This window comes from Sceloporus occidentalis, unplaced genomic scaffold (genome assembly GCF_023333645.1).
Source record: "Sceloporus occidentalis isolate IW3139 unplaced genomic scaffold, rSceOcc1.0.p SCAF_45, whole genome shotgun sequence".
Lineage (NCBI taxonomy): Eukaryota > Metazoa > Chordata > Lepidosauria > Squamata > Phrynosomatidae > Sceloporus > Sceloporus occidentalis.
In genome coordinates this window covers 4,328,124-4,385,863 of record NW_028317025.1, presented here as the reverse complement: position 1 = coordinate 4,385,863, position 57,740 = coordinate 4,328,124, and the positions used below count along the sequence as shown (strand labels likewise).

Here is a 57,740-nt window from a genome sequence, read left to right as displayed (position 1 = left end):
GGGACAGGCTGTTATTCTGCAGTAACACTCCTGACTAATGTGTGACACTGAGACACAGCTCTCCCGAGGTGAGACAGTACTGGAATCCCTTTACCTGTCAGCTGGTCCTGGTGAAGGGCTGGTGCCAGTTTGCTGTGCTATGCAGCTGCTCTGCAGTGGGACAGCCCTGTGCTGCTGCAGCATCCCTTTTCTGCTCTGCTGCCGGCCCCGCTCCTCTTGGGTTCCGATGGTTTCCAGTGAATCTCCTCTGATTGGCTGCCTGCATCACAACTATCCTCATGATGTCTTCTGTGTACTATAGACTCCTCCCAAATTTAAAGGGAAATGACCGCATTGAAGCATGAATGGTTACGAACCCTCCGCTGCATACACACTCTGCAGCAGTACAGGAGACTGCCGAACTGCTGCATATACCACCATTTTGGAGTTGAAGGGTTAATGTTTGTACCGTATTTGCTCGATTATAAGACGACCCTGATTATAAGACGACCCCCCAAAATCTGAATATTAACTTAGGAAAAAAAGAAAAAGCCTGAATATAAGACGACCCTAAAGGAAAAAAGTTTTACCAGTAAATGTTAATTCATGTAAACTATTTTTTTTAAATAAAAGCTATGATTGAGAAAAATATTTTTTTTGTTTTTATTTCCTTGTATTTTCCAACCTGTCCCCCAGTTACGCACATCTGCCCCCAGGCTTGCCACACCAATATGGCACTGTGGCCCATGATATGCATTTTAACCCTCTATATGCCACTGTGCCCCATGGTATGCCTTTTGACCCCCTATGTGCCACTCTGCCTCCAGAAATGCCTTATACCCCTATATCCCATTCTGGCATTTAGGGGGTTAAAATGCATATTATGGGGCAGAGTGGCATATAGGGAGGTATAAGGCATTCCAGGAGGCAGAGTGGCATTAAGGGAGTTAAAAGGCATTGTATAGAGCACTCTGCCTCCAGAAATGCCTTATACCTCTATATGCCACTCTGGCATTTAGGGGGTTAAAAGACATATTATGGGGCAGAGTGGCATATAGGGAGGTATAAGGCATTTCAGGAGGCAGAGTGCTCTATTAAATGCCCCTTTAACGCCACTCTGCCTCCTGAAATGCCTTATACCTCCCTATATGCCACTCTGCCCCATAATATGCCTTTTAACCCCCTAAGTGCCAGAGTGGCATATAGGGGTATAAGGCATTCCAGAAATGCCCTATGCCCCCGTTTAACACCCCCCCCACACACACACACACACGCGCGCGCGCGCACACACGCGCACACACTTACCGGTGCTTCCAATTTCCTGCTGTATTGCCGGGGCAGCGGGTTGACGTCTCATTCCGCTGCAGCCGGAAGGAGGTGGAGTTGGCAGCGGGGGTTTGTCTGCGTCCGTCGCGGATACCGTCCCCGGCTGTCAGAGATCAGAGTTCCCCGCACCGGTGCGGGGAACTCTGATCTCTGACAGTCGGGGACGGTATCCGCGACGGACGCAGACAACCCCCGCTGCTAGCCACACCTCCTTCCGGCTGCAGCGGACGTTGTCTGCGCGGATCGCGTAGACGTCAACCCGCTGCCCCGGCAATACAGCAGGAAGCACCGGTAAGTGTGTGTGTGTGTGGGGGGGAGGATCCAGGTCCCCTGCAGCGGTGCGGGGGATCTGGATCTTAGTCTCATAATCAGACCTCTATTTGAGGTCTGATTAGAAGACGACCCCGATTAGAAGACGAGGGGTATTTTTCAGAGCATTTGCTCTGAAAAAAACCTCGTCTTATAATCGAGCAAATACGGTAATATCAACACACTCAGTACTTTATGTCAAGGAAATGTGCTCATCAGTGTAAGGACTCCCTGGCATGGATTGAAGCTCTTTGGTGCATTAAGCAATGTTCGTTGGTGCCTTGTTATATGTTAAAAGGTCGAAGGTGGAGTTAGGTGTGATCGTGGAGTGCTGTAACTGTGCATGTATAAAAATAAGTGTTATTATATATGTATGGTCGTGTGAGACAGTGTGGTTGTGTTACCCCTGGGTATTTTACATTGCATGGTAATTAGAGTTAATCATTATGAATGCTGATCCATATATTTTATGGAACACATGTGTGAGAGAACTAGGAATCTTCTGCCTGACCTTTACTATTTTTATAAACATGTGTATAATGAAGTCACTGGCATTGGGTGAGTATCTGCGGTTCTGAATGTATGATTTATTGCTCTTGAATTCCACCTTAACTATGGTTTCTATGGATGTGATGTAAAGATTACTGATGACTACCATGTCTGGCTGTGATTTGACTGCGCTCCTGTTTGGGTGATACAATGTGTCACTGGAGTTGGTTTAATCAGGCTGATTGTAGTTACGTACATTACTCACTCCAATGTGACCGTGTGTGATAGCAAGTCACACACAGTCTCATAATATGTATATCGCTAGGGTGATGTTTTCCCGTGTGTGATTGAACGTCGGTGAATACGTTTCATTCACTCATCCTAAGTGGGGGTGTGATCCGGAGGACTGGACACGAGTGAATTCTTGTACTGTAACGTGGACACCGCACTCACTGTGTACCCACAGCACACATTTCATAAACTGGGCATGATCCCCATAGTTCTTGCATGTATAAGATGTATGAATACAAATTATAAATAACACAATTGTTTTTTTATGGAACTCACGCAATCTTGGCAAAACAAAGGTTATTTATCAAAGCATAAACGCAGTCATTTATCACAACAAATATCACAACAAACACACACAATGATAATAGCCCTCAACAGAGTTGAAAAGATTGGATCTCTTTTGTTGTGTAAATGAAAACAGCAAATTAAAGCAATCCTCATATTGGTATTATGCTCTAGCTATAAAATCAGTTATTGTACATTTATAAGTGGCACTATTGTGAATATAAATCTGTACTAATATTTCTTTGTAGCATTGCTTATAAATACCCACAGTGCCATGATAGAGAAGAGAGCCTTGGAGTGATATCCATCTTTTGAAACTTTTTTGATTTAATCTTTGATATAATACTTCATTTTGGGAATGTTTTGGGCAGTAATAATTTCATGCAGAACACTAATTACAATGCATTTTCACTACTTTTTACACAGGGGCACTTTTGTTTGTCTTCCTTAATAATCTCTATGTGTGTAGTGCTGGTTTCCAAGAAGGTAACATTGGTTTCTAATAAAATAATAATAATTTTGCAGGAAAAAAGCATCTGAAGGATTTATTCAATAAGCTCAATAGTGACCTCATAACCTTCTCTTTTGAAAACATCAGCTGTACAGGTTATACAACTTTGTATAGAATATGCAACATTGGGATATTCAACATAATGGTAAAACGTTTATAGGGTGATCCCAGGATTTACAGAGCCACGAGGCTTAAAAGGCTTATTTATTATTGCATTTTTAAAATAACTTTTAATGGTTTTCAAATTTTTTATTTTTATTGTTTTTTGGAAAGCCCTAGTGTTGTCTTCTGAAACTAAAGTGAGCATCATTTGATGGTTCATCACCAGTGGTTCTTTTTAAGTGTTTTTATTTATATATTATTATTTCTGTGTGAAGAGGCACTAGAGGCAGAATAAGCGTGTGCCTAGCGCAACATGTTTTATAGGTGCCTACGTCCCTCAATCTAATTCCCTTAAAGCAACTAGGCATCAATGATCTTTGTGCTGGTTCTGTTGAAAAAAAATGGTGCGTTGCTGTTTGGAATAATCGTTTAATATGAATTAGGCAAAAGAGTTGTCTTATTCAACAGTGCTAGGAATGATGCGTCAAATGCATTTAGTTGCAAATGGGAAACTCCCACCATTGTTTTATTACTAGCATTAGATGAAAATGTATTCAGACAATTGCATATTAAGTCATTGTGTGTGTGTTCTAACTTTGTTATGTAGCCTACTCTCTCCCTGACTCCAACTCAGTGTAGTGTTTGAGCTGAGAAATCCAATATATCACATGATATATCGCTGATAATGACAGCCACCTCGTCTTAAGATGAAGGAAGTTTATTGGAGCAAAATAAAAACCAGTCAATGCTAACTTATCTTTCTGTATACAACACTGAACTTTATGCTCAATGAGAAAAATATTTTTTTTTCAATTGGACTTCCCCTTTACATTAGACAGTACTATTAAGACATTCCAGACTGATTTCTCTGCGATATAGTGTGTGGAATCTTATGTCTGGCGCTAGGTGTGCCAGTGCGTGTGTTAACCAATTTGTATGCTACCTGGACATAATTTAGTAGTGGCAGTGAACAAAGGAAATTCATAAACAAAAGAACCAAGTGATGTTGTTCACAACAGGAACTACCAGGCTAAAAAGATGAACCACCATTCCTTCACACTGGGAACCAGATTGAGATGCCACAGGATTTTAGCAGCCCATGCTTCTATTTCATTTAATTCACAATATGTGGGCTGCAGTGGGCCCTGTAATGTTTGCTGTGGCCCTTGGCAGGGCCTCCTACTTAGTTGGGGCCCTATGAAGTAGCTTATGTTACTGTGTGGATAATTCATCTATGCTTTTATATCTTCAATTTGCAAGAACATACCATAGGTGGGTAAGGCACGCACAAACTATAGCTTTTACTAATGCAGTCATTTAAACTGTCAGATATATTTATACCTTACATTTTCTTTTTGTGCTGCTGAATGGGCTACACGAACATGCTCCAAACTACTATGCAGGCATTCAATGCAATGGACAATTCAGTTATGACTGCAGCCAAACCTCCTTGACAAACTTTTTAACAAATGGATATAAATTGAAACATTGTATCTAAGTTAAGATTTCATAAATACATTAAAATTGTAATGCACTTTATGTATGTTGGTTTTTTTAGGCTTTATGCAACACACACTACATGGTCAAAAAAAAAAAACCTCCCCCTTGTCCAGATTTCCCAAGGTTTAAAAAAGTCACTTGGCTCTTTCTCCATGTCCATACTCATGCTATTAAAAAATAGGTTTACCAAACATCCCCATTATTTTTACTTGTCACCTTCAAGGTCCCAAACCCCCACTTATGAGTAGGGGAGTATGTCAGTGGGGGACTAATTGGGCTATATACCACTTTGCTGGCTTAACCTCAACCAGCTGGACCATATTTTTTATATTAAGTACTTAGTATAATGCACAAACACAACAAGGATTGACAGACATAGACAGTCTGATATATACTTGTTATGAATGGGTTGCAAACTGTGGGTGGAGAGTACCGTCTTTCACAAACTTTTGGAGTAACATTAGATGTGAAGGTAAGAAGAGAGGGGGTGCAGACAGAGTGCAGTGTATCAGCTCCACATACTATCTGCTGGGACACCTAAATAATTTACCAATCCCTCACCTTCCATCTGGGGAGAAGGTGCAGGAGCAGCTGCCAGGTCTGTAAATGAGGCTAGAGAAGGAAGTAACAGAACAAGGAAAGGACACATCTTTTAAATAATAAAACCTCCTTATAACTTGAAGGGAAATTGCAATTTTATTCTCTTGAAGATATTTAAAGTTTCTCCCTTTATCACTAGAAATGGGTGATAAAAGTAGAATTAAAGTAGCGTTGGCGGGCTGCATCAGCACGCAGCGGCCGTTTAGATTAGATTTCGGGCGGCCTGGGGGGGCAATTGTCCCCTGCCCAGCCCGCCCCTGGCACCGGAGGAGGCTTCAAATCCCGCTCGTAGCTGCTCAGCGGCTGTTTCCAATGTTAGTTTGCCAGCGCCCAGCCCACGGATCTGCTGGCCCACTGGGAAATTTCCCGGTATCCCGGTGGGCCAGTCAGGCCCTGGGAGTTATGCTGTAGCACCATCAATGTCTGGCTCAGTATATAGTGATGGGAGTTATGCTGTATCATGTGTGCTCAGTAAACTTTATTTATTTAAACTTATTTAATTTATTTTTTCACATTTCTAGTTTTTTCCAGTTTACATAGTTTACACATTTATGAAATAAATATTCTTGTCAACATAATTTTTTTAGTGTGTGTAGGGGGGTGCCAAATACTCTAGGTACACCCATGACTATTACTGTTTTGGGTATAAAGGGTAAGGTATAAACAGTTCACGGAAGCCAGACTGAGAGGAGAACTAACTAAGAGGAGACCTGAGACTGCAATCTGTGAGACTGCAATCTGGGTGCTGGGCAAGTCCATATGTACATGTTATATAGTTGAAATGGGATGTCTAAAGCAGATAGACCTGGTTGGAAGATAGACCTTCACAGAGGTTGTTAATTAATACATATTTTGCAAATGGTGTGTAGGTATGTATGTTTATATATGCATGTATATGTGTGTATATATATGTATATATATTTATATATATATATATAATTTTATTATCGCTCCCTTATTTTTGTCCCTGTGCCCCCTCCATTATAATTTCTGGAGAGACTACTGGTTGTTTGATATCACAGCTCTCACCTCATATTTTTCTGAGATATTTTTCTGTCTGGGATTCCTAGTAGGTCCGATTTCCCCAACCTCTCTCCAACCCCCAATCACCTACATCACAATAAGCTATTTTTAGCTACAAATTTTCTCTGCATCATACTGAGAGACAGTGAGGAAATACCCAGCCGGAGGATAGGAAAGGGGGGCTACGGAGGGGGAATCTGTGTGTATTTTGGGCCTACGAAGATCAAAAGAGAACATAGGTTACTTAGAAATCATGGATGAGGTGAGTATTATAGTTAATGCATGCTCTGCGAAATGTGTATATATATATATATATATATATATATATATATATAAACATGTGTTTGCAGATATATTTATAAATGTCTGTGTTTGTATACGCTGTGTGTGCTTATTTCAGAATTTGTTTAAATCTGTGTACAAGTTTATCAGTGTCTGTGAATTTGTTTAAATTCCTGTATAAAATAGATACATCTACGTGTACATAAGAAAATGTCTTATAATTACAACCATTGAAATTAACCCCTTCATTTGCTTTTTCTGCCAATACCACCAATAGCTTTGATACAATTACTAGTTTAGCGGTTATCTTACTGTGGTCAATTTTTTTGGTTTATTAACCACTTTTATGCTAGAAGCAGCCAACACCCAAATATAAAATGAATGTATAGGTGACTCAGAGAAAGATGACTTGGCTGCTAATAGGCTTGATCGTGCAGGAATACACTGGTTACACCCAGGTCAGGGTGACTTTGACAAACACACAATTTTATAGTGGTAGATGAGATACTGGGAAAAATAAAGCTAGCAGTGATTGTAAATTGGTTTTGGTGTGGTGGAAATAATCACAATGAAAGATGGGCAATGATTAAGAATGTGATATGGTAACAGAGGATGGATAATACATAGTAACATAGTAACATAGTTCATAAGGTTGAAAAAAGACCAAAGTCCATCAAGTTCAACCTATATACATATTGTGTCCCTACTGTGTTGATCCAGAGGAAGGCAAAAAAACCCTTATGAAGCAGATGCCAATTGCCCCATACCAGGGGGAAAATTCCTTCCCGACTCCAAATATGGCAATCAGAATAAATCCCTGGATCAACGTTCTGTCCCTATTAATCTAATATCCATAACTTGTAATATTATTGCTTTCAAGAAACACGTCCAGGCTCCTTTTGAACTCTTTTATTGAGTTTGCCATAACCACTTCCTCTGGCAGAGAGTTCCATAATCTCACCGCTCTTACTGTAAAGAACCCCCGTCTGTGCTGGTGTAGAAACCTTCTTTCCTCCAACCGTAGAGGATGTCCCCTTGTTATAGATACAGTCCTGGGTATAAATAGGTCCTGGGAGTGATCTCTGTACTGTCCCCTTATAAATTTATACATAGTTATTAAATCCCCCCTAAGCCGTCTTTTTTCCAAACTAAATAACCCTAATTCTGATAATCTTTCTGGGTACTGTAGTCCTCCCATTCCCCTTATTACTCTGGTTGCCCGTCTTTGAACCCTCTCCAGCTCCACTATATCTTTCTTGTACACTGGTGCCCAGTACTGTACACAGTATTCCATGTGTGGTCTGACTAGTGACTTGTACAGTGGTAGAATTATTTCCTTGTCGTGGGCATCTATGCCCCTTTTGATGCACCCCATGATTTTATTTGCCTTAGCAGCAGCTGCCTGACACTGGTCGCTACAGGTAAATTTACTGTTAACTAAAACTCCTAAGTCCTTTTCCATGTCAGTCGTCCCCAGTGTTTTCCCATTTAATACATATTCCCAGCCTGGATTTTTCTTCCCCATGTGCATAACCTTACATTTATCTGTGTTGAACCTCATCTGCCACATCCCAGCCCAAGCCTCCAACCTATGCAGATCCATTTGTAATCGTGCACTGTCCTCTATTGTGTTAACCACGTTACAGAGCTTAGTATCGTCTGCAAAGATTGATACTTTACTATACAATCCCTCTACAAGGTCATTAATAAATATATTAAAAAGAATAGGACCCAAAACTGACCCCTGTGGTACCCCACTAGCAACAGTAACCCACTCAGAGTATGTACCATTAATAACCACCCTCTGTTTCCTATCACTGAGCCAGTTACTTACCCACATACACACATTCTCCCCCAGCCCAAGCATTCTCATTTTATGTACCAGCCTTTTATGTGGCACCGTATCAAATGCTTTGGAAAAATCAAGATATACGACATCCAGCGATTCACCCCGATCCAGTCTTGAGCTCACCTCCTCATAAAAGCTGATCAGGTTAGTTTGACAGGACCGATCCCTTGTAAACCCATGCTGATATGGAGTCATACACTTATTTTCATTGAGATACTCCAAAATAGCATCTCTTAGGAAACCCTCAAACAGTTTACACACAACAGAAGTTAAACTAACAGGCCTATAATTCCCCGGGTCACTTTTTGTCCCCTTTTTGAATATTGGCACAACATTTGCTATGCGCCAGTCCTGGGGAACAGACCCTGTCACTATAGAGTCCTTGAATATTAGAAATAGGGGTCTGTCTATTACATTACTTAACTCCCTTAGAACGCGGGGGTGAATGCCATCTGGACCTGGTGATTTGTCTATTTTGATTTTTTTTAGGCGGCACTGCACTTCTTCCTGGGTTAGACAGGCGACATGTACTGGGGCAGTTATCTCATCCTGCTGTATATTACCTGGCATTTCATTTTCTTCTGTGAATACAGCAGAGAAGAATATATTTAATAGATTAGCTTTTTCCTGATCCCCGTCTATAACTTCTCCCTCATTACTTTTTAAGGGGCCAACGCTTTCATTTTTAACCTTTTTACTATTTATATAGTTAAAGAACATTTTGGGGTTTGTCTTACTCTCTTTGGCAATGAGTCTTTCTGTCTCCACTTTTGCTGCTTTTATCTGATTTTTACATATTTTATTTTTTTCCCGATAGCTTTTTAGTGCTTCCTCACTGCCTTCCTGTTTTAGTAGCTTAAATGCCTTTTTTGCCATTTATTACCCCCTTTACATTTTTATTTATCCACATTGGTTTTCTCTTGTTCCTGACTCTTTTATTCCCATACGGTATGTACCTTTCACAGTGAGAATTTAAGATATCCTTAAAAATCTCCCATTGAGTGTCTGTACTCTTGTTTTTGAGGACATTTTCCCAATTTACAGTGTTAAGGGCTTCTCTTAGTTGATCAAACTTTGCCTTCCTAAAGTTCATGGTTCTTGTGGCTCCTCTAAGAGTTCCCTTATTGAAGGACAAGTTATAATGTATCATATTGTGATCACTATTTCCTAGATGCCCCCTGACCTGCACATTAGTTACTCTGTCAGGTCTGTTGGTTTATATTAAGTCCAGTAGGGCGCCCCCTCTGGTCGGGTCCTGTACCATTTGGGACAGATAATTATCCTTACTTATAGTCAGAAACCGGTTTCCTTTATGAGATTCACAGGTCTCTATTTCCCAGTTTATGTCGGGATAGTTAAAGTCCCCCATAATAACCACCTCATTGTGATTTGCTGCCTTGTTTATTTGCTTTAATAATTGATCTTCTGCTGCTTCCATTATATTTGGTGGCTTATAGCAAACCACGATCAGTATTTTATTTTTTTTTCTTTCCATATATTTCTACCCATAATGACTCCACATTATCATTTCCCTCACATATATTCTCCCGCAGTGTGGCCTTTAGGCTGGACTTTACATAAAGGCAAACTCCTCCCCCTTTTCGTTTTTTTCGATCCTTCCTGAATAGACTATAACCCTGTATGTTAACCGCCCAGTCATAGCTATCATCCAACCATGTCTCTGTTATACCCACTATGTCATAGTTTTCTTCAGACATTATTAACTCCAGTTCGTCAGTTTTATTGGTCAGACTTCTGGCATTAGTAAGCATACAATTTAGAGGTGTATGGTTTTTTTCCCTATGAAGCCTATCCCTATTGACTATTCTAACCCCTCCCTCCGCTCCACCCCCAGGTACATTTATAAGCCCCAGCTTTCTATCTACACTATCTTCCCCTTCTATATTGTAGTTTCCCTCCCCCCCCTTTCCCTAGTTTAAACACTCCTCCACCCTTCTGGCCATCTTCTCCCCGAGCACAGCTGCACCCTCCCCATTGAGGTGCAGCCCGTCCCTACCGTAGAGCCTGTATCCGACAGAGAAGTCGGCCCAGTTCTCCATGAACCCAAACCCCTCCTTCCTACACCAGCTTCTGAGCCACTTGTTTAGCTCCCTAATCTCCCGCTGCCTCTCTGGTGTGGCACGTGGTACAGGTAATATTTCAGAAAATACTACCTTGGAGGTCCTTGCCTTAAGCTTGCTACCTAAGTCCCTGAAATCATTTTTAAGGACACTCCGCCTACCTCTCACTTTGTCATTGGTACCAATGTGCACCATGACTGCTGGGTCTTCTCCAGCCCCCCCCAGTAATCTGTCAACCCGATCCGCGATGTGCCGAACGCGAGCGCCAGGCAGACAACACACTGTTCGGCGATCCCGGTCTTTGTGACAGATCGCCCTGTCTGTCCCCCTAATAATTGAGTCCCCCACTACCAGCACCTGTCTGGCCTGCCCTGCGCTCCTCCTTCCCTCCTTATTGGAGCAGACACCCCTCTGGTGGTCAGAGGCAGTGACTTGCTGCAGTACTGCTAACTCTGAACTAACATCCCCCTCATCTGCCAACCGGGCAAACTTGTTGGGGTGTGCTAGATCAGGACTAGCCTCCCTGGCGCTTTTCCCCCTACCCCGCCTTCTAACTGTAACCCAGCTAGCTGCCTGACTGTCCTGTACCTCCATCCCGCTATCCTCCCCCACCTCTACCCCCGAGAGAGCTTGCTCAGTGAGCAGCAGACTCCTCTCCGTGTGTTGCCAGTTGCTCCTCTAGTGTTGCCAGTTGCTCCTCTAGTGTTGCCAGTTGCTCCTCTAGTGTTGCCAGTTGCTCCTCTAGACTCAGGATTTGTGCTTCCAAATGAGCAACCCGCACACATCTCGCACAGCAATATGCACCCTCGAAGCGCTGATCAAGGATTGCATACATTGAGCAAGATGTACACCTGACCGCATTGTCAAACATGGAGGACATCTTGGCAATGGGGATAGCTCAAATAACTGGCAAAAACAGACAGTAAGGTGCAATATATATATATATAAATATATGGAATCACAAGGATGTATACTTTACCCTCCTTCTTGCTTTTTAACTCCTTCTTTGCTTGTAACTCCTCACTTAGAGATGTCACTTAGGAGATTCGCCCCAGCTCAGGATTCGCTTGTGTGTCCAAGCTAAATGCAACTGCAAAAGCCAAGCAGAACTCACAGAGACTTAATTACTTAATTAGCAACACACCTGAAATAGCCCTTACCCCTTTTTTTTTGCTTTTTTCAACAAAACTTTACACTGAACACAACACAAACAAACACAGTGCTCCCCCTTGCAATAGTAATGAATATACTCTCCTTCTTTGCTTGTAACTCCTCACTTAGAGATGTCACTTAGGAGATTCGCCCCAGCTCAGGATTCGCTTGTGTGTCCAAGCTAAATGCAACACTCACCTAAGCTGCACATGTAGCCCTTTTTAGAGGATAAATTCACTGGGGCCTAAGGATGTTGCAGCTTCAATGGAATGTTAAACTAGGGAGATACTGTGAGCCTTCAAAGTCATCATATGAAGAAGTGTGCAGCGTCAACCAGGAATGGCCAAGTTAGGTCTTCACAATGAGTATTTAATGGAAGAGTGTATTAAACCATTGTCGTGGAATAGAAAAGCAAGTACGTTATATGGCTGAATTCAATACAAGCAAAAATGAGTTTTCAATTATGATGAATTACATTTTTTTTTCAGTTTTTCACTACTATGAATCATACAGAAAAGACAAATGATGCTCTTTATTTAATTTTTTTTTTATTTTCTTTGTTTCGCAAAGACCATCAATGGGGTGTTTCTTATTTTTTCTGATATATAACATCCTGGGCGGACTTCTATTTTTCTATTTCGTCAGAAAACAAGTGTCATCAAAACATTCCAGTGTTTCTAAAGCATTGAGTTGGATAAAGCAAAATACATACCATTACAGAAGTTGTTAACTTTTTAGTTAAAGTAGACTTGCCATGTTTTTTGTATTATTAGACATTACTTTGTAGGCACATGGTTTTGATGTATTTTTTGTATCATTGTCCTGCTGGCAGACGCAGTCAGGTATTCATTTAATATCTATTGATATTTGAAAGAGTCCATGATGCCATGCCATTTAACAAAATGTCCAGGTCCTCTGGCAGAAAAACAGCCCCAAAACATTAAAGAGCCACCATCATATTTAACTGTAGGCATGAGGTACTTTTCCATATGGCTACCTCTCTGTGTGCATGCCAAACCCACCTCTGGTTTCATCTGATCATAGAACTTGATCACATTTTAAGTTCCATCAGTGTCTGGCAAACTGAAGTTTGTTTATGAATGAGAGTAAATGTTTTTTTTTCTTCAAACGCATCCAAACAACTTGAGGCGTCGTCAGATTGTAGTTTTGGAGACGTTCTGACCCCAAAGACACAACGAACATCTGAAATTATCCAGATGTGAGGCTTTTTGGCCACTCTAACCATCCTCTTCACAGTGCGTTGAGATAATATAGACATACATGCTCTTCTAGGTTAATTTATAACATTTCCAGTTGACTGGAACTTCATAATCATTGCCCTAATGGTGGAAATTGACATTTTCAATGCTTTTGTTATTTTCTTATAGCCACTTCCCATTTTGTGAAGCTCAACAACCTTTTGCTGCACATCACAGCTATATTCCTTAGTCTTACCCAATGGCTAAGGGAATTATGTGACCAATGTGTTACCTAATATTTATACCCCTGTGAAACAGGAAGTCATGGTTGACAAATGTCCTGTTATGTCACGGTTTAGTAGACGGAGCCCAGAATGCAAGGCTGGAGATGTGGGAGTGCCAGAAGCAAGGTACTGATAGGGATTAAGCGTAGGCAAAGTCAGACTAGCAGAGGTCGGTTCAGGCAGCGAAATTTCATAAAAGATTAGGCAAGTTAAGGGTCAAAATCCAAGGAGACAAAATAGATGATGCAGATAATCACTGAAGTGAATACATAGAAAGCACAGAACATCTGAGCACTGTGAATAGTAATAGACACAGATTTATAGGGAGGAGGGAGGGGTACCTCCTCTGACATCATGATTGAGCCTAATCCCATACATTGGGGATTCCCGCTACTTTCTCTTTAAGAAGCCGAATGGCTCTAGAGGGCGCGCGAGAGACGCGTCTCGTGTTCCAGCCTTCCTGAGGACTGCGGTGCGAGGAGGGAGACCGTGGCACCGCCATCGCCTGGGAGCAAGCGGGTCCGCCATGCCTAACCCCTCTCCATGCGTCGCCATGTCAGCGGCACGTGTTGAAAGGAGGATGCGGCCTGACGTTCCTAGTCCACCAGGGGTAGTAAAAAATGTGAAATATCATTGGGATAAATATATTTTTCTTATATAAATTCCAAGGGGTAGATCCATAAGATTTCTATTGTTATTTTATATTGTTGATATATTTGAAATATCCAGAAGGAAATTTTGCAGAATCCATTTCCATATCATACAAACATTAAAAATATCCAATCCTTGGTTAGTCTACCGGCTGCAAAACCAAATGCCACAGGAGGTATTATTATTATGTATTTTATATAGCGCCATCAAATTCCGTAGTGCTGTACAACAGGTATGGTTTCTCTTGCTTGTCACTGCACATGCACGGTACACTGGCTAGCTCTTCTAGGCAGTTTAACAAGACTTCCCTCACTGTGCACATGCAGAAAGTGCTCCCATTGATTTTAGTGAAAGTGCTTTCCTGCCACATGATTGCAGGGTCCTGTTGACATTTTTCCCCATACAGGTTAAACAATGCATGTTAAAGTACTTACAAAATGCTTAAATATGCCTTCTACCTTAATGGGGTTGTATGGGACACCCAATTGTCCCTTTAAAAATTTACAAAAAGGAAATGGCATGTTATTTTGGAAATGTTTTTTTTTTTTTACTCTTTCTTTGGTCACACTCACCAATTACACAGTGACGATGATTTCAAACTATCTGATGAGGTGTTGGCCTCTGAGACGGCATGCTCATGTTTTATATGTTTTCTGTGGACACAGATATTATTTTTTCAATATCTTTTTTTTATTTCTATATCAATTAATAACATACCTTAATTGAAAATGTGGTCTTCTCGGTCCTTTAGGGAAAAAGACCATGCCAACCTGTATGATAATTATATTGGCTGTTATTTTTCAGTGACAGGGTGACTTATTGTTATAAATGCTATAATGTTTTATGGGACTCCGGACATTAGAGGTGTAGGTAAAGTAATGTCTTAAATGTTTTTCTTCTTTTCTTCCCTCTTGTATTTTCTTTTTCTATTCCTTTCTTTTTCCTTTACTATATTTTCCTTTATGTGCCATTATTTCATTTTCATATTCTTGCTTTCATTTGTTTTAGCTGTTTGAGTGATGTGCTTTTTTAAATCTAGTGATTTTTTATTTAAAACCTCCCACCTCTACACGTAGCAAGGGTTTTTAACACTACCAGAACTCCATCTTTGAGTAATTCAATATTCAATATTTAGACTATTTTGTTGTTTCTGTTTTTTCTGTGTTTTCTGTTAGTTGAGTATTAGTTGAGGTACCAAAATATTGTTTGTAAAACCCTTAGATGGCAGATGGTAATTGCTGTGCTTTACAAAGCAAACCCTGTTGTTTAACCCTCAGGCAATGAAAGGGTTATGTAAGGGCCAGATGGGTACTGAAATCGGGCCAACACTGTAGGAAACGTAGGAAGCACTGTAGACACTCCTCATGAGATGTCAGGCATCTTCCCCTTCAAATGCTATTTTATAAGCTCAATTAGAGCACTAGTTTTCTCCAGACTATTTGAAATACGATGCAAATGTAAAAAAGAAGAGGCCCTTGCAGTAAAGGACAAGTGGCCCACAGGGCATGTGCCTTATTGCCAGTACAGATAACCAAGGTGTTTTAGGTGTACAACCCACCCTGGGCTGGATTTGGTTTAGATTGTAAAATCTAATTTTAGAACACTGGGGTTATTAATACAAAGTAATGCATACATTTTACAGTGAAAATAACATAGCTAAAAGTGATTTGCAACCTGAAAACAAATCACGCAGAATTTGGATTATGGTTAATTACATAATATTTCATAAATACAGATATTGTGTGTGAAAGTTGTTTGTGTGTCTTAATTAGATGTGAACTTTGCGGATACATTGACATAAAACAAAAGGAACAATATATTTTTCGACAGTACATCTATTTATGCTGTAATTTACACAAGGGTGATTATTGTTTCACTTTTAAACTTGGATTTGGGATTCGGGTCTACATTCTGAAGCATCTATTCAAACCTTACCGCCTTATGTTATAAAAAAAAAAATCACAGAAATCAAGAATGATATGTCAAAAAACTAATGATGTGTCATTCCAACCTCCCATATATACTATAATTTTCAATAAATCACTCGTGAGCACTCCATCCAACATAAAGCTGAAGATTTGGTACACACAGTTCAACTATACCATGTTTCAATGCAGCATTGCCATCTGACTGGTGGTTTTAGTAGCAGCATACAATATAGTCTTTTGAGAGGATTTATGCACAAACACTTTTGCTTATATAGACTTACTGCTGCATTTTAGCAATAGTGAATTTATGTTGACAACATCATGAACTTTTCTAACTCTGATCTGATTGGATTGCACATTTTGCATGGTTACATTTTAAATCCATGTTCCAATAAAGAAGATGATTATGGATAACAGCATCCATGTTGGGAACACCAGACTGCATGTTAATTAAGATGGTAGCAGCAACAGTCTATGACATTATCCTGGTTTTCTTTTACCTCAAATTCTTCTGTGAACAGAACTGAATAGTTTTTAGACATCTGAGAACAGCTTGCCTACTTTGTGCAATATTATTCCGAATTCTGAATTGGCATAGCTAACTGCCCTATTCAGCAAATGATCTCCATACTGCACTGTAGCTATTAATGGGCTAGTTGGGAAGATTAGAGATCTCCCTCATAACTGGCACATGCGTCCAACTTAGGCAGAGCACCAGTATGGAATAATATCCTGACCCTCAGCCAGATAGCAGATGGAGCACTTGAGCATCAAAAAAAGGTCTAACTGCGTTATTAAACCTAACTTTTGACTAGTGAAATTGTTAATGTCATGGGATAGTTTTCTTTGATCTTTAAGGGGTTTGATCTTTTTCTTTGGTGTATATGAATAAATTGATACATTTTATCATTTTATTTTATTACCTTTATGTACCATTTTATAGGCTAATGTACCTGTTTGCATTGTCTTTTTGTTTCTCCTTTTGTAATTGTGTATCTAAAAAAAACCCACTTCTATTAGGCTAGGTTTCCACTTGGGTATTTTTTGCAAAAACGCCCATAATAACGCCAATTCAGCGACACGGCATTTTAGTAGTGAAAAAACGCTGCAGCCAGATGTTAGCTGTTCTTCAATAGGAAATCGCACAATGCCATATCCACTTGGCGTTATTCTGTTTTTTCAGTCCTCTTTGGCGTTTTACTGGTTTTTAGGGCTCTGTGGCAGTTTTTCAAAATCGCAGCATGTTGACACTCTGGCGTTTTTTGCAAGGAAATCTTGACGTTTTTCTCCAATAGAAGTCTATGGGAGAGAAAAACTCCATGAAAACGCCATGTGGGTTTTGCCTTGGCGTTTTTTATGTAGTTTTTTATGGTGGTTTTTTTCCACAGTTACAAAAAAGGGGCAGGACCCAGGAAGAGGAAGAGCTGCCATTTTCCCAGTACTGTGGTAAAACTTTTGTCTGCTTGTACACTGTGTGCTGTCTCTGTGTAATTTATTAATAATTCGGAATAAAGCATGGCTTACAAACCACAGAAAATAGTAAAAAGGATCCGCCGGGGCATGTTTAAGTAGAACTCTACCAAGGAAATGACATCAGGAGGGGACAGATAACTGCCATTTATGCTAATCCCTTTTAGCTGGGTGAAAATTCTAACTTGTAAAGGCTGGAAAAACTGCCTAAGGTCAAAAAAGCAATTTCCAATGAAAGGCTAAAACGCCAGAAAAAATGCCAAAACACAGGAAAATGCAGTGGCAGTTTTCCTGGCGTTAGGCTTGGTTTCCACTTTGCAAAAACACCCATAATAACGCCAATTCAGCCACACGGCGTTTTATTAGCGAAAAAACGCTGTGGCCAGATGTTAGCTGTTCTTCAATAGGAAATCGCACAATGCCATATCCACTTGGCGTTTTTCTGTTTGGCAAGTATCTGCCCCCCCCCGATGTCATTTCCTTGGTAGAGTTCTACTTAAACACGCCCCGGCGGACCCTTTTTTCTCTTTTCTGTGGTTTGTAAGGCATGCTTTATTCCAAATGTCTTCTCCTCTAGGAAGATTGGCCCCAATTGGTGCAAATTGCAAGGGATACTCACTAGTTGAATAAGCTTGGACACATCAAAGAAAATTCTGGGTGCCATGCTGCTAATAAATTACACAGAGACAGCACACAGTGTACAAGCAGATAAAAGTTTTACCACAGTACTGTGAAAATGGCAGCTCTTTCTCTTCCTGGGTCCTGCCCCTTTTTTGTAACTGTGGAAAAAAACACCATAAAAAACGCCAAGGCAAAACCCACATGGATTTCCTTGCAACATGCTGCGATTTTGAAAAACTGCCACAGAGCCCAAAAAAGCAGTAAAACGCCAAAGAGGACTGAAAAAACGCCAAACAGAAAAACGCCAAGTGGATATGGCATTGTGCGATTTCCTATTGAAGAACAGCTAACATCTGGCCGCAGCGTTTTTTCACTAATAAAACGCCGCGTGGCTGAATTGGCGTTATTATGGGCGTTTTTGCAAAAAATACCCAAGTGGAAACCTAGCCTTAAGGTTATTTTGGAAACCTGCATTTGCTCCAATTGTAAATTCCAGCTAGGTATAGTTAACAGTTAAATAAGTGGTTGGTTTATGAACAATTCGAGGTGTTGGCTTATAGTAGCGGTTTCTAGGTTTTTAGTATAACATTTAACAGTTATTACAAGGTTTGCGCGTGTTGGTCAGGTGGTACGTTATACGTATTCGCATGTGTTTTAAAGCATTATATTTTTATATGGTAATTAAGTGGACTATGAAATTCGTGTTACAGTGCGGAACGCGAAAGTGCACTGCATCACGGTGAAAATGTATCCATAGCTGGCTTTAATAAACAACATGATTATCCTGCACCGTGTTGACATTTGGGGGGGGGGGGGGGCTGAGGAGAAATACACACACATTGAGGCTACCCTTGTAAGGCACATAGAGAGTAATTCCCCAAATAGTGGCTCTCCAGTTCCTGTGTGCTCAGCTACAATTCTATGTATTCCATGCTATTGAAGCTCATTCCTTCATACTGTATTTATAGACATGGTGAATAAGCTAATACCCATAAAACTAATAATTGATGCTGTCAGTATTCTTCAAATTTGAGACAGGCTAATTACTAATTTAATTTTTTTATACATTTGACAGTAAAAGTTTAGCTGTCTATGATATTTTAAGGGAAGAGTCATGTAAGACTTTTGAAAACATTGTTCCTTTGTGCCATTTAACAATCCCCCTTCAGGCAATTCAACTTATAACATGGACTATGTTGTCACAGACACATGCAACTATGGGGTTTATCCTTCAGTACTGCACCATTGTGCATACCACCCCACAAGTTTCTGCCTGGAGCTTACTCTTTTCACTTAAAGGTTGATCAATAAGATGACCACTGCTTGGATCTTTGCCACTTTAACATACTGTCAGTAAAAATAATTTATTAATACAACATGATTCCAATTCAATAAGTAAGCTCTTCTTCTTCCTTTCACCCTTTAGACCAGGGGTCCTCAAACTTTTTAAACAGGGGGCCAGTTCACGGTCCCTCAGACCGTTGGAGGGCCGGACTATAGGGGCTGGCAGTATGTTCCCCCACAGGCATACAGCCTCCAGCCATACAGTATGGCTGGAGGCTGTATGCCTGTGTAGTGCCCCATTTCAGTGTTCCGACCACCGCTCCGGCCATAGCAGGACCGGAGGATCGGTGGTCAGAACACTGAAGGGACGCGCCGCTGGTAAACACTTACCTCCAGCGCGCGTCCTTGCTTCTTCTCTTCTTCTCCGCTTCTCCGCGCTCGGTGACGTCGCTGCGTGCGCCTGCTCCCGGCGGTCCCCGCGTTTTTAAAGTAAACGCGTGCCGCAGGGACTTCACAGAGGTATCCTTGTGTTCCGAAAGCATCTTTCGGAACACATGAATGTCCTGAGGCAAAAACACCCGGCAGGCCAGGTAAATGCGCTCCGTGGGCCGTAGTTTGAGGACCCCAGCTTTAGACCCTTGAACCACTTTAATGAAACAGTTTGTGTCCTACGGTTTTGTTGTATCACTGTATCTATATGTGCAAATATGTGTATCTAGTTGTGTAAAAAAAAAGGACACCCTGTTTGAATTCTATGGTTTTACATATCAGGAGATAAGAACATAGGTAAAAATAGGTAAATAAAAACTCAGATGAACAACACGACATATTACACAGCGTCATGAAGCTAAAATGGAGAAGCCATGTATGAAACACTTAGTACATCCTTACTGCTTCCATATGAATTAAGATGCTAAGGAGCAGACAGGTGCTGCTAATCAAATGTCATTGATCAATTGATCATCAGGAAGTGTGACCACCTCTATAAAAGACAAAGTTTTTGCAGTTTCCTGGTCTGGAGTATTCAGGTGTGTGTTAACACAATGCAAAGGTGTTAAGACATCAGCAATGATCTTAGAGAAGCAATTGTTGCTGCCCATCAATCTAGGAAAGGTTATATGGCCATTTCCAAAAAAGTTGCCAATCTTGCCAGGAGTGGACATCCCAGCAAATTCACCCCTTTTATATTTTTGCCCCTTGTGTATTAATGCCCCAGCCAGGCCCCCTTTTAGTATTGATTAATGTGTTCCACCCCACAACCATGTGTATTGCCCCGCTTTGTGCATTTATGCCACCACACCCATGTGCATTGATTTATGTATTGCCCCCAGCCCACCCTCCTCCCTTGTCTATTGATGCCCCAACTGCCGTGTGTATTAGCCCCAGCCACACACACCCCTGTTTATATTGATTTTGTAATTTCAAAAGCCAGCCATCCCCCTTTTGTATTATTTAACTTTAAATGATGTCTCTTAAATATAGGTCCACTTTCCTGGAACCCCTATTTTTTTTAAATACTTACATTTTCGCTTTTATTTTTTTCCCTCTCTCCTCCGACGTGACAATCCTCTCCCCGTCACGAGGAACTCTTCTGTGAGCCACGCTCCCTTGAGCGTCACGTCTTGAAGGGGGGGCGCAAGAGCCTCACTGAGGCACTGTCACTTAGCAGCACGGTGTGTGCAAGCTGGTCGGGTAATAAAATTAAAGCGGCTGGAGTGCACACACTGCGGTCTTACCACCTCACCTCGCGGCCGCACTACGTGAACATTGGTCTGCCAGCGCACCCGGTGGGCCGCTCCGTGGGCCGGCAGACCAACGTTCACGTGATGCGCACATTGGACGCCCCTGACTAAGGTGCCAGGACAAAATTCTGGCCTCTGGGATTTGTCGAGCCCTGGTATCTATTGTTCCCAAGCATTCAAGTGGCGCTCCAACAAAGTTGCACTCAAGAGTGAGTGGCTCTGCAACAGTAGCGATATACCAATGAGAGAGGAAGAATGTATCACCAAGGCAGGAATCAGATTTTCTTTATTTATAAACTAAACATATGCACGCAACTCCATATCTGAGGAGGAAAACATTAACGTGATTGCTTACACAGCACACAATGTCAGCCAGGCTTTTGTGACCTTCATTTATTTTGTAAGCTTTAGATACATTCCGGATTGTCGAATTACATGCCATTTATGCTATGTGCATGCAAGCAAGTGTACAAAATCCAGACACTATAGACATGAATGTGTGTTATAATGTTTTTTCTAGTATTTTGTAGCTGCCTCAGGAAGTTCTGTATGTGATCTGAAAGCCAAGAACATTAAATGTAATATAATAGACGCTGCAGAGAACAGCATGAGATTATACACATTGTGCATTCCTGAAACAAATGCAGGTTGTGGCAGTACATGGTGTGGCAGCCTGAAGGAAGAATAAACCCTAGAAATGGAAGGGAGAGTGAAATGAAGCATGGGATATAGGGAGGGATACGATCTATAGGGGAGTAATAAAATAAAGGGAAGAGGTGGAGAAAAGACAAAAAAGTCAGGGAGCAGAGCTAGGCATAAGGGAAGGAGAGGGAAAAAAGAGGAATGATGGGTTTAATGATATAACAAGGAAGGAATTCAAGCAGAGCACAGAGAAACCAAGACACAGTTAGGAGAATGATTGCAAATGACTAAGGTGAGGAGAAAAAATGGTAAGAAAGGGAGTAGATTAGATTACATTACATAAAAACTTTTTTTTGAGATACTAGTTATATTAAGATGTGAAGATATTAATATACCCCTAAAATGAAGGGGTTAGGGTATGTGGGAAAAAGGAATTAGCATACAGAACATGGGCAGTAGAGTCTTATGCCAACTGCAGCAGGGTTAATACCACAAGGATACCCATCCACCACTCCCCCTCCCCCCGCAGACTCAGGGAATCCCCTCTCTCCAAGTCTTTTCTTTGCGCATCAAAAGCTGCTCTCAGGCCCCCTGGTTGCCATGACAACTAGCCATCTTCCCTTTTGCCAGTATGTACGCCAAAGCCTGTCAAATGTTTTGTCAATAAAGCTTTGTAAAGGATTAACCCCTTTCAATACCCCACTGAGTATGCTTGAGGCTACATGCTTTACAGTGCAGGAGATGAGGATAAGCACATTCGAGGGTGTCAAAGCATGAAGTGATCTGGGAAAAGGTAAAACAACGAAAGGGACAAACTAATACAAACTGTGAAAAAGTAGGGAAAGTCACAGATGGTTAATGGGGGGAAAGTTGTGCCCTTTTCTTGTGTAGTTTACCCTAAACTAAGCATCTGTGTCTAGCTTAACTTGTATGTATGTATTTTTATTTGAGTGCTGTAGAGCCCTGCTTTCTGATCAGCTACAGCATGGATAAAACTGAATAGAGGGACAAACACAAAAGAAAAAGATGCGTGAATCACAATAAAAATAATCAAGTGGACTCCAGCAATGTTATAATGACATCATACGAGGTACTGTGTGGTCACAAGATAGATCCCATAATACTACTCCATGATGTGTGATCTAAATGCAAAAGGCCATGTAAGAGCAACATCTGTAGCTTGTCCAATGAGGCCTGGCCCTAAGGTATATTGCAGTGTAATACTTTGTGTTTGACTGTAAGGCAGTAAGTTTGTAATGGTGGCATGTAGAAGGTAGGTGTGGGGGTGGGGGTCTGCTTGAATATGAAAATCTCTGGAGTTGAACTAGTAATTAACCTTTAAACTGCAGATAAATGTGGCACTTCAGTTTCCCAGCAGCTGCTATAGAGAATTAATTAGTTCACCGCATCACTTTAGCAAAGGGAGGCAAAGAACCGCGGAAGAGTAATAAAAGCAGGGGATGCAAGAATGTAAGCGTAACATATATGTCATAATACTATGTGTGTATTGCACTGTGTGTATATGGCTTGTTGTATTATACAATGAAGAGATATTTTTTCATCATAAACATCCAACCTCATCTACTAATATCTTCAGAGCGAGTACAGATAAATCTCAATTAAAAGTCTGTTCAAATCAGACCTATTACACCTTTATAATCTCTTCATTGCATCAATGTCTTTTAACCCCTTAAGGACCGGGCTCATTTTTTCTTTTTGTACCCTGTGGGGCCGAGGCTGTTTTAATACTTTTGTGATGCTTGTGTTCAGCTGTAATTTTCTCCTCACCCATTTAGTGTACCCACGTAAGTTATATATTGTTTTTTCCAGGACAAGGTGGGCTTTCTTCAGATACCATATGTTTTGATCATATCACCTTATTTACTATAAAAAAATAAAAAAAACATGGTGAAAAATTAAAAAAAAACAAATTTTATGACTTTTATTTGAAAAATCTTTTACTCACCTAAAAAAGCAAGTAAAAAAACTAGCTAAATAGATTCTACTACTTGTCCTGAGTTTAGAAATACCCAATGTTTCTATGTATTTTTTGCTGTTTTTTTGTAAGTTATAGGGCAATAAGTACAAGCAGCGTTTTATGATTTCCAAACCTTTTTTAACAAATCTGGTCAGTCTGCCTCCATCTCCTCTTTGGAACATCTTTGAAACCGGTTAACTCAATTTAACCCATTCAAACCATATATTTTTGAAAACTAGACACTTCTGCACGTTATGGGGCAATAAGTACAAGTAGCATTTTGCTAATTCAAAACCATTTTTCTCTGAATCTGGTAATTCTGTCTCCATGTGGTATTTGGGGCATCTTTGAAGCCGGCAAATTAACTTTACCCCACCAAACCATATATTTTTGAAAACTAGACACCCCAGGGTATTTCAGATGCTGATAGTTTAACCCTTTCCATGCACTAATCCTACCACCAACCCTTGTCAAAATTTGTGATAGTAATTGTTTTTGGTGTTTTTTTCACACACTTTGTACACGATATGTGTTCAGCAACATCTCCTGAGTACATTGATACCCCACATGCATAGGTTTGTCAGATTGGGGGCAAAAGGGCCACATTTGGAACATGAGCAATTCAGATTTTCAACTAGGAAGTTTTACATCTGGGTAAAGAAAAATGCTTGCACCCAACTATCAGTAGGGACAGGTTACAAGAAACCCTGGCCTATCTCCAAGAAGGGATTTGATCTTGCACCTTAAGCGATCCCTCAAGCCACGGAATAGACACAGGGGACACTTGTCAGTGCAAATAAAAACGCTTAAAAAACAGTAAATGTAACAAAATCTGTAAAAAAAAAATAAAAATACAAAAATGGAGCAGGAACAAAAAAAAAATTTTAAAATGGGAAACTGTGTGATACAACTTGAAACAGTGCAGAGTGCAGGTTTTCCAGGGCAATCTGGACAGTAAAATGTGGTGTCCTTTCTTTGCCCCCTGCTGTAGCATACCCTGCATCTCTTTTGGGGATTCTGCTTCTTTGCTGTAGGGGGGATTTTAAAAATAAAATGGGTAGCCCCAATTCTGCTGGCTCCCATCACCACTTGGGGACCAGGTGCATCACGGTACATGATACTTGAAATTACTTGGAGCTGAAACTGCAAAAAAGACAGTTTCAGCCCAGTGTCTGCTTTTTTGTGCAACAAAAAGGCGTTATAGGTTGCAATTTGCATGAGATAAATTGCAACCTTCTTGTACAAGGCCTTTGTCTTCCTCATAATGAGGTAGGGCTGTAGGAGTTGATCTGACAGATCAACTCCACCCATGTTCTTATTATAGGCCCTGATGCACACTGGCTTTCTAGTGACCCCAGCTCTGCCACGGACAGAAACCTCCACAGTTCTCTCATCGTGGATGGTGCTCAGCATGCACACTTCTTTTCTGTCCCTGAACTTCAATGCCAAGAGCTCCTCTTGACGTAGAGCTGAGGTTTCCCCCTTTCCTAACTGGGTTCGTGCCAGACGTTGTGGGAAACTTAATTGGTTCTTTTTTATAGTACTGCAAGCTACCGTATCGAAACAATACAGCAGCTTGAACAAAGGGACGCTTGTATAGAAGTTATCTACATACAAGTGGTAGCCTTTGTTCATAAGGGGGAATATTAGGTCCCAAACAATCTTGGCACTGGTGCCCAGATGTTCTAGGCAACCTGGAGGGTCAAGGTGGCTATCCTTACCCTTGTATACCCAGAAGGCATGAGTATACCCTGTCTCGCTCTCGCAGAGCTTATACACCTAGAGCGCTTGGAAGGAATATACTGCTTGAATTCCAACCTTCCTTTATATTTCATCAGGGATTCATCCACGCAGATATTCTTTCCAGGTGTATAAACCTCTGGAAACCTGGCAGCGAGATGGGTAATCAGGTTAGAGCCTATCAAACTGGGGTTGCTCCTTAGGGGGGCACAGGCTGTTGTCATTAAAATGCATGAAATGAAGAATCATTTCATACCTTTGCCTAGTCTGGGCATAAATGGGGGTACTACAGATGGGGCTGGTGCTCCAATAGGAGCGGATGGAGGGCTTTTTTATAATGCCCATTAACATTGTGAGTGCCCAGAATTTAAGAAATTCTGGCACGTCAATGGGAGTCCATGGCTGTTTTGCTCAAAAAGAATTAGGGCTAGCAGCACAGTGCTGCTGGGCATAAAGGTTATTTTGTTCGACAATGTCTCCCAAGACATCATCTCCCAAAAAAACCTGCACAAATTGCAGTGGCGTGAATCCTGTAACATCAATATTGATGCCAGGAATTCCAGAAAAAGGAGGGATAGCTGGCTTGTACCTATTAGGCGCTACCCATGCCTCTGGTGCACTGCCACGACTACGTCTGGCAGGGTACCTAACAGCCACAGATACATCACTTGATGTATCTGTGAACTGACCAACGTCAAAATCTGACGCTGTATCAGTGGCCTCAGAATCTGTGGCCAAAAAGGCATACGCCTCCTCAGTCGTATACCTGCGCTGCATGGTTACAATTGCAGCAAAAATAGTGGGGAAGGAAAGGGTTAATGGCTCTAATAAATGGCAATGGAAAAAATTAAAAAGACACCTAAAAATGTAAAAAAAAAGAACCCCCAAAACAATTGCCACCATGCAAGATCACTGTTTATGCAGTGATCAATTGCAATGAAGGGGTTAATATTGAATGGGTGGCTCTTATAAGACCCTTTGGATATATATATATATATATTTATTTATTTTTTTTATTAGAGAATACCTGTCACACACAGATCTGTCTCTCTCCCTCACTAAAAGCAAGTGAAGGAGGGCGGCAGATCCAATACTGGTCAAAGGCAATGTTTAGAAAACATTGCCTTTGATTTAGCAAATCATGATCACTCTTATGAGTGATCTGACCACTAGGGGTGTTAATCACTGGATGTCCAGCAACCCCCCCCCCCCCGATGATGACAGCAGGTTCCGCCCCCTGGCTTGATGGGCGTCGTCATCTTGAGATGACGCCGGGAAGGGGGAAGGTAAGTTAAGCATTTAGGAAGCGATCGCGAGTCGCTACCTTTGCTAAACAGGTGTTGCAAAGATGCCTCACTACTTAGGCATCTTAGCAACACTAGCTAAGTGAAGGAAGCGACTTGCGATCGCTTCCTAAACCCGTTTTTCGGCGGCGGGTGCCGCCATGTTTGAAAGACATGCAGTCTTTCAAACACGTTATTTTATTCTCCCCTAGGAGCGATCGTAGGGGGCCCAGAATGTTTTTTTTTGTGTTGCTCAATGCCTCGATGTTGAGGCATTAGAGCAACACCGTTTGAGTGATCACAGATCCAGGTCCTGGCACGTCAATTGTCGTAAACGACTTGTTTTTCTGTGACGTGCCCGGACCGGCAATTGTCATCAAGGGGTTAAATTCTAACCAAGTAGTATCCAATAAATGTGGGGTTTTTTGCACACATAGTCAATGAAGGTCACAATACACAATATAGTGAAGTGTAGGCAAATATAGGAGGTAATTAAATTCTGTAATCATGTTAACATTCTAGATAGGAAATTCATACATTTGGGCCTTTGGCACAACTGATTTTGAGGACTACAAAAGCTCCTCAGTGCACTTTTTCCAACTTTAAAAATAAATTTATTTTAATAAATGTACATTTGTGTTTTTTGTTTTTTTTATGGGGGTAAGAATTGTTTACAGGGCACTTGTCTTAGGCATGCCTAAAAGCTGATCTCACAATAAGTCAGCTGGCACCATGCTAGCACTTTAATAACCCTCTAGATTGTAAGCTCATTTGAGCAGGGCCCTCCTCACCTGTTGTCTCTGTAAGTCAAATCGTTATGTTACATACTACTTGTTTCGTCCTGTCCACCCATTGTACAGCGCTATGGAATTTGATGGTGCTATATAAAACAATAAATAATAACCCACCCCCAGCATCTGTTACCATAGTAGAAGCGGCTATATTAGGTTTCCTGCTCCGGTCCATGATACTTTAAAGGGACAGTTTACCCTGGCAAATGCATGGAGGGATTCATGAGAATCTACTCCTATGCATTTTGCCATTTTTCCCTTCCACCCAGCTATTTTGCTTTCAGGAGATGCAATCAGTCAAACACATCTTCTGCTTGCCAGTGCAAACAACATGCAATACACACTGCCAGCGAGTTCCAACACGGGCTTAGAAGCATCTATCCATTAAGGGATACTGTAGCCATAACCTAAGTAATGTTGTGATCACCAAAATGGCTATGGCAAAAAGGAAGGCTTGAAATGGAAATAGGGACATGTAAGCCCCCAGTCAGGGGTACCATAAAGTACTTAAGATTTTTCAACAACAGGGCCAACCTCCTGGCACATAATTTTGGCACCCTGGACACCAGATAATGTTCTGGAGGCAAGCTTCTGGGCTCCCCTTCAAAGTCACTGGCAATAAGTCCATCCGTATGAGGTGACTCATCTGCAGTCCTACCAGAAGAACCTACCCTGCACCTTTGCTTAATGGCATCTCACACTATGGTTTGTCACAAAATCAGTGGGTTACTCTGGTGGCTTTCTTGTCTTTTCTGAACAAAAAAATAAACAATTGTCCCTGGACCAAGGGGATGGAGGGCTTCATGGAGGTGGCCAATACTTGCCCAAGGTTATTTGCTGAATTGTGGGATAATTCCCCCACCATATACTGTATTTGCTCGATTATAAGACAAAGGTTTTTTTCAGAGCACATGCTCTGAAAAAGAACCCTCGTGTTATAATCAGGGTGGTCCTATAATCAGACCTCAAATATGAGACTAAGATCCAGATACCCTGCAGCGCTGCAGGGGACCTGGATCCTCCTGTCTTATTCCCCCCCAAACTTACCAGTGCTTCTGACGGTGTGTAGCCGGGGCAGCGTGTAGACATCTACGCGATTCACGTACACAACTTCCGCTGCAGCCGTAAGAACGTTCGGTTAGCAGCGGGGGTAGTCTGCGTCCATCGCGCAGACCTTCCCCGGCTGTCAGTGAGGAGAGTTCCTGTGCGGGGAATTCTCACTGACAGCCGGGAAAGGTCTGCACGATGGACACAGACTACCTCCGCTGCTAACCCCACCTCCTTCTGGCTGCAGCGGAAGTTTCCTACGCGAATCGCGTAGACATCTACCTGCTGCCCTTACTAGTACACACCGGGGAATCAGAAGCTCCGGTGAGTGTGGGGTGGGGGAGGGGGAGTGTTAAATGGGGGGCATAAGGCATTTCTGTAGGCAGAGTGCTCTATGAAATGCCTTTTAACCCCCTTAATGCCACTCTGCCTCCAGAAATGCCTTTTAACCCTCTATACATCACTCTGCCTCCTGAAATGCCTTATACCTCCCTATATGCCACTCTGCCCCATAATATGCCTTTTAACCCCCTAAATGCCAGAGTGGCCTATAGGGGTATAAAGCATTTCTGGAGGCATAGGGGGTCAAAAGGCATATCATGGGGCACAGTGGCATATAGAGGGTTAAAAGGCATATCATGGGGCACAGTGGTATTTAGAGGGTTAAAGGGCATATCATGGGGCACAGTGGCATATAGGGGGTATAAGGCATTTCTGGGGCAGAGTGGCAAGCCTGGGGGCAGATGTGCATAACTGGGGGGGGGGCAGGTTGGAAAATAAAAGGAAATAAAACCAAATTTTTTTTCTCAATCATAGCCTTTATTAAAAAAAAAAAAATAGTTTACATGAATTAACATTTACTGGTAAAACTTTTTTCCTATAGGGTCATCTTATATTCAGGCTTTCTTTTTTTCCTAAATTAATATTCAGATTTTGGGGGGTCGTCTTATAATCGAGCAAATACCGTATATCTTGTTGAGAACCGGGATCCCATAACAGTGACTCTAATAAGTGGTGTCTGCCCATGATTTCAGCTACAGTGCTTGGCATGCCACCACCATAGAGGCTAAGGCCCTGGTTTTCATTTGATTGGTCTCTTCGGCAGCATTAACGAATTTGAAGCAGACTTAATGCCCAAAACCTCTTCTGTAGCCATTAATCCACCAGGCCACTGAAGCCGCTGCAATACGAAGCCAAAGCTACCTCAAACACACTCCTAGACACACAATATGCACTCCAGTGCACCGGGTCAAAAAAATGCATGCTATCCGCCATGGGAATTGCCGTCTTTCTTTTGGATTTAGCCATAAAGGTATATACAGTTAGGTCCAGAAATATTTGGACAGCGACACAGTTTTCATAATTTTTAGCTCTGTACATCACCACAATGTATATGAAATAAAACAACTGGGATGCAATTCAAGTGCAGACTTTCAGCTTTAATTTAAGGGGTTGAAAATATTGTATGAAACATTTAGGGATTGCAAATTCACAGTCCCCTTATTTCAGGGGCTCATATGTAATTGGAGAAATCAACACAATCATTAAAAAAAATGTTTATTTTTAATACTTTGTCGGGAATCCTTTGCAGGAAATGACAGATTGAAGTCTGAAATGCATGGACATACGCTGGGTTTCTTCCATTGTGATGCTTTACCAGACCTTTACTGCAGCTGTCTTCAGTTGTTTGTTTGTTGGTCTTTCTGCCTTTTGTCTTCAGCAAGTGAAATTAATGCTTGATCGTGTTGAGATCAGGTAAATGACTCGGTCATTGCAGAATATTCCGCTTCTTTCCCTTAAAAAAAAAAACTCCTGAGTTGCTTTCGCAGTCATTTGGGTCATTGTCAATCTGTAAAGTGAAGCGACAGCCAAACAACTTCACTGAACCAGGCGAATCTGAGCAGACCATATATCCCTATACACTTCAGAAATCATACAGCTGCTTATGTCATCTGTCACATCATCAATAAACACTAGTGACCCAGTGCCATCGGAAGCCATGTATGCCCATGCCACTGTGTTTTACAGATGACGTGGTATGCTTCAAATCATGAGCCATTCCTAGCGTTCTCTATACCTTTTTAGTTTCATCTCTCCAAGGAACACTGCTCCATAACTGGGCTGGTTTTTATAGAGGTTTTTTGGCAAAGTCTAATCTTGCCTTTTGGGGATTATTTGCTCTCGCGAAGTCTTCTCTTTATGCTAGACTTGGATTAGGGCTGCAACAACTAATCGATAAAATCGATAATAATCGATAATGAAAATCGTTGCCAACGAATTTCATTATCGATTAGTTGAATCGATTTTTATCGATTATTAAATGAGGGTTTTTTCAGAGCAAACGCTCTGAAAAATACCCCTCATTATATAATCCGTTTAGTCTGACTCACAGCAGCAGCTCCTACTTACCAGTCCCTCCCTGTAATCACTGTGACAACTGGCCCCGCCCCCTTCCTTCTCCCAGAAGGCCAGAACCACATGGCCGTGACACTCATCTAACTGTAAGTATAAAATTAATATTTGGGCTACTGAAAGTTAGGGGAGGTGGGAGTTAATTTAGGGGCAGTTATGGTTAATGGGGTGTTTAGGGTTAATTTAGGGACAGTTATGGTTAATAGGGTGTTTAGGGTTAATTTAGGGGCAGCTATGGTTAATAGGGTGTTTAGGGTTAATTTAGGGGCAGCTATGGTTAATGGTGTGTTTAGGGTTAATTTAGGAGCAGCTGTGGTTAATGGGGTGTTTGGGGTTAATTTGAGGCAGTTTTGGTTAATGGTATGTTTAGGGTTAATTTAGGGGCTGTTGTGGTTCATGGGGTCTTTAGGGTTAATTTAGGGGATGCTGTGGTTGATGGGGTCTTTAGGGTTAATTTAGGGGCAGTTATGGTTAATGGGGTGTTTAGGGTTAATTTAATGATGAGGACTGAGGGTTAATTTTATTAATTTATTAAAGTTAACTTAAGGTGCAGTTAGAGATAAAGGGGGGCAAACTAAGGGGAATCTAAATCCTGGGGGCAGTGAAGATTAACCCAGTACTTATTTATAAAAGTATGGTCTGTGACTCTATGAGGGGACTATGAGATATCTGGGGGGTATAAGGCATATCTGGGGGTATAAGGCATATAGGGTATATAAGGCATATGTGGGGAGGGCAGTGTGGCATGTCTGCGGAGGACAGAGTGGTGTATCAGGGTGTATAAGACAGATCTGGGGCCACAGTGGCATATCTGGGGGTAGAGTGGAGTGGCATATGTGGGGAGGGCAGTGTGGCATGTCTGGGAGGCAGTGTGGCATGTCTAGGGAGGATGGAGTGGTGTATCGGGGTATAAGGTGTATCAGGCACAGTGGCATATGTGGGGGTAGAGTGGAGTGACATATGTGGGAGGCAGCGTGGAGTGGCATATGTGGGAGGCAGCGTGGAGTGGCATATGTGGGAGGCAGCGTGGAGTGGCATATGTGGGAGGCAGCGTGGAGTGGTATATGTGGGACACAGAGTGGTATATGTGGGAGGCAGAGTGGCATATGTGGGAGGCAGAGTGGCATATGTGGGAGGCAGCGTGGAGTGACATGTGGGAGGCAGCGTGGAGTGGCATATGTGGGAGGCAGCGTGGAGTGGCATATGTGGGAGGCAGCGTGGAGTGGCATATGTGAGAGGCAGCGTGGAGTGGCATATGTGGGAGGCAGAGTGGAGTGGTATATGTGGGAGGCAGAGTGGAGTGGCATATGTGGGAGACAGCATGGAGTGGCATATGTGGGAGGCAGCGTGGAGTGGCATATGTGAGAGGCAGCGTGGAGTGGCATATGTGGGAGGCAGCGTGGAGTGGCACATGTGGGAGGCAGAGTGGTATATGTGGGAGGCAGCGTGGAGTGGCATATGTGGGAGGCAGCGTGGAGAGATTGTGTCCCAGAGGCAGCTTCAGGGACAGGGAGACAGGGTTCTTTGGTCTCCACATGAGTGTGGTGACCAGCCCCCCCCACCCTTCCTCAGTTAACCCCTACCCCCCTCTTCCTCAATTAACCCCTTCAATGCTGCGATTGTGTTTGACCCCCATCGCAGCATTGCAGGGGTTAATATTAGTCCCCACAAGCTTGTGGGGACTAAATATCAGTCAATGCTGTGCTTCAATGGAGCATCAGCATTTAAAGAGTTAAAAAAAAATAAAAAAAAAATAACAGCACTGACCTGAAAGTCCAGGGTGCTTCCAGGTCAAATGCTGGGCTGGGCTGGGCTGATCAGATCGCTCACGGATGACCCTGCTCTACAAAGAGAGAGGGGTCATCTAGGGTAATTATGAAAAAACACACATTTTTAATAAATGAAAAAATCATAATTATTACCTGATGACTTGTCGGTGACATTTTAAGTCGCTGATTATTGATCGGTCTCCCTGATTGATGTCAGCGGCCTAAACCTGTCACTTACAAGTATATAAAATATTAAAAAAAATGTAAATGCACATGTTCCAGTTTTGCCCTCATAGCGTCCTCAAAAAATGCATGAACCATGCATGTGAGGCCTTGTTGGAACCGGGGGATGTTGGTGAACAAAATGTGGTGTTTTCTTCCAGTGTTACACATATGCTGTGCAAGAAATAAATAGCAACATTGAAATTTATGCGTTAAAAACGCAATAAAATAATTTCCCTGTGAAGTTTGGCAGACATCAGTGAAGAAATGGCTGGCTGAAAACTGTCAAAACTACCCTAGTTGAACACCTTGACTCGTCTACTGTTCATAAATATATACTTTTATGGGGTAATTTACAGCGGGGGGCTTCCAAAATGTCCCAAATGGGATATGGGCCCAGGAAACCAATTTCTGAAAATTCCAAATTTGAAAAGTAAAATACGCATGTTCCAGTTTTGCCCTCATAGCTTCCTCAAAAAATGCATGAACCATGCATGTGAGGCCTTGTCGGAACCGGGGGATGTTGGTGAACACAATTTGGTGTTTTCTTCTGCAGTTGCACATATTCTATACAAAATATAATATAAAATCTAAAGCAACATATGCAAAAAAAAATATAAAAATACCTCAAAATTTGGCAGCAATTGGCGATAAAATCCCTGTTTGAAAAGTGTCAAAATGACCCTAGTTGTACACCTTGACTTATCTACTGTTCATAAACATAATTTTGGGGGGATAATCAGTATCTGTGACAACTACTGCAGTTATTAGACTACCATGCCAAATTTGAAAAAAATTACATTTCACAAACGTGATGCATGCCTTGCAATATTTGCCCTATACTGGTCAAAATAGATAAAAATCCTGGCCATGTTGGGTGGTTTCCAAATCAGGACAACTTAATGAATATATTAGGGATAATTTTTTCCCATTGGTTCAATGTGTGTACAATTTGTATGTATACAAAACTTTTTCCAGTTTATTTCAAACAAAACAATGTACTACCCAGCTTAATATGGTTTCAAATGAAAGCCCTACTTGTGCTGAACAAAACAATATATGATTTGTCTGGGTGCACCAATTGATAAGAGAGAAATTACAGTTGAAGAAAGACATGGCAAAAACACAAAAACGGCTCCGGTCCTTTAGCGACACGTTTGTATCAAAATCCCGGTCCTGAAGGGGTTAAGCCCATATTCGTTATTTAATTGCAGCTTGAACTTATTTTGGTAAACAGCTAAAATAACATTGTGTCCGTGTCCAAATATTTCCGGACCCAACTTTACATTAGGTGGAGTTCATGCTAATAAAGGGAAACAGAAAAGTCATTCTCTTGGATATATTTACTTTCTTTTCAGAGAACATCCATTGTTTATAACAGACAAAGCATCATGAACATGAAAAGTTTTACCTCTCCCGATAAAGTTTCTGTGTAAAATCCACTTTTGTCTCCTTCTCTTCCTTCATATCCAATGCTTTTATTATGGACATTGTTTGTGTGCCTACTTCTTCAACAGGAAAAAAAAGAATGTATCATCAATCACTTCCCCTACTTTTTCCATAACTTAGCTTTACTACATAATAAAGTCTCTTTTTCCATGTGCTACCATGAGAAGAGCTGCTAAAGTCCTCTTATGACTCTTATGAATTCTCCCTTGTAGGAAATGACAAAATTAACCCCCCTCTTACCAATAATGCTCAACTTGCTCAGAGTGCAGGTGATGCAGTATTACAGGAGATGTATTTAGTCAAACACATATGGTGCCTGGCCCACCTTTAAGCAACCAATTCATGATGTAAGAATATGACTGCAGAGGGGATTGTGTAGTAATTTACATAAGTGTTTTTTCCTTTTCTTTTTTTACTCTTTACAGGATAACGTTATTCTGACTCCTGCACGTATGAGCGACATATGATTGCTCAACGTTTATCATGTACCCCCCCAGCTGTTACATAATCTGTGAAATTATTTCTTAAACAGGTCTACTAACCCTGTCTTTTGCAATGGTTGAGATGAGCATTTGTAAAAACTATTGAATTTAAGGGCCTAAAACAAAACACATTGGTCTAGTTTTACTCAGCGATTGCTTTGCTATGGCCATTTCATTATAATAACCCTATCATACAAGAACAGTCAATAATTATTAAGGGTAAAAATGCCATAATGCTTCATGTGATTCTTCCCATCAAAATATTTATCCAAACATTTTGATTTTTTTTGCTTAGATGCAGATGTTGCATATATCGCACTCCTTGTTATAAAAAGTGAAAACACTAAATGTGCCATAACCGCAATGCCTTAATAAATTTTATCGTTGTTAAGTTGTTGGGTTTTTTAACCCCTTAAGGACCAGGCTGTTTTTAACTTTCTGTACCCTTTGGGACCGAGGCTGTTTTAACACTTTTGCGGTGCTCGTGTTTAGATGTAATTTTCTCCACACTCATTTATATTGTTTTTTTCAGGACAAGAAGGGCCTTCTTCAGATACCATTTGTTTAATCATATCTAAATTTCTATATAAAAAAAAACCAAGAAAAAAACCCCACTTATTTTAAAAATCTTTTACTCATCCAAAAAAGCTAATGAAAAACTGCTAAATAGATTCTACTATTTGTCCTGAGTTTAGAAATACCCAATGTTTTTTTTTGCTTTTTTCTTCAAGTTATTGGGCAATAAGTCCAAGTAGCGTTTTGCTATTTCAAAACCATTTTTTTCCCCACAGCTGGTCATTCTGCCCCATGTGCAATTTCAGGTATCTTTGAAGCTGGCCAATGCAATTTACCCCATCAAACCATATATTTTTGAAAACTAGAGACCTAAAGGTATTTCAAATGCTGGTATTTTAACCCTTTCCATGCCCTAATTTTACTACTACCCTTTGTCAAACTGTGGTAGTAATTTATTTTGTTTTTTTATCACTAAAATTGCGCTTCAGGTATGGATTTACAGCTCCTGGTATATGTCACTTTCAAACAAGACCCCAATATCTCCCGAGTACAGTGATACCCCCCATGCATGGGTTTGTTGGGGAGGCAAAACACCACATTTAGGAAGTGCGCATTTTTTAACTTGGAACTTTTACATCTGGTCCTACTGCCAATGTTGTTGCTGAATAATTGGGGTGAACATCTCCCGAGTACAGTGATACCACCCATGCATGGGTTTGTCTGACCATTTTGGTCAGTCTGTGCCTATGCCCTATCTTTGAGCCCAGCCACTCCAAATTACCATTCATTTTTTTTTAAATTAGACACCCCTTCGGTATTTGAAACAGGAAGTTCTACTTACCGAGAGCTTCTTTTCCCTGTCAATCCCTGGTGACACTAGGATAGACTCCTCCTCCGTACCTGATAGGGCAGGACTCAAAAACTTTAAAAGGGCCCTCCCCTCCTACTAACACCAGTGAATACCAAAGACCACACAGGCAAAGCAATCTGATGCAACAAAATTTATTGAAAAGAAGGGAGGGAACAAAAACGTGTCACCAGGGATTGACAGGGAAAAGAAGCTCTCGGTAAGTAGAACTTCCTGTTTCCCTGCCATCCCAGGTGACACTAGGATAGATTTACCAAAGAAGAAGGGAGGGCAAACTAAGGAGACAAAACAGCCTCAAGGACCTTCCGACCGAAAAGAGAGTCCTCCTGAGCCATCTGGTCGAGACGGTAATGCTGCACAAAAGCGTGGAGAGTCCGCCAAGTAGCTGCCTTGCAGATCTGGTCGGGTGAAAGACAACATCTTTCAGCCCAGGAAGTGGAGACTGCCCTAGTAGAGTGGGCACGGATCCCCACAGGAGCAGGTTGGCCGGCTGCAGAATATGCCAAGGTGATGGTTGCAACAATCCACTTAGCGATGGAAGACTTGGAGATACTGATGCCCCTGTTGGGCCCTGAAGAGGCCACGAATAAACGAGAGGACTTACGCAGGGGTAGAGTCCGTTCCAAATAGATGGTGAGGCATCTCTTCAGATCCAGAGTGTGAAGAACTTCTTCTTCATCCGAGCCAGGAGCAGGAAAAAAGGTAGGTAACACGATCTCCTGGTTCTTGTGGAAAGCCGCCTGAACCTTGGGTGCGAACTCTGGCGGCAGAGAGAGAACCACCTTATCCGGGAAAAAACAGAGAAACAGTTCCTTCATAGACAAAGCCTGGAGTTCACAAATCCGACGAGCGGAAGTAATCGCTACTAAGAAGGCTGTCTTCAGCGATAATAGATACAGAGAAACCGACTGAAGAGGCTCAAAAGGAGGTAATGTGAGTCTTCGAAGGACGAGATTCAGGTCCCACGGAACCATCCTGGTGACCGAACGAGGACGTATCCTGACGATAGCCTTGGCAAAACGTCTGATCACAGGCAGAGATATAAGCTCGAACCCGAGGAGAGCACTGATGGCAGAAATCTGCACCCGGATCGTAGAAGGCTGAAGTCCACAGTCGAATCCTTCCTGGAGGAAATCCAGAACAGAGGCAGAGGAACAGGAAGTTGGCAAAATCCCCTTGGAACAACACCAATTGTGAAATCTCTTCCAGATCTTAATGTATCGCAGAGAGGTAACCTTCTTTCTACTCTGCAGAAGAGTCTCAGCCACATGACAAGAAAATCCTTGAGCTCTCAGCAGTCCGCGTTCAATCTCCAGGCCGTCAGGTGGAACACGGCAGGGTTTGGGTGTAGGAATGGACCCTGATGTAGAAGGTCTTTCCAAGCTGGGAGCTTCAGAGGGGGAGAGAGACCTAGAGCGATCAAGTCGGAATACCAGACCCGCTTCGGCCAGTCTGGTGCTATCAGGATCACGGAGGCGTGGTCCTTCTTGATCTTCTGTAGGACCCTGGAGATTAGGGCAAACGGAGGGAAAACGTATGCGAGACGGAAATTCCATTCTTGTGAGAAGGCATCTATTGCCAAGGGATGATCCTGAGGCCTGAGGGAAAAGAAGACCGGAATCTGAGCATTGTCTCTGGATGCCATCAGGTCGATCTCGGGTAAGCCCCACCGTTGGACGAGTAGATTGAAGGCCATCGGATGCAGAGCCCATTCGCCGCTTAGCACAGGAGTTCTGCTCAGGAAATCTGCTTGAGAATTCAAAGTTCCTCTGAGGTGAATGGCAGACAGAGTCATGTGATGGGACTCTGCCCAAAAGGAAATCCTGAGCGATATATGAAGAAGCCGAGGACTTCTTGTGCCCCCTTGTCTGTTGATATAGGCTACCACTGCTTGATTGTCGGAACGAAGCAAAATGTCCTTGCCGGCGAGCAGATGCTCCCAGTGATGCAGAGCTTTTTCTACTGCAAGCAACTCCAGACAGTTCGAGGGAAGAAGTTTCGTAGCCGGAGACCAGAGACCCTGCACAAACAGGTCCTGATACGTAGCTCCCCATCCCTTGACGCTGGCGTCGGTGGTGAGAAGTACCTTGGAGACAAGAGACCATCTTCTCCCTGCGGCAAGGACGTTCCGTTGGAGCTACCAGGAGAGGGAAGCTCTGACCTGCGGAGGAAGACAGACACGCCTGTCCAGAGCCAATGGGTTGTCTTCCAGATGGTTGAGGACAAATCCCTGAAGAATTCTCATGTGGGCCAGAGCCCAGGGTACTGCATAAGTTGCGGAGACCATCTTGCCCAGCAGGGACATACATAACCGCAAGGAGCTGCGGTGCGCAGAGCGAATCCTGCGTACAAGGAATCGAATCCCCTCTATTCTGGCAGTCGGAAGGAAAGCTTTCCCGGAGCAGGAATCCAGACGAAGACCCAGGAACACTAGATGTTGAGAGGGAACGGTGCAGGATTTGTCCCAGTTCAGAATCCAGCCAAGATCCTGTAATGTGTTGACCACCGTGGAAAGATGAACTCGAAGAATCTGCGCTGACCGGGCATGGATAAGCCAATCGTCCAGATAAGGAATGACAGATTCCCTGGACACGGAGATGGGCCGCCACGACTGCCAGAAGTTTTGTGAAAACTCTTGGTGCCGCCGACAATCCGAATGGAAGGGCTTGAAACTGTAAATGCTGGACAGTTGAACCCCGAGGAATTGCCACTCTCAGGAAACGTTGATGGGACGGATGGATGGGAACATGGAAATATGCATCCTTTAGGTCTAATGAAGCCATGAAGTCGTTGAGGCATAAGGTGTCGAGGGTGGATCTTACGGTTTCCATCCTGAACCTGATGAACTGGAGGTGACTGTTCAAAAAACGCAAGTCTATGATTAGGCGAAGACCACCCGGTCTCTTGGGGACCAGAAAAACCGGAGAATAAACCCCTTGGCCCAGTTCTGGCCAGGGGACAGGAACCAGGACTCTGAGGTCTGACAACTGCTGAATGGTGGATAACAGGACTGACCGCCTTGCCTGGTCTGGAGGAAGGTGGGAGATCAAAAAACGGTCTGAAGGTCTGGTCCGGAATTGAAGTTGATATCCGTGCGATACAATGGCTCTCACCCAGGGATCTCGGGTGAGTGAGAACCAATTGTCGGTGAAAAAACGGAGCCTTCCTCCCACCGGAATGGAGGAGCCTGTCAAATCTCCCCCTACCGCGAGGGAATCTGCCTCGAAAGTTTTGTTCTCTAGACGAGGGGATGAACCTAGAACTATGGCCTCTAGATTGTCCCGGGAAAAAAGGCCGAAAAGGCGTCTTTTTGAAGGAGGCTTTCGTTGAGGCATCCAATGCTTGTCCCCTGTGGTCTTCTCCAAAAGGGACTCCAGCTCTTCCCCAAATAAAGTCTTGCCCTTAAAAGGGATATTAAGAAGCTTGTTCTTAGAGGCATTATCTGCTGCCCAGGCCTTAAGCCACAAGGCCCTTCTGGCTGCCACCGAAAGCGCCGAAGCTCTGGCCGTCATTCTGATGTTTTCAATTGAGGCATCACAGAGAAAATCCACGGCCAATCTCACGGCAGCAACATTCTTGAGGATAGTCTCCCTGGAGGTTTTGGCTGCAATATCTTCCTCGATCTGGGAGAGCCAAATTTTGACAGCTCTGGAAACTGAGGCAGAAGCAATTCCAGGTTTAAAGGTCGCAGCTGAAGCCTCGAAAGATTTCTTAACTGCAGCTTCGGCTTTCTTTTCCATATGGTCAGAAAAATGAGAGCCATCCTCAAGTGGCAGAGTAGTCTTCCTGGAGACCTTCATAACAGCAGTATCCACCAGCGGGGTAGCACAAAAATCAGCAAAGTTCTCATCAAAGGGAAACATGCGTTTAACCCGTCTGGACAGGTTAACCCTCCTTTCCGGGTGGTTCCATTCCTGCTTGATAATGTCAGAAAGCGCAGGATGAACAGGAAACGAGGCAGACTGTTTGGAGAAGCTGGCACCAAAGAAAGAGTCATTTTTCTGGGTGGAGGCCTCCTCCAAATGCATAGCTGATCTCACAGCAGAAATTAAAGTCTCAATTTCCTCCACCGGGAATAAAAAAGAACCTTCCTCCCGGATCTCTCCTTCCTCTGAGGAACCTTCCTCTACCTCAGGATAATCAAACTCAGAGTCTGAGAACAAGGGCTGACGCCCCAGAAGAGCAGGGTCTTGTACCGCGGGAAGGTGATGATAGGCAGGAACAGGAACAGGAACCGACTGACGGAAGGCAGAGAAGGTAGACTGCATCTCCTCTTTAAGCCAGACCAAAAATTCCCTACCCCCAGAGGGCTCAGAATCCGCTACAGACCTCAGGCAAGCGGAGCAGAGTTTCTTCCTTGAATCCTGCAAAGCCTTGTGACACCCAGAGCATTGGGCATGTTTAGACTTCATAACAGCTTTCTTAGGCTTGTCCTCAACAGAGGGCGGCTCAGAATTATCAGGGGCCGACATGATGAAAGATGCAACAGCACCTGAGCAAAAGAAAACAGCAGGAACACACACAACATCCAAATCACTTACCTTCTAATATATATATACAGTGAAGGGAGCTGAAATTAGGCTGGAATCTGCAACAGCGAGAGTTTGGCGCCAAAATTTTAAATTACAACCAAAACGAGGCTTGGAACGCACAACCGGAAGTGCAGAAGCCAAAACCGGAAGACATCAGACGCCATATTGGCCGAAACCAGTAAGCCGCAACAGTGGCATCTGTAGGCCGAACAGCCAGACCGGCAGGCGTCCCCGGTTATAGGAGGTGCCGGCAACCCGCCGGATCACCGTAAACACGGCCGGAGGGGTTGCCGCGCTAACCGCCAGGACGGCGGCCACGATCACCGCCGGGACGCCGGCGCCACCGCGGCCCGATCACCGCTGGGACGACGGTGCCGAGATCACCGCCAGGACGACGGTGCTGCCGCCATCACCGCAGGGACGACGGTGCTGCCGAAGCCGCGAACACCGCCGCGACCGGGACAAGCGTGGGCGCCGCAGCACCAGCCATCAGGCTGAGGTGCAAGGTATCCCCCAGGAATGGGGGCTTAGCCCGGGGAAACGGCTCAACCTAGAAAATAATAAAAGGTAGACGAGTCCCCTACCTGGTAGGGCAGGAAAAAAACACTGGTGTTAGTAGGAGGGGAGGGCCCTTTTAAAGTTTTTGAGTCCTGCCCTATCAGGTACGGAGGAGGAGTCTATCCTAGTGTCACCTGGGATGGCAGGGAAATGCTTTTACTTTAACTCTTTCCATGTCAAGATTTTTGGGAAGATACAGCACTAATGTTAGCACTTGCTCATATTAATATACTTTATTTTATTTTTTTGGACTTTTTTTTTACATTTTGCTTGAACTGGATGGTTCCTCTGATGCATAATTATTTTTAAATGTTAACACTTTTTTCCATATTTTTTTAAAATATTTAATCACATTGTGATTAGAAAGCTCATAGTTCTCTGGCAAACTTTTCCATTTTGCGAGTGGCAAAATCACTCGCAGTGGCGGTTGTGACCTGGGGTGAGTGTTCGGTCGATCGCCGATCATCAACATTGAGGCCTTAGGGCAACACCGTTTAAGTGAAGAAAGAGATCGTAGATCACTTTCTAAGCTTGTTTAATGAAATGACGTGCCAGGCACGTCATAGGTCATCACCTGACTGTTTTTGCGGGACGTGCCTGACCCGTCAATTGACGTTAAGGGGTTAAAAAATACATATTGATACCTTGTAATGTAATTCACTCCAACAGAGCTATATGACCTTTGACTCTGATGAAATTACAATGCTGGATCAGCATCTATAAATGTCTAGTTTGAAGGTCACTAACCTATAGAAGTAATTTGCTCAGCAGACATCATTAACCAAGAACATCACTTATGTTTGCAGAGAAAACAGCAAACAAAATAGCTAGAGGCAAGGTAGAAACAAACCAAGGTATAGAACACAATTAAACAATTGTTTACACTCAAATTTATTTAACTTGGGTGCATATTCTTAAATAATATCGATCTAACCATGGGTGAATAGGACAGACACTTTAAACCTTTTAACATCAGAGGGTGTGAAAGGCATTAACATATGGTAATTTACCAAACCATCATTGTTTTATTTAGTCAACTATATGGCACACAATAGTTCAAGCACCCTGAAGGTGCGTTATGAGATCCTACATTGGGACAACTGTTTTCTTCTTCTTCTTCAAAAAAAAAAGTGTCCACTCATGAACACCAGTACATTACAGTTTTCCTAGGAGTGTGTCCAGCTCCTGTGTCCTTTTTAAAGTCACCGGGAAAATGACTATTTGAGTGAATTGAAGATATGGGGGTTGTTAGACTGCATTGTAGGCATTGTGTTGCTGATTCATCGGATTCTCTGGAGACTTCATCCATTCCTTTTTAAGAAGTTGTTTAAGCTGGGAAAGACGCATATTTGGGTTCTCTTGCTTAAGCCGTGGCAGACTGATCTCCTCGTAGGCAGCGAAAGCAGCTTTCATCCGACGTTCTGGATGTCTGTCAAGCTCTTTACTTACACTGTTGGAAAGTAGCAATTTAGAGTCACAATTCTGCAGAATCCCCCCACCGATGCATTGTGAATAGGAACACCACAAAGCTATCATATGCAGTAAAGTGCATATGTTGCCTTGAGTTTCCCTTTACATTACTTTAATATGCATTCACTAAGTAAAAAAAGAAATCACTTACCTTCAGGAAAAGCTGCAGCCCTAGAATTACAGTGCAATACATCCTCCATGTTCTGACACTGTATGAGAAATCAGTGGGAATACTTTCCCTGCTTGTGCACAACAAGAAGCAGTATACATCTGGACAAATCTATTGGGGCACCAAATGAGTGTCCCTTTTAGGAAAATGTATGATTGATAGCTTTAAAAGGGAAATTATATTTCAAAATGTATTAAAACCCAATTGGGGAGTACAGAAGTTCTACCATTCTCCAACTCTGCTTCTATGTAATAGCTTCCAAACTTACCCTACAGTATTCAGTCATCTTAAATTTTGTAGCCAGCCTTGTGTGAGACATCAAATCACATACATACACATACATTGTTTTCTTTTCAATTTTTTTAATGATACAATATTAAAATATTGCATGTGCACTCAAACCCATTTAATGCTCAAATACTTACATGTTTACAATTAGGTTAAGGAATTGTAAACTTGAATCACACATTGCTTGAAAAGCAGCAACTTGAATGGTAAATTTGTAGCTCAATGTTGTTTGCTTTGTACAAACTCAAAGCAAGGTAGAAATCAATATTAACCTACCCAAACATTTGGCAAGCTGGCAACCCGAAGGATCATATTTTAGATTTAGGACAAGTCAGCCTTCCATTTTCTAGAAGTGGGTTACACACTAACATTCTTTCTAAAACATTATAGTAACATATGCTCAGTAGTCAAGAAGGTCTATTAAATTCATAATGTGGCTTATGATACTACTACTTACTAGTTACTTTTAAACCTACGTTTGGAAGTAGTTTTAAACCTATAGCTTGGGGAGACATCCAACATTTTTTTTGTTAGATAATCTTTCAGTAAAAGTACAGTTAAGTCAGAATTCCTTGACAGCTCACAAAACCACCACGGATAAATTGCAGTAGGCGACTGTGTGCACACATCTCTTTTTAGTGTTTAACGAAGGTGGAATGTTACCACTCATGTCTGCCTTAAGCTAAAGTGTGATCAGCATGCCAGACTTACTCCACTAGTACACATATGTTCTTCGGGACCTTCAGTACTAGTCAGGCAACTAGCAATTTCTATGGAAAACCTTAAATCTTTCCTCTGGCAGGTTTATTTCTCCTTTGATGCTAACTGCAGGGGCATGGGTGAGGCCATTAAAAAATGTATATTTAAGTGTGCACTTGTGTTATTTTGAATAAATACATTAAAGAATGTCTTTTTTTTTTACCTTAGTGCTGCAATGGCATCCTCCACCGTGCGTGCCTCCACTTCCCCTTCCTCTAGGACACGACGGTTCAGGTTTTCTTCCAAAGGCATTTGTAGTTGCGTTTTGGGGTTTTCGACAGTGCCTAGAAACATAGATTATTAGTCTTGATCCATTTGGGCTTGGTGTTGCTTCCCAGCCAGCATCTAAGTATTATACTTACTCTTATGCTCCCCTTCTTTGCGTAAAGTTTCTTCTATTTGTGCTCGAGTTACTTTGGAAGGTTCTGATTTTTGTGGCTTTCCCTTGACCTTGGCATCCTCTTCTTCTAGCAAGCGCTGGGCTTCCTTTTTTCTTTCCAGTTGCTCCAAGCGACGCTTCTCCTTCTCCTCCTGTTGAAGAGGAAGGTGGGGTGGTGAGACAAAGGAATGATAATTAAAACCTTGGTGCAAACATAACTGCAACCTGCATAACCAATTAACATTTTGTTTTGACACTTATATAAGTCAGAAGTGGATCTGTCATCTAAGGACTTATGCCTTACAGACCTGTACACTAAATAGGACTATGTACCTGTCAGCACTGCATTATACAAGCATCAGAAAAAAACATCTTTTACTTAAGCACTTAACTTCTAGTTAACCCCTTTCATTCCCCTATGGACGTACCGGTAAGTCCAAAAAAACGCACCCCAAGAATCCCCTATGGACGTACCGGTACGTCCTGCCCTTCTCCGTTTGACAGCCTGGACTCCCCCCTGACAGCAGAAGCCAGCATCGCTGGCTTTCTGCTGCCCGATATTATGTAACAGCTTCCAGCACGAATGCTGGAAAACTGTTACATTTTTAAACGCTGATCGCGCAATCCAGCATTCCCTTCCGGGTCACGTCACCCGGAAGGTCATCGGAGAACAGAATATCCCCTGCAGACACTGTGCTCTCTATGCAAGTCAGTGGGGGGATATCAGGGAGGAGAGCGAGAAATCATGTTTCTCACTCTTCTCTCATGCTGAAAAATGAAACGAAGAAAAAAAATGTTAGTAATTAAAAAAAAAAAAATCACTAAAATACAATAAAAACAATAAAGTGAGCTAAGTGATGTCATTTTGACATCACTGGCATTAACAACATGTTCAAGAGGTCCCCTTACAATTTTTAATAAATAAAAAAAAGATAATAAAAAACCCTTACATCCCATTGCCCTAACACAACATCTAAAAAGTATAACCCTCCTGCCCCCGCTCACAAACCCCCAAACCCGTTAAGCCATAAGCATAAAAATTCTACGAATAACGCACACCTCATAGTATGTACTCTATAAGTGCTGGGAAAGTATGGAAAATCTATATAAATTAGGTATTTCTTAAATCAGGACACCAGAATTGATAAACGTGGAGGGAATTTTCCATCACTTGAACTAATTTTGTGAGGATTCAGAGGGAAAATCTCTAAAAAAATTAAGTGTTTTTCTCTAGTTTTTACTAAATTTCTCAACTTAAATTTTCAGCTAATCATCTAACTATGGTATCAAAAGAAAGTTCTATCTCTCCTTCAAAAAACAATATATAGTTTACATGGGTAAACTATTCGCAGGAATGGAGAATAATCGCTGAACCGACATACCGCAAAAATGGCAAAATTGCTCTGGGACTTGATGTACCAAAAACCTCTGGGACAGAAGGGGTTAAACATGTCTCTGATATATTAGTAAATTTCGGATTGTTATTTGGGTGAGAAAAAGGGATATAACCTTGGGAAAGGAAATTGATTGTGGCACGCCGAGTTAAGAATCTCTAAGCTTTACATTAAGTATCTCCAAAACAATTCTAATGTGCAAAAAAAAAAAAGCTATAGTTTTAATTAAACAATTCAGTTGTGTTAAAAACTGTGATGACAATTCCTTTTAAAACATTCACATTTGCAACACTCTAGGCCTAAAAGGTTTAAACAAATAAAATATTCAGTATCAATCAAGGAAGAGCTGTACATCTAAGTGCTGTGTGGAGAGAGACAATTCCTAAATGAGGTGCTGGCAAATCTGTTCTGAGAGACATAGATCTCACCCTAGATAAAGGACAGGCACTAGGCCAGAAATGATGAACTCTGGATTCTGGTGGTGAGTCTAGTGTGAAAGGGAGTACTACAAAACTGTTACGTTTATTGCTAAACACAAACACGCCAAAACTTTAAAACAGTCTAGTTTCTTTACAAGAAAAAAACAATGTTGAATGAATTAATACAATACACTTTTGCTGCATGGATATCAGTGCTGTAGGTAGAAAACAAGATTGTGGTCTCATTGTCCTCTTCCTTCTGGCTGCCTGAACTGATAGCAGGAAGCATTCTTAAGTACACATTCTGGATATCAATTGGAGTTAGATGCTAAACACTAAAACTTGATTCCAATAGCATTTTACATGGAACTAGACTTAGGGTGTCCCTTAAAACAATTAAGTCAGTTATTAAGACACAAAAGGTGTATGCTATGGGTTCTTAAAAAGCATATGTGGGCTAAAGCCTTAATGCATTAAAATGTATACTGCGTTCAAACTACTAATCAGATTTTTTTTTCTTACAAACCAGAAAGTGTAATGCGGTTTATAACAATCAGTCAGCTTGAACCAGGCATAGGCATAAAAAGTGCTAGTCCACTAATTCTGCTGAAGATTTATGACTATATGTAGTATCACAAAACACCATTCCCAGTACTGAATTGGGTTAATAACCTTTATAGAAATAATTCTTTAATCATTTACAATTTTCACAACTTTCCAGGGAAAGCTGCTTCACATGGTATGTCAGTAGGTCTTTAGTGGCCTATAGGTTAGACCAGAACACAAACTGGCAGGTCTGGAGCCCTGGCCAGCTCAAAACATCAGGGACTTTCCACACTATCTTAAGGTCTTAAATCCCCATTGTATTTTCCCACCATGCAATCTCAATGGTCACTATTGACTGTGTGAGGATTCACCCTCCGGTATAACCTACTGTCCCTCCCAGCCTCCAGTCTGATCCAGTCTCTCTCTCATCCCATCATTAACCCACTCCAACCATCTGGTCTGCAAATGAAAAACTCCCAAACCTCTCACCCACCGTTCGGTCTGTGTAATGTGTTGTGTAATGTTAATGTAAAGTTTAATGTTTTTATTCTGTAGTTTGTAACACTGTTTGTTCATTGAATTATTTTAAACAAATTATTTTTTTATACCATTAATCGCTCGATTATGCGTGTTTACCTTTAGGCAACCATTATATACCAACTAGCAATAAGCAGGCTATGAGAACCACCAAGGAGAGATGCTAGGAATCCATGCTATAATCTTCCAACATGTCATAAGGTCCTTTTGCTCCTACAAAAAAGAGAATCACAGCACAGCAAGGAAACTTGCTGCAAGGAAACTTTATTCTCTTGTGAAACTAAGGTAATACAGCTTCTGTATCCTGGTGTCCAATTGCTATGTACAGTTAATAATGTGCCCTGTGCATTATTTATGTAGGTTCTATGGCTCTCTGATCAGGTGTTTAATAAAAAGTTCCTCTTTGAGAGGAAAGAGAGCTCTGACACAGGTAATCTAGTAAACCATGTTAAGGGCTGGGAAGAGAAAAAGAGGCAGATTGCCCTATCATTTACTAGACCACACAATGCACACACGTATTATAAAGAACGACACACGTATGTACAAGACTTACAGTAAAGATCTACTGATATGGAATTCATAACACTGTAGGTGCCAGAGTCAACGGTTAGAAAGAACCTTCTGGGCAATTTAGCTTATCACGTCAATGTTACAAGACAGAAACAACATTTGGGTTCTGTAGCTGGCGCTCAATTAAAAAAAAATATGCTTTTGCACAATGTTATGAAAGAGATTCGCAGAACAACTTCTGATGACTCTAAATGGCCACAAGAAGTCATTTTGCATAACAAAAAATGTTTGAATCCATGTGGAAATACTGATTATCTTGCTGCAGCTGTCTGTACAATCAAACTGCAAGCCATCATGTTAATTGTTATGTATAATGAAGTAGTAAGAAAGAGGAGACCCACTGAACATACAAGTTTCACATATCATGTGTCAGCCGCTTTGGAGGAAGGATAATGTAAGTGCACCAGGGTAAAAGGCACGATTTATGAGATTCACTTCAGGTGGCTGAAACTCACTACTGCTAATGTTACTTCTGAAGATTTACATGTTTACTTTGTGATACAAGTCTGGAAGACCTCCCAAGCTCTGAAAGGTAGCAAAGGGTCTCAAAGGGAGAGGAATTTGGAATGTTGTGACAATGCAGTGGACCCTGAATATGCTTAGTGTATCGATAAGGCTGCCAGTGATTTGGCATTTCTTAAAAAACATCACTAGCAACTCCCAAACTCTCTGAATACACGTAATCCATAAAGAGATTTGCACGCGCAAAAATGTCACCAAGCGACAGACAACCTGTCTGAAACTAAAGTGCCGTATTTGCTCGGTTATAAGACGACCCTCCAAAATCTTAATATTAATTTAAGAAAAAAGAAAAAGCCTGAATATAAGACAACCCTATAGGAAAAAGGTTTTACCAGTAAATGTTAATTCATGTAAGCTATTGATTGAGAAAAATATTTTGTTTTTATTTCCTTTTATTTTCCAACATGCCCTCCCCAGTTACGCACATCTGCCCCCAGGCTTGCCACTCTGCCCCAGAAATGCCTTATACCCCCCAAATGCCACTGTGCCCCATGATATGCCTTTTAACCCTCTAAATACCACTGTGCCCCATGATATGCCTTTTGACCTACTATGTGCCACTCTGCCTCCAGAAATGCCTTATACCCCTATATGCCACTCTGGCATTTAGGGGGTTAAAAGGCCTATTATGGGGCAGAGGGGCATATAGGGAGGTATAAGGCATTTCAGACGGCAGAGTGGCGTATAGAGGGTTAAAAGACATTTCTGGAGGCAGAGTGGCATTAAGGGGGTTAAAAGGCATTTCATAGAGAACTCTGCCTCCAGAAATGCCTTATGCCCCCCATTTAACACTCCCCCCCCAAAACTTACCGGTGCTTCTGATTCCCTGGTGCGTAGTCGGGGCAGCAGGTAGACGGCTAAGCGATTCGCGTAGGCAACTTCCGCTGCAGTCGGAAGGAGGTGCGGTTAGCAGCGGGGGTTGTCTGCGTCCATCGCGCAGACCTTCCCCAACTGTCAGAGAGAATTCCCTGCATAGGTGCGGGAACTCTCCTCACTGACAGCTTTTTCGAGCAAATACGGTACTCAACTAAAAGTTCTTTACGCACGGGTTAAAATGCAATTACTTTCCCAGAATTTTGTATTTGTAGCATTTTCTCTCCTGCCTCTGGGTTTGGTATCTTAATTCTGCACTAGCAGTACCCTAAAAAGCCATGAAAACAAAAACAAACAAAAAAAATGAAAAGGATGGAGGGAAGACCCAGCAAATTAAACTTTTAGATTGCTATTGCCAGAAGAAAGATGATATTGGAGTATAGTTTTGAATTACTTGACTGTAGGGTTTTTGAATCGCACATAGCAGTGCATTAGCCATCAAGAGCTACTTATATTTCAGGCTTGATGCAGCTAATAAAAACAAACAAAAACCCTTACTTGGCCTAGAGCAACTGCTTGTGCCCCAGTTTCTTTAAAACTGAATGCCAAGTAACACGGTCCATTACCAGTTAGAAGGGACTCCAAATATCCCACTACATAGACAATATGGTGTTAGGAATATAGAAAGAATAATGATCTGTTAACTCTAAACATACCAGAAATACGTCGGAAGCTGGGGGGCTAAATTGTAAAAATAAAATAAAAAATAGGTATATGTGGTTAATAGACAGTGGTTAAAGCAAGGCTCAACAATCTAAAGGGGCCAAGTTACCATGGTGACTAGAAATTGCTTCCTGGCACCTAGGGTTTTACCTGCTGAACACACTAAAAAGCTTCAAGCATTTTGTTGCTGGCACCAACATTTGTTGAGTCCTGCATTACTGAAGACAATAATGTGCATACAGGATCATTCTGAAAATGAGGTTTCAGAAACAAACCAAAAAAACCCAACAGACAGACTAGATAGAGGCACTGCATAAGAATCCATGTGAACATGAAGTTTAAACCTTTAACTAGACAGTCAAATTTCCCAGGCAGTCCCGCTGCTGAAGAGGAATTCATATTAAGAGAATACATTAAACTGCATTTTCAGTACAACAAAATATAAATCAAATTAAAAAATAACACTTCAATGAGAGTTAGAAACTGCAGCTGCCCTCCCTCCTCTGTGGTCCTACAATCCTTGCCACCAACAGACTTCTGCCTGCAGTGTTTGCTGAGCCAGCTCTGGAACTGACTGGAGGTATGCTAAATAGCTGGAGGCTGGATTAAACAGACAGGGCTTTCCCTTTGCACATAAATTGAAACGTCAAGACGGGGCTAAGAAATATCTGAAGACTTTTCAAAGGTTTTACGGACTGATGAGATGAGTGACTCTTGATGGTCCAGATGAATGGGCCATCACTCCTGTCTAAAACGGTACTTTTTTTAATATACTTACATATTAATTTATTTTATTTTCTTTGGTTAAAACAAAATATTACAATTTAATTCTAGTACTTCTCCAGTGGAAGGCAGTAATGTCCAATTGAAGTGAGCTCCTTTAGAATGGGACACATAAGATAGACATCTATCCCCTCTAGTGGACATTTAGAATACTACAATATAATAAACATTTAAAACTAAGGCTGTGTGAAATTTTAAGGTGCCGTTCAAATTTTATTGCTGAACGTATCAGTTGTAACTAAACGTTTAAAATGTGAAAACACCATTCCTAGTACCAGCAAATGCCAAACTTTTTCTAAAAAGAAACGTAAATGGAACAGTACCACATTGAATTCTCAACTGAAAATGTAGTTACAGATTTGAATTTAAGGTGTTTACAAAAACTACATAAAAAAAACTCGGATTTGCATTTGTTTTATATGTTTTTCTGTGTTAGCCTTATTATGGGAAAAGATGGGTAGAATCACATATACTTTTAAGGCCCTGGGTATCTGATGATCAAAAAGGTCTCTTGAGGTACGTATGCGACTTTACATTTTGTACTATAAAGATGTTAGCCACTAAAAGGTACAACTACTTCCACAAAAAAATACCTATTTCAGCTCAGCATTATAGAAACACACAAGCTTCTGGCAATATTTTTTTTTGTTCGCAACATCCCTGGGCTAAGTCACTTTAATTTACCTTTTTGCTAGGCAACAAACGTATAAATCCTTTAGCAATAAAGAATTAAACAATGGCACAGAGTCATTGGTCACTGCTCCACATTTAGATGGTGCAATGCATTCTTCCCCTAGAGCCTAGGTAGAGAATAGGCATGATAACTCGTGAGCTAGACAGGGTAACGCGGCGTGTCAATAAAAGCGTGTCGTGTTCCACATGAAGTCCTATGCAGGGCATTACTGGCAGCAGATACTTCCATATTTAAATATATTAAGTATGTTCCCCAAGCTCCAATTGCCAGAGTGGGTGCATCTGAACAGTATGTATTGGGAGCATGTAAATGCGCTCCGAATACCTGGGCATGCTCACAGGAATTGATGCATATCCAGTGTTGAGGTCTGATATTAGGAAGCAGCCCGTAGGAAAATATACAATTGGCCATGACTGCGAAATATCAAGGCCAAATGTAGGTCTATGCATCTCTCATGATGCTCAGTTAACATCTTGGGTTGCTAAATATTGCAAAACGTAGTTTTATAGCTAAGCCGTTTTCTAATCCCTTTGGTACCTTCCTCTGTTCCTTGCGTAGAACATGTTTGTCATCCTCTTTCCAGAATGCGTCTTCCAGATCCTGTTTGCGTTTTGCATCCGCCACAGCCTTTGCCTCGGCCTTACGGGCACGGGCTGTGGCTGACTTGCTGTTCTCGCCCTGGAACTTTTTGGGCATCCCTCAGCTACAATAAAATGGAAAAGAAAATCTTTATTAATGATAGTTAGTGGCAAAACAGTTGACAAAAGCTTCTGTACGGATTTCATTTTTTTTTGTTACATAATGTGACACATTAATGTTGTCATGCTTATGCTGACAAATGTGTGTTTTGTTGTGGGCTGGGTTTACCTGACGTTCTCATGTTTCTTATCTCCAATGGACGATTAGGTTTATGAGGTAAGTATTTGTAACAAATTACAATGAGATATTTGTTTCATTTATTCATGAAAAGGGGAGTTTTCAGGAGTGCTGTCTCAACTCTCTCACTTCACTATTCATTGTAGGAGAAGAGAAAGGCTTGCTGAGGTTGCACCTTCATAATACATAGTGAAGTAAAATAATGGCAAACCACATCTCTCCTGTCAACTCTCCCTTTATTGTACTGATCCCAAAGAATGATGGCATTCTTTAACATTATATATATTTTCATAGCATCATTTGAAAAATGATCAAACACACACTGTGACAGAGTCTCTATCTTTTTATGCTATTCTATTTGTGAGGCATTAAAAAAGGACTACAAAATTCGAAGGATGCGGAACGCAAACTGCAAACATAAGCATAAGTCCAAGGACTTGCCGGAATTTTTTACATTTTTCTTTTAGAGGGGCTGTCACCATATGTAAGCCCCCTAAGATATTACATCATTCTGCCAGAACCCCCCCTTTTGCCCCCCCCCCCCAGGCAAGTCCTCTAAACAGGCTTGCTAACTCCCCAGCCCCACCTACGGTATATTCATCACCGCTTAGGTTTTCACCACTATTCTACCCACTGTTGTTTCTTCAATATATCATACTGTCTGATACTCCAGCCCTTCGTATTAATTCCCCTACTTACAATAACTTACCCACAGTGTAAGCCCTGACCACAAACAAATATATTTGGGTAAAACCAGCTGTATTAAGATGCTTTACTGCGTTCATATGATATCTTAAAAATAGTCTAATTGGGTGTGTGTGAATGTAGAGAAAAAAAAATCTCTCCTTGTGAAAAAAACCTGTGAAAAAGAAAAAAATCACTGAGTTGAAATTGCATTGCCTACCCTAGGTCATATTCACACACACCTGCCATTAAGGAACACAGCACAGACTGCTTATATTGGGTTTATGAAAGTAAAATAGTTGCCCATTCCCTGTTACTTCGAGAACCGACAGCTTAGCAAACCCACCCTCTCCTTACCAAATCCAATATGTGCTGCATTATGAAACGGAATCTTTCCGAAAGGCTGACCTACTACAAGGTAGACTATATTTACCAGATCATCACTCACCATCAGTTTCCTATAAGGCGCGCGCAACAACCACAGCCTCCCGTACGCATGCCAGGAGCTCATAGATGACGTCAGACGTTCACTTCGTAAATTACGCCTACAAGAACGGGATGTGGTAAGGTCCAAGAAGGTCCTTCTGTCTGTGTTCTGTGTCACTTGTGTACAGTAGTGCGTGCTGAAAAAGGGCACCGCTCTTAAAACGACAGTTTCGTCTGTGTGTGAGAGGTTATGAAGTTCTTAGTGAGACTTGCTTATACGCTTCTTTTTATTTCATTCCTTTTTTTAACGTTAAAGCTCGAAAGGCAGATAACTGCGCTTATAAGCACTCTTATTGACCCTATTAAGCACCAGGGATTTTCTTGGATCAATGACCTTAGCAGTTTTTCCCATTTTTTTATGTGATAGTTTAACCCCTTCCTGACAATGGCTGTTTTAACATGTCTGTTGTGCTTGTGTTTAGATGCTATTTTCTTCTTTCTCATTTACTGTACCCACAAAAGTTATATATTTTTTGAGGACAATAATGGATTTCTATAGATACCATTATTTAACCCCTTGGCTGCTAAGCCATTTCCCACCCTGGTGCTAAACTGGTTTTCGGCATTTTGGTGCATCTCACGTTTAAAAGTAAATTTCTTGGGAATAAACTATACAAACCATATATTGTTTTTTTTCAGCACACCCAGATTCCAAATATACCATTTTTATATGTGTATGTCTCATTAGGTTTGCAAAACAAAGCCAAAAATGGGAAAAAAGTGTAATTTTTCACTTCCGACTCAATAAAAACTAGTTTGTAATGTTATTTTTCTAAACTCTAATATCAAAAGCTGTGTTGCTAAATATTTGTAGTAGGTAACCGGTCTAAAATAAACAGAAATTGAGAACAGTAGACTGTGTTTTTCTAATATTTTATAGCTAAAAGTTAAATTTATTAGACTATCACAAAAGTGACATAAATTACATTTAATGCATGGCTGCCGTCAATTAAACAGCTCTAGCTGCCCGGGATGTTAAAATATGCCAACAAAACTATATATTTTTAGAAACTACACCCCCAGCTTCAGCAAATGAGGTCTTAGTTGTATTTGTATCACAAATCTGACGTGCACAACAAATAAGTGAATATCACACTTCTAAAAATAAAAAAAAATTAAATTAAAAGCGACAAGTTCATTTGTGTCTTGCGCAGTCTTATGCTACGAATACATGCAGCCCCTCATTTGATGCACCAAGGGGTGTAGTTTCTGAAAATATATACTTTATGTACCATAATTTAACTTTCCAGCTGTCTAGAGCTGTCTAAATGCAGGCATCACCCCTAAATGTTTTAAGACAATTTTTTAACAAGATTCTCCAATCTGCCATAGCCAATGTTACCACAGTGATCATATTGTTCTGTCCCCACATGAAGGCGAATGAAGGTGTAACTGGTAGTGGCTGTGTGACTTTCCTACCTTCGTGTCCAAGCAGTGGAGCAGACAGGACCGGCAAAAGCTCAGGTTAGACGGATACACGTAGACACGGAGATTTGAATCAATGTGGGTTTATTTGACCCAAGTCAAACACAAACAATGATACTGAAACCTTGGTGTTGTCTGTTAATATCTTTCCTAAAGCTATCTGCTGGTCAAAAAACTGATGCCTTACGTGCCCGAGAGATGAATGTCCAGTCACACAGAAAGCAGATCCCTCTCATAAGGGTTGCAGGAAGTGACATGGACCCAGGCTCCTGAAAACACGCCCAACTTTATTAACAAGAACAGAGGCGTGCAGCATACGAATTCTGGCCAGCAGGTGGCAGCAAAACAACAATACATATAAACAACATGGTGATGGAAGAAGTGACAATATGGTGGACATTAAATAAATACAGTCCAGAGGACAGCACACTCCCCGTCTGAAATTCCCGAGGGAATTTCACTATGACTAATGTCCAAAAAATATATGGAACAAACCTGTAACAAACATGTTAGAATAAAACATTACAAGATAGTCCTGTTTCAAACTTGGAATGGAGAAGATCCACAAAATTCAAGTTCAGTTCTGTTTATCCTGCAGGGATGTTCTCGATGGGTAGTATCAGAATAAGTTCGTTAATTGGCCTTGCAAACGTCTTATGCTCACCCTTTCTGAAGATATTCAATTCCACCTTCCGGACCCTGCCATCTTTGCTAGGAAAAACCTTTGTAATAAGTCCCATAGGCCAGTGAATCCGTTCGGTTTGTTGCTCCTTCATCAACACGAGGTCTCCTTCTTTCAAGTTTGGTTTGTGGTGTTGCCATTTTCTTCTTCCTTGAAGAATCACAAGATACTCCTTTCGCCACCTGTTCCAGAAGTAATCCGCTAGGTATTGTACACGTTTCCATTGTTTCTGGTAGATGTTCGCATGGGTAAATTCTTTACTAGGTATTAGCGTATTCTCCGTTTTTTGGGTAAGGAGAATAGCCGGAGTCAGTATAGTTGGTGTTTCAGGATCCATAGACACTGGCACAAGTGGTCTTGAATTGATTATGGCTGAAACTTCAGCGAGAAGGGTGACTAGGGTCTCATGTGTGAGCCTTGAAGAGTTTACATCCATTAACATAGAATTCAAGATGCTGCGTGAGATCCCGATCATCCTCTCCCAGGAGCCCCCCATGTGGGAACTATGAGGAGGATTGAAAATCCAAGTGCAACCTTTCTCTGCTAACTGATCTTGAATGGGCTTGGTATCGATGTTCAGTTCTTTACTTGCTCCGATGAAGTTGCTTCCGTGGTCAGACCTCAACTGTTTCGCTGGTCCTCTGATTGCGAAGAACCGTCTTAAGGCATTAATAAGGCTGGATGTGTCCATGGATTCTATTACCTCTATGTGAACGGCCCGCACACTCATGCAAGTGAATAGTACAGCCCAACGTTTACTGTTTGCGTGACCGCCGCGGGTCTTGCGTGCAGACACCATCCATGGCCCAAAAATGTCTAGGCCAACGTAGGTGAATGGTGGCTCTGTACATAGTCTATCCACAGGTAAGTCAGCCATTTGTTGGTGTAGTTGTTTTCCTCTTGCTTTACGACAGTGCACACAGTCGTGCAGTATTTGGGCCACACGTTTTTTCATACCTATAATCCAAAGGCCTGCAGACCGTAACCTGCCCTCAGAGATTTGTCTGCCTTGGTGTTCAGCCTTTTCGTGATGGTGTCGGATCAGCAAGACAGTGATATGATGTTTGCTGGGAATGATGAGAGGATTTTGTTCTGCAACTCCTAGGTGGGCTTGATTCAAACGACCACCGACTCTCAGCAAGCCAGAACCGTCCATAACTGGATTTAAATTGGCAAGAGGGCCTTTTATTGGAATCCGCTGTTTGTTGTACAAGCACTTCCATTCTACGTTGAATTCTTCCTGCTGGACATGGCGTATTATGAGGGACTCACTATGAGAGATATCTTCAGCAGAGAGGGGTTTATGACAGACATGCCAACCAAGACAATCTTTATCTCCTTGAGTACTGTGATAACATCTCGCAATGTGCACTAACCGAGCGATAGTTCTAACGAGTCTCATCCAACGGGAGAAACGCTTGAAGCGCTGACAACCGAGGCTGGAGGTTTGCTTTATTCCAGTAACTAATGCACTAACTTCAGCGCGGATTTCTGGATCATTATCCGGATCCTGGATGCTGAAAACTTCCTGTACACATTCGTCCCTCTGTCTCAACAGAAACTCCGGACCTGTAAGCCAAGAAGAGTTAATAAAGGAACCTATAGACATCGGCCTAGTGGCGTGGTCTGCTGGATTAAAGTTGGATGGCACATAGTGCCATTGTTCAGGTTTTGAAGACCTCCTGATTCTCTCTATGCGGTTACTGACGTACACATAAAATCGTTTAGTCCGATTATAAATGTAACCTAAAACGACCTTACTGTCCGTGTAATACTGGACCTCTTCTATGTCGACACCCAGTTCTTGTTGTATGAAGTCTGCAATCTCCACTGCTAACACAGTCCCACAGAGTTCAAGTCTGGGAATAGTACGATCAGGCTTGGGAGCCAATTTAGCCTTACCAAAGACGAATCCAATGTGGCTTTGATTGTTGGGTTCTGTCACCTTCAGATAGGCAACCGCTGCTATGGCTTCCGTGGAGGCGTCTGAGAACACGTGGAGTTCTTTCTTTATGCTAGAGGTAGATGAGGTTTTGACATAGCATCTCGGGATGTGGATCTCATCCAAGGCACACAAACATTGTTTCCAGGCTTCCCATTTTTGCTCTTTATCAGAAGGAAGTGGGGTATCCCAATCCTTGACGGTTTCAGAAAGCTGTCTCAGTAGGGATCTACCTTGTATGGTGATGGGCGCTACAAATCCCAGCGGATCAAATAGGCTGTTCACCACTGATAGGACACCACGTTTTGTGAATGGCTTGTCTGTACAACTTA

General features: G+C 41.8%; 1 protein-coding gene and 1 non-coding gene across 2 annotated transcripts; both read right to left on the bottom strand.

The window, feature by feature from the left end:
- Positions 1-24,244: 24,244 nt before the first annotated feature.
- On the bottom strand, positions 24,245-24,374 carry LOC149289496 (small nucleolar RNA SNORA35). Its single transcript, XR_016277359.1, has one exon. It is a non-coding gene; the product is annotated as a small nucleolar RNA SNORA35 (small nucleolar RNA).
- An 18,121-nt stretch (positions 24,375-42,495) lies between these two features.
- On the bottom strand, positions 42,496-52,009 carry LOC149289495 (coiled-coil domain-containing protein 124-like). Its single transcript, XM_089490548.1, has 4 exons — positions 51,851-52,009; positions 44,296-44,464; positions 44,097-44,217; positions 42,496-42,697 (listed from the first exon to the last, which is right to left on the bottom strand). The coding sequence occupies exons 1-4, from the start codon at positions 52,007-52,009 to the stop codon at positions 42,496-42,498; spliced, it is 651 nt and encodes a 216-aa protein (XP_089346674.1).
- Positions 52,010-57,740: the final 5,731 nt, after the last annotated feature.

Excerpts from the sequence above, each read along its gene's own strand:
- LOC149289495 (XM_089490548.1), bottom strand. The coding sequence starts at position 52,009 with ATGCCCAAAAAGTTCCAGGGCGAGAACAGCAAGTCAGCCACAGCCCGT. Across the intron at positions 44,465-51,850 it reads TACGCAAGGAACAGAGGAAG|GAGGAGAAGGAGAAGCGTCG; the intron begins GTACCAAAGGGA and ends CCTCTTCAACAG. Across the intron at positions 42,698-44,096 it reads GATGCCATTGCAGCACTAAG|TGTAAGTAAAGAGCTTGACA; the intron begins GTAAAAAAAAAA and ends ACTTTCCAACAG.